Here is a 72,089-nt window from a genome sequence, read left to right on the forward strand (position 1 = left end):
AATGTAAGTGACCCTTGTACAGTAGTAGTTATGGCCAACAGTCAGAGCGTAGGGGTCGATAAAATAAGCACATTCACCGCAAGGTGAAGTGTGCCCACTTGTATTTCTGAAAAGAAATGTAAATGACCCTTGTACAGTAGTAGTTATGGCCAACAATCAGAGCGTAGGGGTCGATAAAATAAGCACATTCACCGCAAGGTGAAGTGTGCCCACTTAGTCCCCGAGCCTGGTAGTAGGTGACATAGGCACGTGGTGCCAGGGTCTAAAAAGAATTCCTAGTTAAGTTGAGAATCCAATCATCGTACAAGCGATACGAGCTGCACCGGCAGGTGCATCGTACCGATGTAGTCCCCGAGCTTGCTGAAAGGCGAGGTATCATCCTTGTAGCAAGGTCTAAGTGAGAAAAAATAAATGCCTCTCAACTATATGTGAGTACAAATCACATGTAGCCGAGGAGAGCGATCTCCGAGCAATGGTCGGAGAGTGGTCGGGGCAGTCCCCGAGCGCAGCATGGGGAAAACGACGAATCCCCGAGAATAACCGTAGTTGGTTTAGTCCCCGAGCACGAGGGCGGTCGATACAGTCCCGAGCACGAGAGTGGTCGGAACAGTCCCCGAGCACGATGGTGGTCGGGACAGTCCCCGAGCACAAGGATAGTCGTGACAGTCCCCGAGCACGAGGGTGGTCGGGACAATCCCCAAGCACAAAAAGTGTGGCAAAAAACCATATGCCACTAGTACTATTATTTTATGTATTTATTTATTTATTTGTTCTGACAAGTCCGGTCTAACACGTCTGGTCAAAAAAGTAGACGGGTATAACACGTCATACTGCCTTTTTGTCTTGTCAAGCAAACAGTTGTGTGGCACCTGTCAGTAGGTGCGTCAGCGTGGGCCCTCCCATACTAGCAACGAAGAGGCGCATATATTGGTGTAGATCTCGAGGCTGAGTAATACTGCAAATGTGAAAACAACCGTCTACGGCGCGTGCGCACGTCCCCCAAGAATCCTGGGCAGACGAAACGGCATAACTCTTGGGTTAAATATGGTATATGATAGGTCAGTTACTATTTACTAAACCCTATTGCCATTCGCAATCGCAGCTTTCGTCTTCCTCTCGTCAACCAACCCTAACACATCTGAAATCGCCACCAATCAATCCGCCGCCACTTCGACTGCCGCCTTTGCTAATCCCCCGCTGCTGTTGAAGATCAGAACACTCCCCGTTCACCAGCAAGGCCGGAGTCTGAGGCGGAAAACAAAAGGAAATGGCGAAAAGTGATGCGCAGAAGACAACAGGGGTCATGGCGAAGGAATGGTGGAAGTCAAAAAGCAACGAGCAGACCATTGAAGACCTCATCACCATGGGGGTACTCCACAACAAGGACCTCGTAGGATGGCGTGTGTCGGAGGGTGAGAGGTACCCCAATCCACAACCAGGTGAGATCATGGTGTTCGAGGATTTCTTTAAACGGGGATTTGGAGTTCCGGTGCATCCGTTTCTTCAGGGGCTCTGTCTTTACTACGAGATTGGGATTTGCAATCTGCATCCCAACTCGATCCTCCTTGTCGCCACTTTTATTCATCTATGCGAAGCGTATGGCGGCTTCCAGCCCCATTTTGATTTTTTCCACCATCTTTTCTATCTACGGAAGAAAGGATGCGGTGGTTCGAAGATAGCCGGGGGTGTATACCTCAACCTCCGTGATGGCATGAAAGCCAGTACCTGCACTGCCCATGGAACACGTCGCTCGACGACTGGTACAAAAAATGGTTCTACATTCGCGAAGAGCCAAACACGATCATGCTGTGCGACACGGGCTACATTCCAGAGAAGAAGACGAGCTGGTCGGAGAAGCCTGAGCATCTAGGATAGATCCCAGAAATATTTGGAATGATCCCGTAGAAAAAACTAGATGGTCCGAGCGTAGTTGGGAGTTTCATCAGCCGACGGGTCCAGCCCTGCCAGAGGAGGGTACATCCTGGCTATGAGTATCAAGGGAGCGTAGACCCGACGAGGACGAGGCAGAGGGCGCTTGACAAAATTGAAGTCAAAGCTAGAATTGGAGAGCTATTTAACTTGGCCGATCCAAATTATGCCAGATTGAGCGACATCGAGCATGCTGTCAAGCTTGTCCGACCTCCCCCAAAGGTAACTCGTCTTGCCGCATACCCGTAGTCTTATATTGTGGTAGGATAAGTGGAAACTTACTGTGTTCACTCCCTTTTGTTACCTAGGTTAATGGTCAGGATAGAGCGACAGTGTTTGTGTCGCCACCTCCTGGAGTACAGTGGCCACAAGGAGCTGATCCCTCCACCCAGACCGGCATCAAGATCGAGGACGAGGACGTCGACTGGGTGGAGCTTGGAGCTGGAGAGGAGGCAACGGCCAAAGCCACTGGTAAGCGGCCAGCTGCCCCCAAATAGTCGAAGAAGAGATTAGTAACCATCCTGCTCACCGGGGGAGCGTTGAATATCAATGAGCCCGAGGGGGACCCAGAGGAGAACCTGGCCGGCAAGCATCGGTAGGTAATTTTTGCCTGGTCGGATGATGGCGCAGAGGAGGGAGAAGATGCAGACACCTTTCAACTTGTCCCTCGAAAAAGGAGGAAGCACCTGGAGTAGATGGAGCAAGGTGGGTCCTCCGCTCCTATGGGACCCACATCGCCGACGGCGGTGAAGGATGTAGCCGGGTCGACCTCGGGAGTACCTTGGCAAGGAACGCGACCGGCGACGGGAGCGACAACTCAACCGAGCACGCCACCAACCACTGCGACGTGAAGGACAAGCGGCGGAGGGGTAGAGCACCAAGGCCCAGCGACTGAGCTCAATGTAGAGGGAGACTAGGAGTCATCCGCACAGCACGTGGAGCAAGTACGGCCGAAGAGACGCGCCTTCTCCACACCATTCCATGCTTCCATCATGTAAGTATTTGTAACCTTGATATAAGTTAGCAATTTGCATTTAATATGATTGCTTTCTAAACTTATCTCGGATGTACTAGCTCGGCGTCCATAGAAAGTCCAGACTAGCTAGCTGGAAGTGGCATGGCGCCGCCAATAAGGACAGAGCAGACTACCCAGCAGCCGACCATCGAGGAAGCCATAGTAGAAGATCCATCGGGTCCTCAGCAAGCGAGCAGTCAGACAACAGTCCCTGAGCAGGTGGTCGAGGGACCAGCCAAGCCGGGCATGAGTGCTCTGAGTGCTAAACCTACTGAGGGCAACACCTCAGCGTCGAGGGTAACAGAGCAGACCGAGGAGCAGCGACCATAGGTGAGAGCACAGACCACATTTACCGACGCTGTAGCTCATGGGAAGGCTGTGGTGATCACAGATGCTGCTGACGCTGGGCCAGCACCAGGACCCGAAGAAGAGCCCGAAGAGGACAAGGTGGAGGAGGTCCTGGGCCATCCACAAGAAAAGCGACAACATGTTTATGTGTCGCGTTGGCGGAACGACCAATGGGTTATCCATGAGGAAATCCCGGAGGTCGAAGAAACTAAGAAAGTTGAACGGACGGCGAAGCAGCTCGTTACGGAAGTGCAGGTAAGCTTCGCTTCACCCGCTGGTCTTGCGGTATAGTCATAGTTGTCTTACTTAGCTATCTGCACACAAGACTTAATGAAGACCGCAAGGTACCGCAAGAAATGCTTCGACCAGATCGAGGGGATCGTTGCAAACAACAAGGAGCTGACGGCGGAGGTGGACCGCTTGCGCTAGCGACTTGAAGCCGCCGATCATGAAAAGATGGTGCAAGATTCCCAGAACCAGAACCTGGTCATCCAGCTCAGTAAGAAAGAGCTGGAAAGAACAAGTAAGTAGCCATTTTATCATACCGACTACTGACAAGTGCTATTGCGTTGTTGGTAGTAACAGCTGTAGTGCAGGCTTAGAAACTGAAGTGATCCGTCTCTGAGAGGAGATCAGTCGTGTGGTCGGGGAGTGTGATCACCTAAACGAGGACAACAGAAAACTAGCGCAAGACCAGTCGCAGCTCCCGGACCACACGACCAAGATGACAGAGGAGCTGAAAGTAAGTTGTCCAACCGCCTTTGCTCATTTTTGTTGCCTACCGTAGTTTGGCGTGGTCTAACGTCTTAATAGCGTGTGCGGTTTGCAGTTATAAAAATCAATGCAAAGAAGCATCTGGAGGCCATGATGAAAGACCGTGACGGCTGGAAGGCGCAATGCCAAGAGATCACCAAGGACCGTGACACCTAGAAAAGCCGGTGCCAGGAGGTGGCAAAGGGCATTTTGTCGGTCCTTAACCTCATTGATCCGGCGCAAGCAGAAGATGTGCCAAGGACGCCGTAGCTGGGATTGATCGAGAGATGCCAAAGGGCATGGGGATGGTTCCAGAGGTTAGTGAAGGAGGCGGAAGAGTACGCAGGCGCACATGTGCTAAGCATGGTACGTGCTCACTACCCCTTGATCGATCTCAAGCGTCTAGAGGCTGTATACCCGAAGGAGGTAGATCCAGACAAGGCCGAGGAGCTACGGATGACCTAGCTAGACTTGTCGGCAAAAATAATTGGCGATATTAACCTGTGTGGAGGTGCGACACCACCCATACAAGGAACGCCGTCAACAAGTCAGCTGGGAGCGCCGTCATCTTCAAGCCAACCGACGAAGCCTACGGTCTCGACCAGCCAGGCATCGACGGGGCCATCTTCTTCAGCTCAATCAATGCCAGAGTCCCCGAGACCCGAGCATGATGTCAGGCCTAGCGAGCAGCAGGCGCCGCGTGCCCCGACCAGCCAATAGTGTAGGCTATAGCTTTAGAAGAAGATGTAGTTGGGTTATTGTAAACTTGGACCTTTTCAGGCAAGCTTGTAATCACGTAACTGTATATCAACATAAGCTTGTTTGTTTTGTAGAAAACATGTTTAAGCTCGTATATCATGTTGATGTAACTAAGTTAGAACGTGTTGGTGTTCTGTTTAGTTGTACCAATTTAGTCGACACGTCATCCTGAAAGGTTTGTATAACCCTGGTTTGTCTTGCGGTCGGAGTGTGAGGTGCGTAGCTTGTGCACACGTAGAAACACACAAGTCAAACAAGAGAGCACCTGCGGATCCCATGCACGCGTTGGGAGGAACCAGAGACAGGGCTTGCTCTGAGAACTCAAGAAGGAATAGTGGTCGGTTTTAACTGGTAGAGTTAGAATAACAATAGACTTCGAAGTGACACATTAGAGTGGTCGAAGAAATCATAATAGCTTTATTGAAATAAATCAAAAGTACAAGAGTGGTACATATCTTAGTAGCTAAGCATAGAAACGCCTAAGCTTGTCGATGTGCCAGGAATTGGGTACGTCTATGCCGTCTAGGCGAGCTAACCTATAAGATGTAGGGCGTGTAACCTCCTTGATCATGAAGGGTCCTTCCCATGGGGTTGCAAGTTTGTGGACACCAGCCTGATTCCTCTTCCACTTTAGGACTAGGTCCCGACCATGAAGAACCACTCTTTGACATTCTTGTTGTAGTACCTACGCAAAACAGCAAGGTATTTGGCTGTACGTACACAAGAATCGAGCCACTTCTCTTCTGCACTATTCACTTCTAGCTCCCCGCACTTCATTGGCCTTGTCTTCGTCAAAGTTCTCTACCCGTGCTAATCTGAAGGCTATATCTGTTGGGAGCACTACCTTAGCACCATAAACCATAAAGTATGGTGATACGCCGGTATTGCGACTAGGCTGGGTTCTGAGACCCCAGACCACGGCTAGTAACTCTTTGAGCCATCTTCTAGGAGCTTTGCCATTCTCTCTGTACATCCTCTTCTTAAGTGCGTCCAGGATCATACCATTTGCTCGCTTGACCTGTCCATTAGCTCTAGGGTGTGCCACCGAGACGTATTTTACTACTATGCTCCTTTCATTGCAGAAGACCCAAAAAGCGTTCCTGGTGAACTGAGTACCCAGATCAGTGATGATGCTATTGGGTATGCCGAAGCGGTGGATGACCTGGTTGAGGAACACGAAAGCCTTTTCTGAAGATGCCTTGACCAGGGGCATGTACTCTATCCACTTGGAGAATTTGTCGATCAGCACAAAGACGCATGTAAATTTTTCCAGGGGCCGGTTTGAAAGGCCCGATCATATCCAGTCCCCAGCATGCGAAGGGCCAAGAGGCTGGTATAGTCTGAATCTCATGTGCTGGTACATGGATTCTCTTGGTGAAAAACTAACAACCTTCACAATGGCGGACTAGCTTCTCTGCATCGGCTATGGCTGACGGCCAATAGAACCCTGCTCAGAAAGCTTTGCCGACCAGCGCTCTCGAGGCCGCGTGGTTGACGCAGGAGCTAGAGTGGATTTTGTCTAGGAGATGTTCACCATCCTCCTAGGTTATACACTTCATCAAGATTTCCTCCTTCACATTCTTGCGCCATAATTTGCCATCGACGAGTAGATACTGCTTACTGCGATGCATCAGGCATTCGTTTTCTATCCGATCGGTGTAACCGCTACCATCTGTCAGGTACTTGATGAAAGGTACTCTCTAGTCTGGCTTCTTAGTGGTCGGAGGTGGTTTGGTGGTGTTTGACGTACTTGTGACTGGGATCTGCGTCTTCATCATCGTTGTCCTCGTTACGCTGCTCCCCTGTGTCGTTAGGCTTGTTGGATTTATCCGGAGCCTGTTAGCGTGTGTAGATGGATTTGAGAACACGGCAATTCTCCATGGTATGGTTTGACTTGGGATGGAGCTGGCAGGGTCCTTTCAATGCTTTGGCGTAGTCTTCTTCGTAGTTGCGATGTCCGCCACCTTTTTTAACGATGTTGACTTCGTCGTCATCTTCCCGAGCATGCTTGCCCCTGTAATCGTCATGGCGATTACGCCGCTGATTACGCTGGTCGTGGTGGTCACGGGAATCGTTGCGCTGGTTGCGGCGATCAAAATTGTCATTTCGACTACGGTTGCCGCGGTAGTCGTCGCGGTGTGGGGGGGTGGTCGGAGCGTGGAACCCTTGCTGCTTCTTCGATGATTATCTTTTTAGCATCATCGGCGTCCGCATATTTTTAGCAGTGGCTAGGAGCACTGTGACCGATTCAGGTCTTTTGTGGAGGAGCTTGTCCCTTAGGGCATCGTGGAAGCGGAGACCAGTGATGAAAGCTTCGATTGCTCGTTGTCGGAGATTGATGGGACCTTGATGCGCATCTCTGAGAAGCATCGGACGTACTCGCATAGTGGCTCATCTTTGCGATCTCGAATCCGCTGCAGATCATATTTGTTGTCGGGTTGTTTGCAAGTAGCAATGAAGTTGTCGATGAATGCTTGCTTGAGCTCTTGCCAAGAATCAAAGTAGTTCACCGGCAAGCTGACCAGCCATTGGTGGCCTGCATGGCCGACGGCGACTGGGAAGTAATTAGACATGATGTGCTCGTTAGCCATGGCTGATCTGCACATGGTTTCATAGAGCATGACCCATAACTCGGGGTTCTCCTTGCCATCGTACTTCTGGAGTTTTTCGAGCTTGAAGTTTTTTGGCCACATGACTTGGCGAAGGTGAGGAGTAAACTGCTTCAAACCCAAAGGGCCGTGGGTAGTATCATATTCCATATGGCGATAGCTTTCGTGGGATGCACGATCGTTGGCTCTTTGGTTAATGCGATCGCGCAGATCGCGTTCTTTGAGGGAATGGCGGAGATCGTTATTGCCATCACGGCGATCCCGATTGCCACCCTAGTTGACCCTGCGACCGTGGTTATCACGGCGATTGTTGCGGTTGTCTCATCGATTATCGTCTCGGTTGTTGTGGCGGTTGTCGTTGTTGTGCGAGCCACGTTGGTTGGGTGACTGTGGGTGACTTGAGTACTGGCGACTGCGGCTTGATTCGACTGAGACGGACGGAGCCCGGGCTTGGTTTGCAATCTCTGCGGTCTGGGCTATAGCAGCCGTCAGGTAGGCTTGTACATCATCACGAATTGCCTGTATTTTTGGGGTATTGGGTAGTCGTTGCATTGTCGCCATAGCAACAGCTACGTTGGCGCTTGGAGTCCTAAAGACCTGCATTTCCCCTACCCTATCAAAGGCATTGTTGAGATCGCGTGGCTAGAACCTTATGCGTCGTGCCTCCTCTTCTGCCTCGGCTTCGACTTGTCTACGATTAAACCGGTCAATATTGCGTGCTTTGCGTGCTAGCCTTTCTTGTTCTGTTTCACCAACTGCCGGTGGTTCGTCATTACTGACGACATTGATCAAGTCTCCTCACCTTGGTGGGAAGGATGGGAATCGTGGGAACCCGGGGGGTGGTCTGGGATATCCAGATCGTATTCAACTTCCTCATTGTCACGATGCTGGAGCTCAGTTTGGACGGAGCCATTAGATGCGATGCCGGACGGGGAGCTTGAGCCGCCCTCTTGAACTATGTGGACCGATCCTTCTTGATACTCCTCAATCCGAACCATGTTGACGAAGTTGCATGTCTTTGGCTGAGGTCGATGTATAAAACATAGATCCGAGCAGCATTGTATATTGTACGCGTAGTTGGAAGCAGTGTTTCGTAGGCCGTAGGGCTAAGCCTAGTAATTCTCCATCAAGGCTTCACACTCGGAGAGCCGAAGACCCGTTGCGGGGGCTAGTCGGCGACGAACGGAGAGCCCTTTAGGAGTAGATGTGACCACGAGATCCGTACCGAGTCATGCAGGACGACTGGCCTGAGATGGTTGGGTAGATCTGTTGTGGGTAGTGGTTACCTGCTCGGTAGGTTGATTTTGAATCAAATCTACTAGAGCTAGGGTTTCAGCAAGCTTGGTGCTGACCTGATCGATGGAGTCGAGCAGGTCGGTGTTGTCGATCTGCCTCCCTTTGTAGCGAGGAAGTGAACGACGGGTTGTCGGCGTGGCTGAAGACGATGCTGGTGTGGCCAGAGCCAGATCCAACGTGGTCGGAGCCGTAGCTGATGCTGGTGAAGCAGTGGTCGACGCAGATTAGATCTACGCCTCCTCCGTGGTCATGGCGATGAAGTTGTCGGAGCCAGTGGTCTAGGTGATCTGGCCGATGGTGAACGTGAGGCCGTTCGGCGGAGCCATGGAACCAGGGATGATGACCATCTTGTTCGTCTGGGGAGCAGTACGCACACCCCCTACCTGGCTCGCAACTATCGATGAAATATGGTCGGCAGTCTACCTAGGGGTATGCCCAAGGTAGTAGATTATCGGTAGACAGGTGCGCAAGCTACGAACGAGATGGTGACGCAAGACAGACACGAGGTTTTATCCAGGTTCGGCCGCCGTGAAGGCGTAATACCTATGTCCTGCGTCTGATTATATTGCTGTATGTAAATGATATGATTTTTGAGAGGGGTCCCCTGCCCGCCTCATATAGTCTGGGGGCAGGGTTACAGATCTGGAAACTAATCCTAACCAGTTACAATTGCCATATGTGGCCGGATAAGGATTCCTATTCTAACCGACCAGGATCTTGCTTGATCTCCAAGTCTGCCTTGATTCCTTGCGCGGGACTCCGAGCAAATCGGCTGGGCCGCGCATCGTCTTCTAGTGGGCTGGACCCCCTGGTCTGGACCGGTCCAAACCTAGCCGTAAGGGTACAGGGATTAATACCCCCACAGTGCTCCCACGAACTTGTATATCAGAACTTTATTTAAACTAGTCCATCAACCCCACCAACCTGTACTCTCACACGGACTAAAATTTTAAGAGATATATTGTTTAATACATCTGACTAATGAAGTGTTATTTATATTAAATTGTATGTTTTATCTTTTTTATTTTTTACAAAATAGATATAAAGAAACTTCAAAGTCTATATCCAATTATTATAAACATATTAATTACTTTTTTTGTACAGGACTGATTGAATTATATGTTTTTCATCCATTTTAGTTTGCATGGCGCCTTTGTATATTTTATATATGCAATTAGTTTGAAATCTTGCCATTATCTACGGTGGCCCTTACTGCATCACGTATATTATGAAGTCATGAATTTAAATTTTGATTTTTCAAATTTATTCTTCTCGGCTGCTATAGATTTTTTTTGTCCTCAAGTTGAAACTCCTGTGCTTATTGTACCTTTTATTAACTCTCCTTTTTGCACTTCTGAAAATAAGGATTTTAGGTCATAGAGTATGTTTTTAAATACTACAATAGCATAAGCAATCATTTGGAACATGCAGCATGTCACTTAAGATAAGTGATAATAGAGCTTGAAGTGAGATCTCCGATCGGGGTAGTAGTGCTGACCTCAAGAGAATTTTAATACTTAAATCATACAATGATCAACATTTTACTCTAAATAATCTTAAAGGACAGAAAAATATAGCTACTAATGGTCTCCCACACTTGTTAAAACGATTGAATTTTTTATCAAGAAATTATAGGTACAATTATGGTTATACTATTAATATAGACGTGTCAAACATTTAGTTAAAATATATAAATATTTCATGAGCAAAAAACCATATAAATTCTATCCCATGGTGTTGACGGTAGTTAATGTCAGTCATAAACCGTCGATATACCCTGCATAAATGATTAAAATGGATCACCAAAATAGGTATAGTATTTTAAGCTAATGAGTTCCACGAGTTTTGGTGATTTCTTGACTGCAGGAGGATTTAATCAAAAAACTATCAAGGTGGACCTCATCATCAGAGCAAATTACGTTAATCCGCAACGAAACTGACTTGGGAAGACTCTAGAACAATCCCAAAGACAACTCACCGAGACCCGCACCACTTTGTCAGCGTGTGGGGTTGGCTGGCCCCGCCTATAGGCCAGCCGACCAGTGGGCCCCACCTGGTAGACCCTCCTCGCTATGTCGGTTCTCCACTGCCTTAAAGATTAAATCTACACCATTGTTCAAGGTTGGTTCGATTCGAGGGTCCGGATTTGATGTTGCCATGGATTCATGGGCCCACAAGATTCCTAGTGCCCCCTATAAATACCCCCCTATACCTCCTCCAGAAGAGCCATCCTAAAACCCTAATTCACATCCTCATCATCAGGATCAGAGCTAGCAATCAAGAGAAGACTAGTCCTCCAAGTTATGATCTAGCCTTTGTAAATAGAAATAGTGCGATAGAGAGAGGGAAGAGTTTTGAGGAAGTGTCGGCCTGTCGGTGCTCACTCAATGGCTTGTACCTTGGCGGAATCAAGTTCTATTTGAGCTTACTTCTGAGATTTCTCTCGTAGTCAACTTCTGATTCAATTAAGTATTGTGTTTATATTGTTCATCAGGTTTGTGACTCTTTTTGATTACTTTAATCCTTGTCGCTCTTGGGTTAGAGAAGTATTCGTAATATAAGCGTGGTGCTTAGACTCGGTTACTCGTGAATGTACCCTTCATTCCGGATTGGTGGTAGATCGCAAGGGTGACTATAAAGACTCGTTGAGTCCTTTGTAGACCATCTCCTATTTGTAGGCCGAGCAGGATCTGGTTACTATAGAAAAACATACTCTACTTATGTTTCTCCCTAGTAATGTCCCCAGTTGAACAGTAGAAGACATAGCTTACCCAAGTTAGAACTAGACAACCCTAGTAATCCCCTCTATGCTCCTGTTTATCTTAAGCCTTGAGGCTACTCCTGGTTAAGCTCGACTTAGTTAATTTCACACATGTTTCCTTGAGTTCGATATTCTGGAATACTTTTCGGTGAAGTGCTACATCGGTATCCATGTGCTTGCGGATTTATCTGTGTGCATTTAAATATACCAACACATGGTTAATAATATGAATTTAAAAAATTTGTGATTGTCATTAGTATTTGAGTCGTTAAGGAAATATTGTTTCTAATAAAATATAACCTATATATTTATCATTCATGCATGTTGGCTCCACATTTATGCTTACTTTTATCAAATCTTAGTATATTAATATTGATATAAGTGGGTAATATAGAAGCATATACACATTTTATGGATATTTAAACAATATTTTAATAGAATATGTTGATAACTTTTAGGTCTAGATTTGAGAGGTTATTTATTTTTCAAATAATAAGATAAAAATTGGGCCAAAATTATCTATCATATTAAAAGTACATGGAAAATTGGGCTACGAATTACCTATCATATTAAGGGTATGTGGGTAATTAGATGTAAATTTAGGTATACTTTAGATCATGTTTCTTATTGGCATACATGGGCAGTTTAAATATAGAGTCTTGTGTTACTTTGTGTTGTTTTATGTAATAGTAGAGACTGGTTATTATTTAATATTGCTTATTACCAATGGTGATTGGGTTTTATCAAATGGATGTTCAAATGTTTGAGATTTTTATGAGGATTTCTAGGATCTATCGTGTATTGTGAGAATTAACATGGAGGATCCATTAGGGACCTCTAGTTAGAATTTCTAGTATTTATCTTTTTTCTAGCGTGATATGTATTTAATTGAAATTTAATATTAAGAAATATAAATTCTAGTTGCATCCCTTATTGTGAATTCTTGAATCATAGTTTTGCTTTCAACTTTTAATCGAGTTGTGCAATTTTTCACATGTTGAGTAGATACTCTAGTTTTTTCATCTTTTATTCAAAATTTATTCTTTTTTTAAAAAAGAGTTTAGGGCCTAGAAGTATTATTTTTTACTGTTAATTAACTTGAAACGCAGATTGCACCATGGCACTGAATTTGTTTCATTTGTTATATCACTGTGTGTACTATTGTATTATATTTTATAGAGTGCTTAAAGTTAAATTACCGGTATTGATATGACATAATGTTTCGATTGAAATATATACACTTATTTGAAATTACAACTTATGAAACTTATTATGATGTAGTGTTCATATAATTTAAAGTGAAATGTTAGTGTTATGTTCTTTCTATTTGGCTTGTCAATTAAACATTTCCCATGTGTCGGGTTCATAAACACGGGGTCCCTCATGGACCTGCTTCCCAACAAAAGCTCGGCCTAGCAGATGACGTTGCGAATGACGCGCAACTCCTGGGCCAGCCCAAAAACCTAAACGACAGGCTAGAAGGGCGATCTCCGATCACAAGGACTGGCCAAGGAGAGGACCGATGCTCGCTTCTGACTCTGGCTTGCCTCTCCGACCAGAAGGCCTGGCCAAGGAGGAACGATGCTCGCTTCCGACTCTGGCCCGCCTCTCCGCCTAGAAGGCCTGGCCAGCTTGCCTCTGATTCTGGCGCTCGGTTCTGACCCCAACTACCTCTCTGACCAGAACTCCTGGCCAAAGAGGAATGGCGCTCGCTTCCATCACTTCTGACTCCGGCTCGCCTCTCCGACCGGAAGGCCTTGCTGAGAAGGGACGATGCTCGCCTCTGACTTCAACTCGCTTCTCCGACTAGAAATACACCAAACCTCTGCTTACCGCTCTTCTCCGACTGGGAGGCCGGAGCTAGCTGGGGAACGACAGACTGGGGACGCCCGCTCGGTGAAAACCTAGGAAACAGGCAGAGCAAGTAAGGTAGGGCGCTCCAATCAAACGCAATATCAAGGACCGTACCCTGCACACCTGCAGGACAGTACTGTCAGGTCATGTTAGAAGGGTACTTTATATCCTTCCAAACATGTTAGAACACCAATAGTGTTATGGGCGCCGACATTTATCCTACAGTATGGTAGGTGCCAATATCGGCCATACCAAAAGATCACGACGGATCCTATCACATGCATCCAGACATCAACAGTGTTGTGGGCGTCGACAAACCTCCTTGCACCCGACGGCTTGGGCAACAAGACTAGGTAGCACACACACTGTCTTTCTCTAACTGCTCTTTCCCTTGTAAAGCCATCCCCTTTATTTATAAAAGGGGATGCACTCTCTCCAAAAAGAGGACGGATCAATTCACTGACGATTCAACCACCAGGGGATCAATTCACGAACGATTCGAACAACCTATGATTCGAACGATTCCAACAAAGCACATGCTCAAATATTTAGCGCACGTAGGAGCTCCCGTCTCTCTTGGCCCTTCGGTCCAGAGTTCGACCGGACCTCTTGCACCCCCATCTTACTCCCTCTCGTTTGTAACCCCACAGCAAACTTTGAGCACCTAGGCTCAAGAATAAAGTCACCGACCGACTCACACTAGACGTAGGGCACGTTGCCTGAACTAGTATAAACCCTATGTCATTGAGTGCTAGGCCACATCCAATCACAACGTACTACAAAACTACAAATATTTATGTGTTGGTCAATTTTCTGCACAGACCGTTGGCGCCGTCCATGGGGAGGGCGCCATACGTTCACGCTTTTGGTCATCGGATGGCCAACCTTTCCGCTGCCTTTGCCATGGCGGGCTCAAGCGATATGACTCACTTTGGCTCGCTAGACTTTCCCATGCTCCCACCTATTGGGATGTGGGTTCCACCAGTCTTCAAGCCATCCTAGGCCTCCTCTTTGGAAGCCTGGACTTCATCGTCGACCAGCTTGGCATGCTTCGCCTTCGCAAGAAGGCACTTGTTCTGGCGCTCGTCAGAGGGACACCCTTCGTCGGCTCCAAAACACCTGACGACCTCAATGACGAGGCGCCTATGCTTCGCTCCGAGCCCACACTAGGCTCAAACCCCACTGTGAGTAATATACATACTGTTATTTACTCGCTGTTTACTATTTTTTGTCGATTCTCTGGACTGACCCTGTTGTCCCTGCCGTGACCATCGTGCGACCGATTCCCCTATGGCCTCACGTCCCCTGTGGATGCATACACACGGGGCTCCGAAAGATGCTGGTGCCGCACCCTCTCACATCCAAATTCATGGGAATGGTGGACTACGCTCCCACCTCTTTTCACGACCTCATGTATGATGATGTTGAGAGCGATGGCTCCAGCATCGACAACGTCGTGGCATCAAGCCACCCTCTATCCCGCGAGTGTGCTATTGCGGACACTCCAGGATAGCCACCGGTGGTGGTGGAGTGTCTTCAGACCCACACCCCTCTAGACCCTCGTGCGGATGCCCTCACGTGTGCCCAGGAGAACAGCGAGGGGCTACGACAAAGGCGGCAGAACCAGCCGCCACCTACATCGGCGTGCTCAGCACACCACGATCCGCCCCGTGCACATAACCCAATGAGCGGCGCCCGGGGTCACGCCCGCCAGGTTTAGCGCAACATCATCGATGGGGGGAATGATCCCCCATAGTTCACTCGGGCTGGTTAGAACATCACAGCAGCGGTGATGCTTTTGCGAGGCCTTCCCGAGCTCGTCGACCCATAGGAGCTGGTGGTCCACCAAAACCTCCGGGCGCTGGTGGAGACCGCTGCTGTTCAATAGGCGGAGAGCTCTGCGTCGCGACTCTGACTCGCGGCCTCACTCCCCACCAAGGGAGCAGGGACGCACCAGACGCATCGCACCATCCGCTCACCTCTACAGCCACTAAGCATGGAACAGGAGGACACAGCTGCACCACAGCCTGACCCACCACCCACTCTACACTGGCCACCTATGCGTGAATGCCTCAGGTCGAACCGAGACGCTCACAGCGTCATCAACAACTGGCATCAGGCCCGGCATGACAATGACATCCATCGGGCGGCGGTGAGAGCAGGCAGCACGGGCTCCGACCGGACCATCGATGGGATCGATGAGACACACCCCAGGCGTGGTTACCGATCGGACGACTAGAGTCCCAGCCCGGATGGCCCACGACCATGGGCTTTTGGCCGATGCATCTAGAAAGCGCCATTCCCATAGCTCTTCCGACCGCCTACCAACATCGCCAAGTATACCAGGGAGACAAACCCTGGTATATGGCTCAAGGACTTCTGGCTCGCCTACCGAGCTAGAGGAGTGGATGATGATCACTTCATCATTCAGTACATCCCCATCTGCATGGGGGAACATGTTCGAGCAAGGATCGAATTCCTCCTGCACAATAGCATCCGCAACTGGGCAGACCTCAAGAGGATCTTTGTCGGGAATTTTTAGGGGACGTACGTCCGCCCGGGGAACTCCTAGGACCTCAAGAGCTGCCAGCAGGAGCCCAAGGAGTCCCTACGGGACTACATCCGTTGGTTCTTGAAGCGGTGCAACTCCCTTCCTAATGTCATCAATGCGGACGTCATCAGCGCATTCCTCTCCGGACAACCTGTGAGTCCCTGATCCACAAGCTTGGCTGCCTCAAGCCCCAAACCACCCATGACCTGCTCGACGTCACCATGAACCATGCCTCTAGTGAGGAGGTGGTCAGAGCAGTCTTCAACGGAGGCTAGGACAAGGGCAAGGCCAAGCGCGAGGAACAAGATGAGGGCCCCTCCATGTAGAGGTGCAAAATAACAAGAAGGATCAGCGCCGACTAGCCAACTCCATGTTGGTCGCCATGGCCGATCGCACGGGCAAGCAGCCCTAGAAGGGCTAGCCTAGACACTTCGACAAGCTCATAGATAGTCCATGGACCAACCACACCTACTCCATCAAGCACCTCTACAAGGACTACGAGGTCCTCAAGCGCTTCCTACAACAGGCTGGTGGGCCAAAAGAAGGAAAGGGCAAGGAGGCAGCAGCCCAGCAAGGAGGCACGGTGGGCAAGGATGGGAACGACTTTCCCGACCCCGAGGAATGCATCATGATCTTTGGGGGATCCGATGCCATCTACTCCAAGTGCTAGCAAAAAGTGCGCTACCGAGAGGCATGTGTCGCCGAGACGGTCGTCCCCACCTTCCTACGCTGGTTGGAATTTCCAATCACCTTTGATTAGAGGGACCATCCTTCTCATGTTGCCAGACTAGGTCGCTACCCACTCATCGTCGACACCATTGTCCAGAAGAAGTGCCTCACCATGGTGCTGATGGATGGAGGTAGCGGTCTCAACTTCCTCTACGTCGACACTCTCAACACCATGCGCATCCCCTGGTCAGAGCTCTGCCAAGTGAGCTCTCCCTTCCATGGCGTGACCCTAAGGACACAAGCGTACCCGCTCGGGTAGATCGACCTGCCCGTCACGTTTGGCAACCGAGCTAACTTCTGCTCGGAGGTGCTTACCTTCGAGGTGGTGGACTTCCCGGGGTCTTACCACACCTTCTAGGGGTGGCCATGCTACACCAAATTCATGGCGGTCCCTGACTACACGTACCTAAAGCTAAAGATGTCAGGACCGAACAGCGTCATCATAGTGGGTAGCACCTTCTCGTACACCTACACATGCGTCCGCGAGCATTTTGAGCTCGCCACTGTCGTCATCAACTCTTCTGAGCTCCCATGGCTCGGGGAGTTGTCGACCCTAGCGGTCTCGGATGGCTACAAGCCAACCTCCTCGACTGCCTTTCGCCCACTCGAGGAGACCAAAGCGGTGGGGATCGACCCCACCGACCCAACCAAGATGGTAAGGATTAGGATCCAGCTCTCAGCCAAATAGGAATGTGAGCTCATCAACTTTCTATGAGCCAACCATGATGTTTTCGCATGGAAACCCTTTGACATGCCAGGCATACCATGGGAGGTCATCGAGCATGCACTATGTCTCATTCTGGGCTCAAAGCCCACCAAGCAACGCCTATGTCGCTTTGACGACGAGAGGCGTAGGGCCATTAGCGAGGAGATCACCAAACTCCTGGCAACCGGCTTCATCGAAGAGGTATACCACTCCGACTAGCTTGCCAATCCTGTTCTTGTTAAAAAGAAGACTGGGAAATGGAGAATGTGCATTGATTATACTGGCCTCAACAAGGCGTGTCTGAAGGACCATTTTCCTTTACCATGCATAGACCAGATAGTCGACTCCACCTTAGGATGTGAAATCCTCTCCTTTCTGGATGCCTACTCAGGCTATCACCAGATCACAATGAAAGAGTCCGACTAGCTCCTAACTTCGTTCATCACCCCATATGGTTCATACTATTACATAACTATTCCTTTTGGTCTAAAGAACGCTGGTGCCACCTACCAAAGATGCATGCAACAATGCTTCACCGATCAAATCGATCTGATCGATCAGCCTGAACAAGTCGAGCGGCTGAAACCAACAATTGCCGTCTATGTTGATGACATAGTGGTCAAAACGGCTCAAGCTTGCGACCTGATCAAAAACTTGGCCACGATGTTCACGAACCTCTAAAGATTCAACATCAAGTTGAATCCCAAAAAATGTGTTTTTGGGGTTCTGAAGGGGAAGCTGCTTGGATACATTGTGTCCGAACGCGGCATCAAGGCCAACCCCAAAAAAATCATGGCCATCTCCAACATTGGCCCTATACACAACGTCAAGGGCATACAAAGGCTCACTGGATGCTTGGTCGCCCTGAGCAGATTCATCTCCCAGCTCAGCGAACGGGCGATACCGCTCTACAAGCTTCTCAAAAAGACGAACACTTTCATCTAGACTAAGGAAGCACAACAGGCTTTGGAGAGCCTCAAAGCGTCTCTGATGTCGGCCCTAATCCTCGTTGCTCCCAAATGGGGAGAACCCCTCCTCTACGTCATGGCAAGGAACCATGTGGTAAGCGTCGCCCTAGTCATTGAAAGGGAGAGGTCAAGACACCACCTTAAGGTCCAATGACCCGTATACTTCATCGGGGAGGTACTCACCAACCCTAAGGTCTGGTATCCCTAGGTGCAAAAACTCTCACTCGCCATGTTGATGTCGCCCTGTAAGCTCCTGCACTACTTCACCGACCACGAAGTCTCAGCCGTCACTTCATACCCGCTCGAAGACATCATCCGCAACTGTGACACCGCAGGGCGAATCTCTAAGTGGGCACTCAAACTAATGGGCCACGACATCAGGTACATTCCCCGTACCACTATTAAATCTCATGATCTCATGGACTTTGTCGCCGAATGGACGGAGGTCCAGCTTCTGACCCTGGATGTCACCCACGAGTACTGGACGATGTACTTCGACGGGTCCGTAATGGCGCCTGGCTCGAGGGCTGGAGTGGTTCTGATCTCCCCGAATGGGAGTAGGCTCCGCTATGCGATCCGCCTCCACTTTTTGGCCTAAAACAATGCCACAAAATATGAGGCCCTCATCAGCGGACTGCGCATCGCCAACGTGCTCAGCACTATGCGACTCTATGTTCGCGGCGACTCTACATTCGTGCATCACCAAGGAGTCCTCCTGCAAAACCCCCCTCTTGGCAGCATACTGCCAGGAGGTGCACAAGCTCGAGGACAAATTCTAGGGGATCGAGCTACACCATGTCCCCTAAAAGGACAATGATGCCACCAATTTTCTCGCAAAATTGGCTGCCAGGCAGGTTCCATCTCCGGACGGGGTCTTCATCAATGACCTTCACGAACCGTCTGCCCGCATCCTAGAGTGTCCGATCTAGGCACACCCCAATGCCGACTCGGTGCTCGGGGGCTCCAACCCTAGTGCCTCTATGACGACGTCGCCCGTCGACATCAACGTGCTAGCACTCGATCAAGCTAACTGGCAAGCGCCGCTACTCGCCTACCTCCTCGAGGAGGTTGTCCCACCTAAAAGGACTGAAGCATGACAAATTGCTCGATACGCCAAGACATTCATTGTGATCAGAAACGAACTCTACAAACGGAGCCCGTCGGGAGTACTCATGAAGTGCATCCGTACCAACCAAGGCAGCAGCTCCTCCTCAAGGTCCATGCCGGAATCTCTAGACATCACACGGCCCTGAGGTCATTGGTCGGAAAAGCCTTTCACCAAGGTTTTTACTGGCCCACCAAACTATGAGATGTAGAGGAGGTCATCCGCAGGTGTGAAGGATGCTAGTTCTATGTTCGGCAAACTCATCCGCCAGCACAAGAGCTCCAAACCATCCCCATCACCTGGTCGTTCGTGGTATGGGGCCTCGACATGGTAGGACCCCTCAAAAAGGGCCCGAGCAGCTTCACTCACCTACTCATAGCGGTCGATAAGTTCACCAAGTGGATCTAGGCCAAGCCCATCACCAACATCTACTCGGAAGAGGCGATCAAATTCTTCCACGACATCATCTACCGGTTCGGTGTTCCTAACTGTATCATCACTAACCACGGAACTAACTTCACCAGGAAGAAGTTCCTGGACTTTAGTGATGGATACAGCATCTGGATCGACTAGGCCTCGATCGGACATCCACATACTAACGGTCAGGTCGAGCGAGCCAATGACATGGTCCTCCAAGGACTCAAGCCGCGTATCTTCGACCGACTGAACAAGTATGCCGGGCGATGGGTTGTAGAGGTCCCCATGATCCTCTAGAGCCTAAGAATGACCCCGAACCAATCCATAGGGTTCACACCCTTCTTCCTGGCCTACGGAGCTAAAGCAGTGCTGCCCTCCAACCTCGATCATGGCGCACCAAGAGTGAAGGCCTTCGACCACGACCGAGCTATGGAGGCTCAGCAAGACACAGTCGACCTGCTCAAGGAGGCCCATGAGACGACTGTCATCTGCTCCGCCGCTCGCTACCAACAGACTCTTTGCAGGTACCATGAGAGGAAAATCAGAGGGAGAAGCCTCGAGGTCGGAGACCTTGTGCTTCGAAGGACCCAATCGACCAAGGAGATGCACAAACTCTCTCTGCCTTGGGAACGACCCTATACAGTGACCAAAGTGATCCGACTGGGTGCCTACCGACTGAAGGACGACAACAGCAACGTTCTCACCAACACTTGGAATATCGAACAGTTAAGTCGTTTCTTCCCCTAAAAATTCAGTCTTATCGCTTTCTTTCACTTAACGTTTGCTCCTACAAGCGCCCTAGACCAAACACTCTCGGCCCGGGTCGCTTGGGGGCTCCATGAGGGTGCGATACCACCTATCTTTTTTACTATCTTATGGTAAGTACCTTTCTACTAGAATGAAAGGGTAGTCCGTTCCTTTAATTGCCTTACATAGCTTTGCTTTAAACATACCGACCGATCACACCCCGCCACAACCTACGGTTATGAGTAGCTGAGCCTCACGGGCCATGCTCGGGTTCTTAAGGTTGTAGCCTATGGTTCAAATGGGCAGGTGCGAAAAAGAAAGAATAAAAAACAAAGTTATGCTAGGGTAAAAATAAGGAACGGATGGGACAAGCTTCCCCGAACAAAGTGATTCATCACAAAACAAAATGGATGTATTCATAAATACGAAGTGTTCACATAGGGGCTCCCACATGAACTTAACTTTTACATCTACTGAACTACTTTTACTCTAATTCCTACTATGGTTGCCCGGCGACATCGGCTGACGGCGCGACCGGTGAAGGCAGGGGCTGCTCGATCTCCGACTGGACGACACCTGGCTCGGTCGGAGGTGGGGAGACGTTCGCTTTCGACACAGGCTCCACTCCATCCATAGGTTGGGTGATGTCCTCCTAGCCCATGCCTTTAGCTATGTTCATGTGGCGGGCATCCATCACCCACTGCGCGGAGACTTGCTCGGCCACCAACTATGGGTGTGGCAGCAAGCTTTCCCCAAGCGCATGGATGGCCTCTGGGCACCAGCCGACGGCATACACACTATAGATGTTGGTGAAGTCTAGGTCCGGGTGGTGCATGGCAACCAAAGTCAGCACCCCTGACGTCCCATAGAACATTCCGTCGGTGATAAGCGCCCGCACTTCGTCTGGGACCTTCGCCAGTCGGACGGCGGGTGTGTTGGTGCTCAACACTGACCCAAAGACCTCTGAGACGACGACCTAGGCAACGTTGCAAAACTGGTCGAGCACCACCTCGAGAGCATGTCGCTCTTTAAGGGACATGGCCAGTGCCTCTGCATTCTGACCAATCGTCGCCTTGGCTGTCTCTAGGTCCTGCTCCAGAGAACCAACCTTCCTGCCTAGCTCTGGAAGAAGGATGACAATCTCAGAAGCATGCTAAAGGAACAAATCAAGACATCAAAAGTAGAACAGATACATACCAAGGCGGGTGTTCTTGAGGATGGAGAGTCCCTCCTCTAGCCAAGTCACCTGCTCACGCAATCGGGCGTTCAACTCCTCCATCCTGAGCACCCGGCCTCGAAGCGTGAGCACTTCCTCGTCTACCTCCGACCGGGCCTTCCACTCTAACTCTAGGGCCTTCTGCTCCACACTCTAGGGCCTCTAGGGAACTCTAGAGCGCCACCTCGGTCTCTGCCAAGGACTTCTAGAGCACCGCCTTAGTCTCTGCCTGGCGGACCTTCACCGCCACAAGCCCCCGCTCAGTGGTGGTCGCCCGCTCTGCCGCAAGCACCTCCACCGCCCAGCCTTGAGACTCACGGCGGGTGGACTCTAGCTCGCACTTAAGCTCGGCGACCTGCTGCGACATCGTGGCCTCCCGAGCATGCTCCTATCGGAGGAAGCGAGACTTGAGGCTCGACATCTCCTCCAAGCCCTACAACACAAGAGGCAAACACGCTGAGATAACCAGTGGAAGACTAAGGAGCTAAGGATGAACATAGAAAAACTACCTCTACGACGTGGGGTAGGTCAACAGTAACCGCCTGCTGGATGGACTTGACCTGCTCTAGGGCCTCCTTGAGCTTCACACTGGTTTGGCCGAGATCAGACTCCATGGCGAGTCCTCTCCCCCCAAGCGTGTCGCAGAGCTGATCCTCCTACTCATCCCAAAGGATGAATTGAACCATCCTTGGGTCCTTGGGGCAAGGCCACACCAGGTTGGTAGCCCCCAGCGCACTGGAAGGCCCAGCCGACGATCAGACCACCGCCAGCTCCTGCGATGGCACCGATGGCTCCACCATGTCACTTGCTTCGCCATCGGAGGAGACCTCCACTATCTCGATTTCATGGCCTATTGATGGACGTTCTGCCTCCGGCCTGGCCATGTCTCCCCCCGACACCTCTAGCTTCAACTGGGAGAGCGAGCCATGCAGCCCTCCAATTGGCAAGGCAGGGAGCCCAGTCTCCCTCCCCTCTTCCACCGCAGCCGGTGTAGGAGGGGTCACAAGGGTCACCTCCTATGCGGCCTCCACCATTGCCACTAGGATCACCGCCAACACCATCGCCGCCGCTGTCGCCGTACTCGCAACCGACCCAGGGGGCGCAACCCTTGGAAGGGAAGGTCGCACCACTGCCACCCAGCTCTCCCTATGGCTTGTTGCGATGCACTACAAGGTGGGCCTCCACTCCTCCCGCATATGAGGTGGCGCGATGCTCAACCCTGGTAGTATCTAGCCACTGTCAAAAAAGTACAGGTCAGTCGCACTCCAAAAAACTCAACTATGAGATCGAAAAGAAACGAAGAAAGCATACCGGGATGTAACTGGCAGGGCTCTGAAGCCCCGACCCACCAGCATTGGGCCCGCTGGATGAAGGCCACTCGCAGGTCATGAGCCATGCCACCTCACCTCGACCGGGGGGGGACTCGACCCAACCGGCTCTCGATCGGTCCACAAGTTGCTGCAACTATCGGCTTGAGGTGCGCCGACCGGAGCAGCTAGCGAGCTGTCCCCCTACTATGGGTCACACGCCGGCGCTAGCCCCGAAGATGCACAAGTGTGAGCCCACTCCTTCGACCACCTGGCCTGCCCCACCATGCCTGTTGCAGGTGGGGACAAGGCCGACGACGCCTCAGAAGAGCGTGGCAACCACGTCCACTTCGCCTCCCGCTCATCGACGGCGTCCGAGCTCACGACGCGCTTCCTCGGCGTGGAGCCATCGCCGCGCGTCTCTACCTCCTGCCCACTGCCGGCGGACACAGTCGTAGGCTCACGGCATTCCACCGAGGTCACGACAACCTCCCAGCCTCCCTCGTCCTCGGAGGAGATCACGTCGTCACCCATCTTCGTGGGATCCTCCGACTCGAGCTTCGCCTCAACGTTGCTCCTATTTTCCTAGGCTGACACGTGCCGGGCGATCTCCATCTCCTTCCCATGTTTCCATCAAGCCTTCTTAGCTCTCTTCTTCTTCTTCTTGACCGCCGCCTCGTTCAGGGCGGCTTGTCAAGCCACACCCTCTGGCCCCTTCAGAAGATGCGGCCGGGACATGTAAACTTCGAGTCCCTACGAATTGGACAACTCGAAGTCAAGATATAGGAGAGCAAAAGGGGAAAAGAACACAGAGTAAGAAGAGGGGAGCATACTAGATTGGACAGCTTTGCGACGTGAAGAGGTCCTGGCTTTCCATCAAGTGTCTCTTTGGCCCTCAGTTGCAGCACCCGATCAAGTCAACTCCAAACCTCATTCGTCGCCAACTCCTCCGGTGACGCGTGGTCAGGGTCCGTCAGGCCAGTGTACATCCACATCAGCTGCATCCTTTCTACCAGCGGGGCGACCCGATGGTAGAAGAAGGTGTGGAACACCCACACCCCATCAAGGCCATGCCGCATCAACTTCTGGAGCTCCACCCCAATAATCTCTAGCTTCTTGTTCTGCCAGCTGGTGGGGCCGATGACTAGCTCTCCTGCTCTCTAGCCTCCTACTAGTGAAAGGCAGGAATGGCCCCTCCGCTGGGTTCCTGATGTAGAACCGTTCCCCGTGCCACCCCCGATTAGAATCGTAGGGGTGTATGCGAGGTATGAGCCCAATGAGCCCGGCTTCTTCTGCAGGGTAAAGCCACCAACCAGCACGGTCCTAGCCAACTTCCCCTCCGACAAGGTCGCTCAGTGAAGATTCATCGGAAGAAGTCCACGTGCGGCTCCATCCCGAGGAAGGCCTCGCACACGGTGACGAATCCGGTGATGTGCAGCACCCTAGTTGGATTGAGGTGCTGCAGCTCCAGGCCCCACTCATTGAGGAGTCCACACAGGAACCAGTGCATGGGGTATCCTAACCCACACTCATGGAAGGCGAGGAAGGAGACAACCTCAGCGGCCTGAGGTCGTGGGAAATCCTCCCCGCAGGAGCCCTCTAGTGCGCCACCTCTCCTTTGGTGGCAGCACCCCTTCTCGGCGAAGGTGGCCAGCACTGACTCGCTCACGTAGGATGACCTCCAGCTCAACATTGCACTCTAGATTCATGAATATATCTATGCGTTTCTCCTCTCCCTTTTTTTCTCCTAGGAACCACCATGGCACACGAACGCTCTTGGCGAGAAGGAAGAAGGAGGAGAGGCGGCAAATGGGGAATAGGTGAAGGAACGGGATAGAAGCCCTCTCCCATCCCCTATTTAATGAGGATGCGCAATAGTTCGGGAAAGGTGAAGGATTGGGGCAAAAAACCCTATCCCTTCCCCCATTCAATGCGGATGGGATGCGGTGGGACGCGTCCTAACCGATGGGATGCACCCTGCCCGACGAGACGGCGCCTGGTTAGATAGGACATGGCCTAGGCATGACCCACCACTATCGCATGCTGGGCATGGGAAACAAGGCATGACTATGCGCAGGCGGCTCTCTGCCTTCCTAGGCAAGATGTGGAAGGGCCCAACAACGGGTTCTTTGCCAGAGAGAGACCAACGGACTTCCTGAGTCAATCGGATGACTCAGGCAAATACCGAGGGACAAGAAAGGAGCAGAGGGATGCCCCATATAGGCCATGACTTACTCCATCACAAACAACAAGCATGGACCCCATTTAGACATATCTGATAAAAACTCCTCAAAGCCTGACACTCGGGTCGGCAAGGTAACTCTACCGATCCCTCTTACTTTATTTTTTCCTGATGCATGATCATTCATTCATCCATTCTCATATATGCATTCACGCATTCATTCACACAATCATTCATTCATCCCATACATCCAAAGCATCGCATATGCAACTAATGCATCATAACACTTCATGTTTTGTCATGAAACGGTAGTTGCCTCATTCAACATGAGCAACGATCGACCGGGGTTCAAAGGCTGGCCCACGAAGGGCTCAAGGCCGCCCTGTGTCAAATAGAGCCAGGGGAGAAAATGCAAATGAGCCCTAGCGGCCCTTGCCCAGTCTGCTATGAAGCAGACAATGTCATCTCAACCTTCTCGTTCGATCCTAACCTTGAGCCATGCCCACAGAATCTTCATCGAGGGGAGGCCAGTGGGCCACCTAGGTCAGTCTCTGGAATGACTCAAGCATCTGCCGAGATGCGGGTTAAGGAGCAGTGGAATGCCACATGAGGGCTATGCCGACCCTGTCATGAACAACAGACCCAGATTCCACTCGGACATGCCCGTTAGCGAGCTCACCCAGCGCGTCGCTCAAGCCATTGAGGCAAGCAATGTTAGCTCAGCCCCTCTGGTTGTGGGAACCACGGACGGGGTAATGCACGAAACTAGACCAACCCCTGCCAAAGCCCAACGGGGCTCGGGGGCTCAGGTCGCTCGATATCGACTTAGGAACTTAACCGACCGCGCAGGTCGCAGGCGGGAAAAACACGGGCGAACACCCCAAACGACAGTTTGTGGCCCAAGGAAGAGCACCAAGATGCTCAACCTCCAATTGACTCGCTAGTCGAATGCAGGCTCGAGGGCTACACCCGCAGGTGCGCTCGTACGCACCCGCTGTCAAAACAAAAATTCTCCCACCGTCAAGACAAAAATCCTCCAGACGATTCTAGCCAAATCACCCGGGGGATCGAGGGCTACACCCGCGGGTGCACTCACGCGCAGCTGCTATCAAGAAAAAAAATCCTCCAAACAATTCTAACCAAATCACCCGGGGGCTCGGGGGCTCCTATCGGGTTCATAAACCCATGGTCCCTCATGGACCTGCTTCCCAGCAAAAGCTCGGGCTAGCAGATGACATTGCGAACGACGCACAACTCCTGGGCCGGCCCAAAAACCTAAATGATAGGCCAGAAGGGTGATCTCCGACCGGAAGGCCTGGCCAAGGAGAGGACCAACGCTCGCTTCCGACTCCGGCCTGCCTCTTCGATCGGAAGGCCTGGCCAAGGAGGAATGATGCTCTCTTCCAACTCTGGCCCGCCTCTCTGACTGGAAGGCCTGGCCAGCTCACCTCCGACTCCGGTGCTTGATTCTGACCCCAGCTACCTCTCCAACTGGAAGGCCTGGCCAAAGAGGAACGGCGCTCACTTCTGTCACTTCCGACTCTAGCCCACCTCTCCGACAGGAAGGCCTGGCCGAGAAGGGACGACGCTCGCCTCGGACTCTGACTCGCTTCTCCGACCGGGAATACACCAAACCTCTACTTACAGCTCTTTTCCAACTAGGAGGCCGGAACCGACTAGGGAACGACCGACCGGGGATGCCCGCTTGGTGAAAACCTAGGAAACGGGTAGAGCAAGTGAGGCAGGGCGCTCTAGTCAAATGCAATATGAAGGACCATACCCTGCACACCTGCAGGCAGTACTATCAGGTCATGTTAGAAGGGTACTTTATATCCTTCTAGACATGTCAGAATACCAACAGTGTTATGGCGCCGATATTTATCCTACAGTATGGTAGGCGCCAACATCGGCCATACCAGAAGATCACGATGGAGCCTATCACATGCATCCGAACATCAACAGTGTTGTGGGCGCCGACAAACTGCCGTGTCCCCGACGGTGTGGGCAATAAGACTAGGTACCACACACACTTTCTTTCTCTAACTACTCTTTCTCTTGTAAAGCCATCCCCTTCATCTATAAAAGGGGATGTGTTCTCTCCAAAAAGAGGATGGATCGATTCACAACGATTCAACCACCAGGGGATCGATTCACGAACGATTCGAACAACCTACGATTCGAATGATTCCAACAAAGCTCACGCTCAAATACTTAGCGCACGTAGGAGCTCCCATCTCTCTTGGCCCTTCGGTCCAGAGTCTGACCGGACCTCTTGCACCTCCCATCTTACCCCCTCTCGTTTGTAACCCCACAGCAAACTTTGAGCACCTGGGCTCAGGAATAAAGTCACCGACCGACTCACAATGGACGTAGGGCATGTTGCCTAAACCAGTATAAACCCTGTGTCATTGAGTGCTTGGCCACATCCGATCACAACGTACGACAAAACTACAAATATTTACGTGTTGGTCACTTTCTGCACTGACACCATGCTTTATAAGGCCAGTCTCAATGAGAGTTTCATCAGAGATGCATTTAATAGCCACATAAAAACATTTGATGATGTGGAAACATTTTTAAGAAGAGAGAGAAGAAGTAAGTTTCATGGGCATGAAACTCTCTTGGAATGATTAACAACTCTCTACGAGTCATGAAATTAAATGTCTATGAAACGATAGAATGAAACTTTTCATTAAGAGTGTGTGTTTCATCCATATTTCATTTCATTCTATTTGACATGGCAAGTAGACTTAACATTTCATTGAGTCGAGCCAAAAACAAGTCTGACTATTTTAGGCGAAAAAACCCTCCCATTGTGTGAGTTGAGCTTGATTTTGGCCTGACAGGCCACCTGCGTAGTTTATAGTGTAAAATACGTAAAATAAATATTTCAGGCCTGGCTCGGGCTAAGAAAAAATTTTCTAGATAGTGTGGTCTTTGCCCAGGCCTTAGCTGCTAAGTCTCATGGGCGGGCGAAAACCCGCCATGCTAGTGCTAGGCCTGTGGGTCAAGCCATGCTCAATTTACTCAGGTCTATTAACATGTAGATTTGAGGGATATTTTTGTTGAAGCCTAGCATTTACATGTAGATTTGAGGGGTAGTTTTGTTTATTTCTTTGTAAGAGCATCTTCAAGAGTTCCCTATTTGTCTTCCTAATACTTGGTTTTTAGGAAAATCAGAAAAAATCTCTCTCCAATAGTTCCTAATCCATCCTCCTAATATTTAGGTACTTTGGAAAACTGAGCCAGTTCCGCGTAACTTTACGTGGCTCTTAAGTAGTGGGGATCCAGGACGACGGGGGATACGCCGTCGGCGTGAGCTACGGCCTGATGCTGTGCGACCCGCTGGCGCTGGCGCGGTTCCTGCTATTGTGGGCGCACACACACGCGGCGATGAAGGCGCGGAACAAGGTCACCGCAATACCGATGATGCAGTACACGGGCTACTTCCTGCGGCCCAACACCATGACCCGCCGCATCAAGTCCGTCCCGCTCGATGCCTTAGCCGTGGACGCCGGCGGCGGCACCGAGACCGCGCTCTTCAAAGCCTCCGGGGTGCCCGACCACCGTGCGATCGCCAGGGCCTGCGTGGATGAGGCCAGCGACAGGCTCGGCGCGACAGCCAACAAGGTGTCGCGTCTCTCGCTGCTCGTCGTCGCCAGGGACGGTGTCGGGGACAACCCGAGAAGGATGAGCATGGAGACGTGCACCGTGGATAGCCTGCCTGTCCCCGGCGGCTCTTCCGGCAACAAGCCAGAGGTTGCGCAGTGGCAGGACCTCGGGCTGGAATAGTTTGCGCTCCGGGGGAGCAAGCCCGTGCACGTGTCCTGCAGCATCGTGACTGGCGGGGATGAAGAAGGGCTCGTCGTCGTGATGCCCGATGGCAAAGGGTTTCTGGTCATGCGCTTTTGATTTTTTAAAAGCAATTTATTACAAGCTATCGGAGATGGCTTTCTTTTTTCGCTCCCAATACATTTTTAGGAGTTGTAAAACTACAAGTTTTAGGAGGAAAAAATTGGAAACTCTTGGAGATGCTCTAAGGCTGAGGTAAAAATAGAAATATAAATAATACTTTATGTTATCTTTCATAACGACACTACCGGAAACACTGACTTTGCCATGTGCCACAGGCACTCGGCAAAGACTAAAAAACACTCGACAAAGGCTTTGCCGAGTGTAACACTCGGCAAACAGCATACGACATCTACGGTGTCAGCAAACAGCTATTTGCCAAGTGTTTTTTATCGCGCACTCGGCAAATGGTTTGTCGAGTGTCAAATTTGACACTCGGCAAAAAAAAGTGCTTTGCCGAGTGTTTTTTCAAAATACACTTGGCAAAGGATTATTGTTTGCCGAGTGTTTTTGGAAATTACACTCGGCAAACCTATTTTCCAAAGAAAAATAATAATTTTTTTCTCCGCATACCATTATTGTTTGCCGAGTGTTTTTAGGAATTACACTCGGCAAACCTATTTTTCAAAGAAAAAAAACACTCGGCAAACCTATTTTCCAAAGAAAATTTTTTTTTCTCAGCATATTTCAGTCCTCTTCGCCCTCTCACAAGCAGTCCTCAACCTCCTGAGAGCCCTTGGGTTACCAGTGATACCCTTCTTGTTTTTGCCCTGGACGAAGTGGTTGACCATCCTGTTATCAAAGTCCTCACCATCCAGACGAAGTGGTTGACCTCAAAGATACCTTCCTCAATGGTGAGGAGGGAGACATCGAAGGTACCTCCTCCAAGGTCAAAGATGAGGACGTTGTTCTCGCCAGCACTGGTAGCCTTCTTGTCAAGACCATAGGCAATAGCAGCAGCAGTTGGCTCGTTGATGATACGCAGCACATTGAGGCCAGCAATCACCCCAGCATCCTTTGTGGCCTGCCTCTGTGAGTCGTTAAAGTAGGCAAGGACTGTCACAACAGCATTCTTGATCGTGCTGCCAAGGTAAGCTTCAGCGATCTCACGCATCTTGATGAGAACCATAGAGGAGATCTCTTCAGCTGCAAACTGCTTCTTCTCACCCTTGTGCTGAACAACAATCATTGGCTTCTCACCAGGCCCAGAAATGACCTTGAAGGGCCACATCTTGATATCGCTCTGGACAGAGACATCAGAGAACCTCCTGCCGATGAGACGCTTGGCATCTGCATACAAATGCAATCATGTCAGATATGCATTCCAATACCATACAATTTGAAATGTAACAGAAATCATCCGTCAGTTAAATAAAACTTTGATCAATCAAGTGAAACATAATAATCCTGAGACTACATATAACTAATAAAAAATTCACATCAGTTTTCAGTCAAGATGCCACTAGCAGAAAGGCCAATCAAGTGAACTCCAATAATAGTAGTAACACTGTATTCAGAAAACAAATTACACTAGCTGACTAGCTAGCTAAGAAAAAACAAAAGACTATATTCAGAAAACAAATTACACCTAGCTGGCTAACTAGCTAAGAAAAAGAAATCATCAGTTTTTTTCAGTCATGATCATTAGAACAATCAGAACATGTAAACGGGCATATAGTAACTGGAAACTCATAAATAAGCAACCAGTGTCGCAAAATCTGTTCCCCCTTGTATTCTGCCATGTTTCGAGACACACAATCACAAAGAATGACTGCAAGTCAGATACCAAATGGTATTGACTACAACAAATTACACTAGAAAACGTACTTTGAATGCAATAAAAACTAAATTTGCGGTGCAATCTCAGCCGAAAGATGTGATTTTTGTTGCAATAATCACAGTGATTCAGGAAATGGGAATTTGCATCGCAGATTGCACATAAAAATACAACCAACAATAACTATTTAGACTTTAGAGAACTATTGCTGACTTACAAGATACTATAAAACAGGCAAAAGTTTATAGTAAAAATGAAATGTTAAAGAGAGATCAGATGATAGTGCATGATGTGATCATCACAATGAATGCAGATATCTCCTATGTTATGATATCATCACTTCTCCCATTAAAATTCATCTTATACAACTCTAATAAACCTCAACCACAGACATGATCAAAATATCAGAGCAACAAATAGCAGTACAACATTTTTAAAAGATTGTAATGATGCTTGATGTGCAGTTGCCAACTACCAACCATAAAAGCTAGAGTACAATATTAAACTAGGGGGCCAATATTTTCTAGTAAAAGCAATAGATTAAAGCAATGAGAGATCAGATGGTGATGCATGATGTTGTCATCATAAAGAATGCAGATATCTCATGTGGATATAATCTCATCACTTCTCCCATTACTTAAACCAAAAGGAAACTAAACAACAGATCCAAATGCCATCTTCTAGTCAAGTTTCCCATCTTGACATGACTGGAAGAAAAAAATAGCACAAAATTAAAAAAAACTGAACTCTTGATCTGCAGTTTCAGATTGAAAACCACAAAAGCTATTGTAACATAGCTTTCCATCACTGGTATCAGTGGAATAAAGCGCTTGGGGTAATTGTTTCATCATCAATCTGCCAGCTCAAGAGTTGACAAATAGTACTCCAGAACCAACCAATCAGAATTTCAGTACTGAGTAGGTGCCAAAAATTAACAGATCTAACGCTAACAACAGTCCAAAAACACATTGCATGGATCTACCCAAAAAACATGTATAAATTTTAGTACTGACTCGGCAGACATGGGAATCTCAGCGTAGGGCGGCGGCGGTACCTGACGGACGGGCATTGCGTCCTGCCTCTCCTCGCCCGCTGGCGGCAACCACACCAAGGCCAACATGGTGCCCTTCTGTGTGGAGGAGGGAGGCGCCGATGGCCAGATCTGGAGGAGGGACGCCGACACCATGCCCGCACCACCAGCACCGCCGCCGCCACCACCATCCACACCTGTCGCCGGATCTCGCCGGTGGGGAGGCGACGCCGGGAAGCGGGAGGGGAGGGGCCACGCCAGGGAAGAAGGTAGGGGAGGGGGAGCCGGGGAAGAAGGGAGGGGCGGGATCCGGTGGGGAAGAAGGGAGGAGGGGAGGGGAGGGCCGGATCCGGTGGGGAAGAAGAAGGGGAGGGAGGGGAGGGGCCGGCTGCGGGCGGGGAAGAAGAAGGGGAGGGAGGGGAGGGCCCGGCCGCCGGCAGGGAAGAAGAAGTGGAAGGAGGGGAGGGGCCGGCCATCGGCGGGGGAGGAGGGGAGGGAGGGAGGGGCGGCGGAGGAGGAGGGGATCTCGCCGGGCGGCGGAGGGAAGGGGCTCTCGCTGGGCGGCGGGGGAGAAGTGGAATGAAGATGTGCAAAAGGCTATTAAGGAAAAGAAGGAGTGCTATAAGCGCTTGTATCATGACAGGTGTGCAAACAACATAGAGAAGTACAAGGTGACAAAGAAGACTGCAAAACGAGTGGTGAGTGAGGCAAAGGGGCGGGCATATGAGGACCTTTACCGATGTTTGAATACGAAGGAAGGAGAGAAGGACATTTATACGATGGTTAGGGCTCGCAATAGGAAGACAAGGGACTTCAACCAAGTCAAGTGCATAAAGGATGAGAGGGAGCAGCTCTTGGTGAAGGAGGATGGGATCAGACATAGATGACAAGAGTATTTTGATAAATTGTTCAATGGTGAGAACGAGAACGCCACCGTTCAGCTAGACGACTCATTTGATGACACTAACAGGCACTTTGTGCGGAGGATTCAAGAATCAGAGGTCAGAGAAGCCTTGAAAAGGATGAAAGGGGACAAAGCAATGGGCCCTGATGGTATCCTAATCAAGGTCTGGAGATATCTCGGGGATATAGCTATAGTATGGCTAACCAAGATATTCAACAATATCTTTCGATCGAACAAGTTGCCTGAGCAGTGGAGAAGAAACATATTGGTACCAATCTACAAGAACAATGGAGATATCCAAAGTTGTACTAATTATCAGAGAATTAAGTTGATGAGCCACACTATGAAGTTATGGGAGAGAGTTATCGAGCAGCGCAGATATCAACAAACCAATTTGGTTTCATGCCCAGAAGGTCAACCACAGAAGCAACAGGTTATGGAGCGGTTTAGAGAGCAGAAGAAGTACCTCCACTTGGTTTTCATTGACTTGGAGAAGGCTTATGACAAGATACCTAGAAATGTTATGTGGTGGTCTTTGGACAAACATAAAGTCCAATCAAAGTACGTGACCCTCATCAAGGACATGTACAATAATGTTGTGACTAGTGTTTGAACAAACGATGGTAACACAGATTACTTCCTGATTAAAATTGGACTTCATCAAGGGTCAGCCTTAAGCACGTATCTCTTTGCCTTGGTAATACATGAGGTTACCAGGAACATACAAGGGGATATCCCTTGGTGTATGTTGTTCGCTGATGATGTAGTGCTAGTGGACAAAAGCTAGGCGGGAGTAAATAGGAAACTAGAGTTATGGCAGTAGATCTTTGAGTCTAAAGATTTTAGATTGAGCAGAACTAAAACCGAATACATGAGATGCGACGTTGGCAGAGTTGTACAGGAGGAGGGAGATGTGAGTTTGGAAGGTCAAGTAGTGCCTAAGAATGATACCTTTCGGTATCTGGGATCGATACTACAGAGAGATGGAGATATTAATGTGGACATTAGCCATAGAATCAAAGCATGGTGGATCAAGTGGCGACAAGCTTCTGGCATTCTCTGTGACAGAGGGTACCACAAAAGCTAAAAGGCAAGTTCAATAGAATGGCGATTAGACCGGCTATGTTGTATGGAGCAGAATGTTGACCTACAAAGATTCGACATGTTCAATAACTGAGTGTTGCAGAAATACGTATGTTGCGATGGATTTGCTGTTACACAAGAATGGACCCAGTTCAGAACAATGATATACATGATCGCCTAGAGGTAGCACCAATTGAAGAAAAGCTTGTCCAACATCGGTTGAGGTGGTTTGGCCATATCCAAATAAGACCTACAGAGGTACTAGTGCATTGTGGAGTCCTAAGTCAAGCTAATAATATGAGGAGAGGTAGAGGAAGACCAAAATTGACATAGGGGAGGCAATAAAACAAGATTTGAAAGCTTGGTTTATACCTAGATATCTATGTTTGAATAGGAGTACTTGGATAGCAGCTATTGAAGTGCCTAAACTATGACTTGGAGCTCTTGGTGGGTTTCAACTCTAGCCTACCCCAACTTGTTTGGGACTGAAAGACTATGTTGTTGTTGGTGGTGGTGGTGGTGGTGCTGCTGCTGCTGCAAGATGTATTGTCTAGTATTCCCTCAGTACAAAAGTTTTCATCGTATAAGCCACAAGCAGAGTGTCCAAGGAGGACACAGGACACTAGGCATGCCCATTTTTATTTAATTGCCGCGCTCCCCTTAATGCCCTAGTCTGTTCATTTCTCCCGTGTAAACACATGCTAAAACCGTTCCATGCGAAGGTGCATGGGGACGCTTGTAGATAGCAACCTATCTGACGAAGGGAGTATATGAAGCTAACAGGCAGGGGACTCGACTGGAAGGCAACGATGCATTCATTTGGACTGGAATACAGGGAGTTGTGGGTGCTGGAAACCAAGTAAAACGGGACAGAGAAGCTTAGACAATTTAGACTGCTGGGGAACGAGAGAGACAGAGAGAGAGAGAGAGAGGGAGAGGGAGAGGGAGAGGGAGAGAGAGGGAGGGAGAGGGAGGGGAGGGAGGGAGGGAGAGAGAGAGAGAGAGAGAGAGAGAGAGAGAGAGAGAGTAGACAATTTAGACAATACTCAATTTTGTAAGATGCTTTAGACTTTTGGACAGATGGAGAACTTTTCAGAAGAATTAGACTGAAACCCATACTGTGGGCTGTTAGTCGTCTTATGAACAAATGGTTAGTTGCCACATTTGCTTCTTTAATAAAAGCTTGACAAAACATTGAGGTCATCCATGATGGGAAGCAGAAAAAAAGGACGCGGCTAACGCACAACCATGCATACGTTTAACATTGAGGTCAACCCCCACCCTCCTCGCCTTCTTCCTCCTCGTGCGCTTGCCGCCCACCGTCCCGCCACGGGCAGTAGGGTCTCGCCCGAGCTTTGGTGAGACCCTACCATCTGCAGCAACCTCCTCCTCCCTCTCCCCCCTCCCGTCGCCGCCATGGCTATGGGTGCCCCTGCCCCGACCTGACCCAGCCGCCCCCACCACCGTAAGAATCCTAAAGCTGCCCTCCCACCATCCCCACCGTCTGGCCGCCCTGCCTTCTCCGCTCCCCTTCTCTTCTAAACCCGCCGGATTTGGGAAAGAAGGGATGGAGAAGTATGGCGCCTTCTAAGCCCGCCGGAACCCTAAATCTCAGATGCTTGAATGCGAGAGGAGGAAGAGGACACACCTCGTCAGCGCTAAAACCCGCCGCAGCCACCAGAACCCTACTGCTCGCTCAGTTGGGAAGAAGAGAGGGAGGGACCCAGTGGGGAAGAAGAGAGGGAGAGGTGCGGCCGAGAGAGTGGGCGTGCGGCCGCACTCCTAGAAAGTAGGGTTTGCCGAAAAAACGGTCAACCAGTTTTGTTGGGTCCTCCGTTACAGCCGAAGGAACCTATCATGTTATCATAATAAAGACATGGACATAGTTGCTTGTAACCACTAACCGACAAATGAACCTATCATGTCATCATATTATTTTTTGTGGCTCGTGTGACCATGCATCGTTTTGCTACGGCTCATCGGCATCTCTCGGCTTGATGATGCAAGCAGTCATACGAAAAATAGCATGCCAGACTACAAATCCATCATTTCCTAAGTTCTAGACATTCAAATAAATATGTCGAAACTTTAAAAAAACTGTACTTCTAGAATGAAACAAAACATTTAAAGAGGTGGAGGAAGAATATTGTTGTGGGCCAAATTAGAGACCACTGGTAGAGAACAGAGCTTTACTCCCGGTGGGGAACCCCCTCTAGTCCCGGTTCCCCACCCGGGAGCAAGCATCCGGGACTAAAGGGGGGTCCTTTAGTCCCGGGTCAGGAACCGGGACTAAAGGGGGACCTTTAGTCCCGGTGGGTAACACCAACCGGGACTAAAGGTGCCTCCTGACATGCCACGATGGCCGGCACCCTTTAGTCCCGGTTGGTAATACGAACCGGGACTAAAGGTTTTTTTTCTTTTTTCTTTTCTTTTCATTTTTTGTTTTCTTTTCAAAATAGGTTTTCGAAGTCGTATTGTATGCTGCTAATTATACATTTATATGCGCGTATAGTATGTTTTGGTTCAAGCACAATGAACGTATTAAATCACACAATTCAAGCATAGAAATATATATATATATATATATATATATATATATATATATATATATATATATATATATATATATATATATATATATATATATATGCATGCATGCATCATATATATATTTACATGCATGCATGCATATGTGTATTTTACATTATATTATTTCATGTGCATATATTACAAAAGATTGCATTACAGTTGTTGTGATATAACAAGTTTCCTCTCATCCTCTAGCTTGGCTTCCATGGCAGTGTTGGGTCGAAGTAGAACTCGCCCTTGGAATCGATGACTTGCTCATTAAAAAATCCGGCTATAGACTCTTGAATTGCTTTGATTTGGTCTTGCCGTATGACCTTTTCCTCCAACCACCGAGCCTACAGGTTTGAATTAAAGGAAAATAAATTAATATATATACATATATATATATATATAAAGACATAGTAACACAATCAATAATAATAATTAAATGAATATATAGTGTATTTTTAACGTACTTTGAGTCTCTCTGTAGGAGTTCTTTGGGAGACCACCTTGATAAACTTGCAAACATAGTAACCACAGTAGTTGTTCCCCTGTTCCTGCCTCAGACACCACTTTACGAGAAAAAGATTTGTCATCCAATCTGGTGATCCGGTGAAAGCTATATGTTTAATTAATAAAGATGCGATTTAGGGGACTTACTTTCAAAGGGATTACATTCAGTGGCGCTTTGCATTTTCCCATGTGTTGCTTCTCAATAAAGGTTTTCCAAACACTGCCCAATAAAAAATTTGCCACGTCATCAGATATAGTTAATCATCATGTTTGTGTGTATATATAGTTGCTAGAGATACCGAAATTACCTCTGGATAATATCTATCATATCTTGGTAGTCTTGTTGTGGTTTTCTCATCGAGTCATAGATTATCAAGTGACTTTTCACCAGATCGATGTCCATCAATATCCAGTGATTGTTGCATCTGTTTATAGGATATAACGCATAACACTCATTAATTAACTAGAATCAACATATGAGCCATTAAGGATGATCGACATTATTAACACTCACTTGAAGTTGTAGGGAAAGAGTATATCCTTCTTGTGGCGTTGGTTCACTAAGAAGTTCATGAGGTTACTCTTTGACTCAGACTTCCAATTAGTCTTTGGAGTAACCGGGTCTTTGAATACTATATGGGGATCAACAAAACCAATTTCATTGCAGCCTTCCTTTCTGAGCTCTGTCATTGTAAATCTGCATATATATAGTACTTGTTAGGATAATTTATATGCATATACACACATATGATGAGTTTAATAATAGATCGAAAGAATTATTACTTACAGGCAATAGTAGCTAATGATAACTTTGTCCAGAGAGGTCAGGTGGCATAGTTGATGAAATTCTACAAAGTCAACATACATAACATCATCGCCACGGAACCAATGTTCGTCTCTAATTCTGACACCAACACAGAAGTCTCCACCGGTAGACGCCTGCATGTACCACTTGTTTAGCAGGTACATTTGTGTCCCCAGATCATATAAGGCTTGAGGGTTGTATAGACTCTGGCCTAGTACAAATTTTTTCTTCCAAATATCAAACTCCGCCGCACTCTCAATGTTTCCATCACCAAACATCTGGTAAAGGTCAAGACTAGTCTCATCAATAAATTCACCTAGATGATCCAAATCGACATCCGGAGGTATGTTTGCCTGATGCATTAATCCTAAATTCAAACCATATTCATTACCAACAACTAGCGGGGGGACTGATTGGTGCGATTGTTGTCCGAGTTGTGCAACTTCTTTCCCTGCCCGCTTCTTTTTCTATGCCGCCTCAATTGACTTGGTGAGAGTGCGGTCATAGTCCGTTAACGTTGATTTGGACGACTTACGAGATTCCCGCTGTTGTTGCTGGTAAGAAGCCACCTTTTTTCTTAGAATATCTGGAGCTACGAAGAAGTACGGTTTCTCCGGGTTTCTCCTTGCTTCTTGATTCTTTTTAAGTTTGTCATAGAATTTGGACATATCTTTTTTATATGCATCAGTTCCTTCTTCCTTCTCTTCAGATATTATTTTGGGAATAGCCCTTGGTTTCACGGTGGCTTTCTTTGCCGACGGGGACTGGTTCTTCGTTTGCGGGGCTGGCCTCTTGCTAGTACTTGGCTTCTTGGTAGGCGGGGGCGGGGGAGGTGTTGGAGACCTCCTTGGAGGTGGTGGCAACGGCGTTGGAGACCTCCTTGGAGGTGGCAGCTGCGGCGTTGGAGACCTCCTTGGAGATGGTGTGGATGCAGCCTCGCCTTCCAACACATTATCATCGTACAGAGCACTATGATGATCTGGCGATTGAACAATTGGATTTAGGTTGGGGGAGGATCTGCTACAAAAAAAGGAATCACATATTATTATGAGCAGATTGTTAATTATTTAAGCCAATATAAATTAATGATGTAGTGTTTTCATCCGCACCTATGGTGAGGTAGTTCAGGAGGAGGTGGAGGCGACATCCCGGGAATGATGATGTAGCGCTTGCGCCATAGAATGAATGTCTTCTCTGCTTCTCCGAGAGTCTTCTCGCCATCACCTCCAGGAATGTCAAGAGGCAAATCAGTAAAACCTTTTTTAGCTTTATCTACCGGGATGGTAGCATATCCTTCTTGGATTATATTCCCATGAATCCTTGGTGTCTTGGTTCGGTCGATAGGATTAACAAGACCGATAGCCACCTTGATTGTGGAATTCCCCTTCGGAATGTGTAGCTCACACGATGTACAAGGTTCAGTGATGTCATCCACAGGGAAGCGTAGTCCTGTGTCCCCTTGATTTGGTATCTCTGTGGAAGCGCAGCTGCTTTTCAACTGAACAGATTGACTAATGTTGATTCCTGGCTCTGATGTCTGCTTGCTTGCACTCACTGCTATTTGCACTTGCCTTCTGATTTCCTCCTGCATTCTCGCTTCAAGGTTTTTTTCCCGCTCCTATGCTTCACGCACCGCTTCCTCCAACCTCTGGAGCTGCTGTGCCTCTTCTTCCTTCTTTCTCTGATGGCTTCTATAGGAAGGTCTGTCCTGAGGGAATCCATGCTCCCACGAGACACTTCCTTTGCCTCTAGTTCAGCCACCGTGTTCAATAGTCCCGATGGCGTATGTCAGTTCATCCTTCTCTCTGTTGGGCCTGAACACACCACTAGCAGTAGCTCTCTGAGCATAAAACAATCTTTTTGCTGCTTCTTGCAGTCTGGCACCATAAACGCACTTCCCTGTCTCCTGGTCCAGTGTTCCCCTATGAGCGAAAAACCAATTCTTTGCACGCTCTCCCCACTCGAGTGATTCTGGTGTGATACCCTTGGCAAGAAGGTCTGCTTCCATTTTGTTCCACTTCTTAATGGCAGTCGGGTAGCCACCTGATCCCAAGTTATGGTGGTATGTCTTCTGTTGGGCATTACGTTGGTTCTTTATCACCCGACTCACACCCTCTTCCGACGTCTTGTACTGTACAAACTCATCCCAATAGGGCCTCTGCTTTGAGATCGGGCCTGGGACAGTAAAATCTGGTGTTATGTTCTTCTTGACATACGTCGTGTATAGGTGTTTCTTCCAAGTCTGAAACTGGCTGGCCATCTTCTTCATTGCCCAATCCCTAACTCGCTCCTTCAATTCATCACCATCTATTATATCATCATAACCATCTGTTTGGAGCGTGAAATGTTCCAAGACATCATTTCAAATTAACGTCTTGTCACGATCGGAGACAAAACTGATATGAGGAGCATTGGTCTTCTTCTTCCATTCATGGGTACTGATCGGGAGTCGGTCCCGTACAAGGTAACCACAGTGGTGCGCGAATTTCGTTTTATTTGGCCCCGGGTTCGCCTGTATCCACATTGAACTCTGAGATGATGAAGCGGCCCTCCAATGGCTTTTTGGGACCTCGAACATTTTTACTCTTCGTTGTAGTTGTTGATGTCGATCCAGAGGGCTACAAAACATAAACATTATTTTTAATGTCATGAGCACACATAAGACATATGATAATATATATAGCTAATAATAAAAAATATATACTTGGCCAATATGTTGTTGCTCATTTTGTTCAAGAGCTAAGTACTGACTCCCGTCATCTGCATCCTCTTGCACGTTATTTTTAGCACCATCATCGCCGGCAACTTGAGTGCCAGTGTTGATCAAATTCATCATCAACTCCTCCTCATCCATGTTTCTCGGGTCGGCCATCTAGCTTCAAAAAACAAAACCAATATATAGTACGTCAAATCTTTGCTTACATGCGTAAAATCTACGAACAATATGCATTATTAAATCTTGCCCCTCAGTCACGGACGCAATTCGCCACACTAGGGCGAACTGCATCGGTACTAGGGCGAATTAGGGCTATACATAAACGGCCGAGGGCGCATTACGTCGGTGACTAGGGCGAACCACGTCGGTGACATCAACAACGCGGTTCGCCCTAGTCACCGACGCAATTCACCCTGGTGTGATTGTTTAGCGTTAACGATAACGATAATACGAATGTTGATCGACTAGGCCGCGAGAGAGGGCGGTGTGACAAGAGTGGCGGTGCTCCACTCCGCCGTATATATGTTTGTACACATGGGTGAACGAGGGCGGCGGTGCTCTGCGACGTATATATACATTCATATGAATACAAATGACGTATATATACATGTCGGCGCGATGGCCAGTGTGCTGACAACGATGACGTGAGGCGGGCCGGCGTGCTGACGACGACGACATGAGGCGGGGCAGGGCGGTGTCGGTGCGTGATGTTGTGATCCTATGTACCATGTGAACCATGTAGTCATTCATCATATATCTTAAACTAAACATAGTCACTTTATTAACTACAATATATCTTATGCCGACACGTAATACGAATGTTGATTGACTAGGCCACGAGAGAGGGCGGTGTGACGAGAGTGGCGGTGCTCCACTCCGCCGTATATATGTTTGTACACATGGGTGAACGAGGGCGGCGGTGCTCCGCCGTATACATAGAAACGCATAGGTGAACGAGGGCGGCGGTGCTCCGCGATGTATATATACATGCATATGAATACAAATGACGTATATATATGTGTCGGGGCGGTGGCCGGTGTGCTGACGATGACGATGTGAGGTGGGTCGGTGTGCTGACGACGATGAGACTCTATTGTGCATCCTCTCCACACGCGTTGCGTGCTCACCGATGACAATCTTGTGCATCCTCTCTATGGCTACGGCAAGATGGAGTTCCGCTTGCTCCTCGAACCCCCGTACCCTGTCCAGGGCAGGGTCTATGACGGTTGTGGTGAGCCCACACTCGGTCCACGATGGCCGAGCCTTAGAGCTCTGCCAGAAGGCATCGCGAGATTCGCCAGTGACTTCTGGAGACAACAATTAAGGGCCGCCGGAGTAGGTTCGGGCGTACAGGTACCGTACAGCCACTTGGACGGCAAGGCTGTTGACTTGCACGTGGCGTGCTTCAAGGAAACAATTCGCGCGCCGCAGCTTCGAGAGGCCACCTACCGTTACCAGGATGTGGGTGACGGCTCCTAGGCGAGCGACCCTTATATCTACGGCATGGTTGAGTACATGCTCCATAGCTACCAACAGAAGGCTTGAACCTTGAAAGGCTTGAAAGGTACGGTAAGATTGCTCTCGTCGTTGCTAGCGTTGTCTTCTCACTGGTTTTTGGAACATGGCCAGTGGCCATGACAACCGCGCGCCATTGCCACGAAAGCCGAGAGACAAACTCACCTCGAGCGGGCGTGGTGGAGGGCCACGGGCGCGAGCGGTGGAGGGCCGCACGAGGTCGTCGGCATGAGGTCGTCGATGGTGGAGGGCCGCACGAGGCGAGGCGCGGGCTCACGGAAGACGAATCGGCGGTGGCTCGAGGAAGAAGAGAGAAAGGGCGGCGGTGTTCGACGAGGAAGAAGAGGAGGGGATCGATCTGCGCCAGGCACTGGCGGTTATATACCAGGGAGATTTACTCCCGGTGCCAGCCACCAGCCGGGAATAAAGGTCCTTTACTCCTGGTGCGTATTACCAACCGGGAGTAAAGGTCCCTTCACTGGTTGGTAACACGCACCGGGAGTAAAGGGTTTTTTTTGGCGGGCCACGAAACTGCAGCCCACCTTTACTCCCGGGTGGGCTTCCCACCCGGGAGTAAAGGTGGCCTACAGTTTCGTTTCCCGCCTGTTTTGAGCAAAAATTTTTAATAGAAATATGGATTTTCTTGTTAAATACATAGTAAATTAAATAAAAGGCATAAAATTATTTTATTAAAAATATGGATTTTCTTTTTCTTTATTGCACATAGGAAAAATGTATAACCTAATTTTTTTATTTTTTGTTATAATTATAAAACATAATGTAACTAATATTTATTATTTCATTAATGCAAAAATGTAGTGTTTAATTAAAATTATTAAAACTATTGGTTTTGGACAGGAAATTTGTTTTCACATCATTTTAACGTTAATATTTTAATTTTTCATCACTCAATATCCTAATTTAACTTTTCAAGAGAGAAATCCCACAAAATCAAACATTGATTTAATTTGAAACACGACATAATAAACATCTGAATTCACAATTATTACATAATATCTCAAACACACACGACATTAAATCACTATATCATCAAGTGGGCACAGCAGTGAACTTCTTCTTTATGTATGTCCCTTGGTTATGATCGCGTCGTAACCATGGAGTGTCCTCATCATTTACCAAGATGCTAGGGTCTTTGTTCACTTTGAAGGGTGGAATTCGGTCATACTTTTCATAATCTTCTGACATGTCCAACTTGTCCTCAATTCCCACGATGACTCTTTTCCCTGAGAGAACTATGTGGCGCTTAGGCTCTTTGGTTGAGTCATTATCGTTTTTCCCTCTTTTTGGTTTGGTAGACATATCATTGACATAGAACACCTGATTCACATCCTTGGCAAGGACGAATGGTTCGTCTTTGTACCCAATATTACTAAGGTCTACTGTTGTCATTCCATACTCGTTGTCTACTGTTACCCCGCCTCCGGTCACCTTGACCCATTGGCACTTGAACAATGGGATCTTCAAAGTAGGTGCATATTCTAGTTCCCATATTTCATCTATGCGGCCATAATATTTCTGCTTATTCCCATTCGGGTCTGTGGCATCTATGCGGACACCACTATTTTGGTTGGTACTCCTTTTATCTTGGGCTACTATGTAGAATATGTTCCCATTTATCTCGTACCCTTTGTATGTTACGATATGCCATGATGGTTGCATAGCCAATAAATACAGTTGCTCATGGATGCTCTCATCACCTTGACATTTTTTTCGCAACCAACCGCCGAAAGTTTCCATGTGCTTACGCGTAATCCAAGCTTCAGTCTTCCCTAGAAACTCGGATCGTAAGAGATCCTTGTGTGTTTCAATATACAGATCTACCAAAGAGGAGTTCTGTAGAACTGTGTAGTGCGCTTTATTGAAATAATCATCCTTCGTACCAATATATGTTTTCCTCCCTAGTGTCCCCTTTTCGCTTAGTCTCCCCTCATGTCTCGATTCAGGAACACCAATTGAGTCAAGGTCGGGAATAAAGTCAACACAGAACTCAATGACCTCTTCTGTTCCATAGCCCTTGGCGATGCTTCCTTCTATGCGAGCACGGTTGTGAACATATTTCTTTAGAACTCCCATGAATCTCTCTAAGGGGAACATGTTGTGTAGGAACACAGGACCGAGAATGAAAATCTCCTTGACTAGGTGAACTAGGAGGTGTGTCATGATATCAAAGAAGGAAGGAGGGAACACCAACTCAATGCTGACGAGACATTGAACCACATCATTCTGTAGTTTAGCTAGATCAGTTGGATCAATTGCCTTCTGAGAAATTGCATTGAGGAATGCACATAGCTTCACGGTGGCTAGACGTACATTTGGAGGTAGAATTCCTCTTAATGCAACTGGAAGTAATTGTGTCATGAGAACGTGACAGTCATGGGACTTTAAGTTATAGAATTTCTTCTCTGGCACATTTATAATACCCTTTATATTCGAGGAGAATCCAGATGGTACCTTGATGTTGTTTAAGCATTCAAACATGATTTCCTTCTCCTCTTTGCTTAGAGTGTAGCTGGCAGGACGTAAGTAATGGCATCCATCATCTGTCTTCTCTAGATGCAGGTTGTCTCTTTCTCTCAAACAACGCAGGTCCTGTCGTGCTTCAAATGTGTCCTTAGGCTTTCCATACACACCCATGAAGCCTAGCAGGTTCACACAAAGATTCTTTGTCAGGTGCATCACGTCGATCGAGCTGCGGACCTCTAGGACTTGCCAATATGGTAGGTCCCAAAATATGGACTTCTTCTTCCACATGGGTGCGTGACTGTTAGCATCGTTCGGAACAGGTTGGCTGCCATGTCCTTTTCCAAAGACGACTTTCACATCATTGACCATATTGAGTACATCCTCACCGGTTCGGTTGCGAGGCTTGGTTAGGTGGTCTGCCTTCCCTTTAAAATGCTTGCCTTTCTTTCTTATGGGGTGATTTGCAGGAAGAAATCGATGATGGCCAAGGTACACGACCTTTCGACATTTTTTCAAGAATACACCTCTAATATCACCGAAGTAGTGTGTGCATGCATTATATCCCTTGTTTGACTGTCCTGAAAGATTACTTAGAGCAGGCCAATCATTGATTGTTATGAACAACAATGCTCGCAGATCAAAGTGTTCCTATTTGTACTCATCCCACACACGTACACCTTCTTTATTCCACAAAATGAGAAGTTCATCAATAAGTGGTCTTAGGTACACATCGATGTCATTGCCAGGTTGCTTCGGGCCTTGGATGAGCACAGGCATCATAATGAACTTTCGCTTCATGCATAACCAAGGAGGAAGGTTGTAGATACTTAGAGTAACAGGCCAAGTGCTATGACTACTGTTCTGCTCTCCAAAAGGATTGATACCATCTGTACTTAAAGCAAACCTTAAGTTTCTTGCGTCATTTGCAAACTCCGAGAATTCTCTGTTGATTGCCCTCCACTGGGACCCATCAGCAGGGTGTCTCAACATATTGTCTACCTTACGGTCTTCTTTGTGCCATCGCAACAATTTTGCATGTTCTTTGTATCTGAACAGACGTTTCAAGCGTGGTATTATAGGAGCATACCACATAACCTTGGCAGGGATTTTCTTCCGCGGACGTTCGCCCTCAACATCACCAAGGTCATCTCGCCTGATCTTATACCACGATGCATGGCATACCGGGCATGCATCCAATTTCTCGTACTCTTTGCCACGGTACAGGATGCAGTCATTAGGACATGCATGTATCTTCTCGATTTCTAGCCCCATAGGACAGACAACTTGTTTTGCTTCGTAGGTAGTGGCGGGCAATTCATTGTCCTTCGGAAGCATCTTCTTTTGGATTTTTAGTAACTCTCCAAATCCCTTGTCAGATACACCATTCTTTGCCTTCCATTGCAGCAATTCTAGTGTGTTTCCCAACTTTTTCTGCCCTGCATCACAAGTTGGGTACAATAATTTGTTGTGATCTTCTAGCATACGCTCGAACTTGATCTTCTTCTTTTCACTTTCACATTCTCTTTGTGCGTCACGAATGACCTGACAAAGATCATCAGCAGGCTCATCTTCTGTGGCTACCTCTCCTTCAGCTTCTCCCATTGCAGTATCATTGAAGCACGCACCATCGGGAATAATATCATTGTCGTCCCATTGTTCTTCTTCACCTTCTTCCATTACAACACCGGTTTCTCCATGCTTCGTCCAACAAATATAGTTTGGCATGAAACCCGACTTGAACAAGTGTGAATGAAGAGTCCTTGAGCAAGGATATTCCACCGTATTCTTACATATGGCACATGGGCAGCACATGAAACCGTCTCGTTTGTTTGCCTCGGCCGCACGTAACAAAGAATGCACGCCGTCAATGAACTCTTGGGAGCGGCGATCAGCATTGTACATCCAATGCTGGCTCATCTGCATTACATGACATAAATACCATATTAAAACCTAGATCATAATTTGTGGGGGTATTAACCCCTATACCCTTATGGCTAAGCTTGGGTTGGCCCGGATCGACGGGTCCGGTCCACCCGAAGGACGACGTGCGGCCCAGCTAACCTGATCGGAGTCCCGCACAAGGAATCAAGACGGATTTGGCGATCAAGCAGGATCCTGGTCGGTTAGAATAGGAATCCTTATCCGGCCACATATGGCAATTGTAACTGACTAGGATTAGTTTCCAGATCTGTAACCCTGCCCCCCGGACTATATAAGGTGGGCAGGGGACCCCTCTAAAAAACATCTCTCGTTGACATACAGCAATACAAATCAGATGCGGGACGTAGGTATTACGCCTTTTTGGCGGCCGAACCTGGATAAAACCTCGTGTCTGTCTTGCGTCACCGTCTTGTTTGGGGCTTGCGCATCTATCTGCCGATAATCTACTACCTTGGGCATACCCCTAGGTAGACTGCCGACCATACTTCATCGACAGTGGCGCGCCAGGTAGGGGGTGTGCGTACTGCTCTCCAAGCAAACAAGATGGTCATCATCTCCAACTCCATGGCTACGCCAAACGGCCTCACGTTCACCGTCGGCCAGATCACCTGGACCACCGGCTTCGACGACGCCATCGCCATGACCACGGAGGAGGCGTGGATTCAGTCTGCACCGACCACTACTTCACCTACATCGGCTACGGCTCCGACCACGACGGATACGGCTCTGACCACTACGGATATGGCTCCGACCACTATGGATACGGCTCTGACCACGATGGATCTGGCTCCGACCACGGTACATCTGGCTCCGACCACGCCTACGTCACCTTCAGCCACGCCGACAACCCGTCATCCGCTTCCCCGCTACAAAGGGAAGCAGATCGACAACACCGACCTGCTCGACTCCATCGATCGGGTCGGCACCAAACTCGCTGAAACCCTAGCTCTGGTAAGTACGATTCAAAGTCAACCTAATGAGCAGGTAACCGCTCCCCACAACAGATCTATCCGACCAGCTCGGACTAGTCGTCCTACATGACTTGGAACAGATCTCGTGGTCATATCTACTCCTAAGGGGCGCTCCGCTCGTCGCCAGCCGACCTTCGCAACGGGTCTTCGACTCTCCGAGTATGAAGCCTCGACAGAGAACCACCAGGTCCAGCCCTACGGCCTACGAAACGCTGCCTCCAGCTACGCGTACAACCTACAACGCCGCTCGGATCTGTGTTTTATGCGCCGACCTCGGCCGAAGCCACGCAACTTCGTCAACATGATCCGAGTTGAAGATTATCATGAAGGATCCGTCCACACGGTCCAAGAGGGTGACTCTAGCTTCTCGTCTAGCACCGCATCTGATGCCTCCATCCACACCAAGCTCCAGCATCACGGAGATGAAGGCGTCGAATACGATCTGGATATCCCGGATCACACCCCGGGGTTCCCGCAATTCCCGTCTTTCCCGCCAAGGCGAGGGGGTTTGATCAACGTTGTCAGCAATGACGAACCACCAGCAGTTGGCGAAACAGAACAAGAAAGGACTGCACGCGAAGCACGCAACATTGACAGGTTTAATCACCGGCAAATCGAAGCTGAAGCAGACCAGGAGGCACGGTGCATAAGGGTCCAGCCACGTGACCTCAACGATGCTTTCGACAGGGTGGGAGACAAACAAGTCTTCAGGACTCCAAGTGCCAACGTAGCCGTCGCCATGGCGACAATGCAACGGCTACCAAACACCCCGGAAACCCAAGCAGTTCGCGACGAAATACAAGCCTATCTGATGGCTGCTATGGCCCAGACCGTGAAGATTGCAAACCAAGCTCGAGCTCCATCCGTATCAGTCGAGTCAAGCCACAGCCGCCAGCACCCAAGTCGTTCACAGCCACTCAACCAACGTGGCTCAGGCAACAACGATGGCCACGACGGTGGCCAGAATGACAACCGTCGTCGGGACAATGATCGCCGGGACAACCGCGACAATCGCCGCGATAACCACGGTCACAGGTCTAATCCAGATGGCAATCGAGATCGCCGCGATGGCAATAATGATCTCCGCCATTACCTCGGTGGATGCGATCTGCGCGCTCGCATCAACCAGAGAGCCGACGATCGAGCATCCTACGATAGCCACCGCCGTATGGAGTATGACACCACCCACGGCCCACCAGGTCTGAAGCAGTTTACTCCACACACCTTCGCCAAGTCATATGGCCCAAGAATTTCAAGCTCGAGAAACTTTAGAAGTACGACGGCAAGGAAAACCCCAATTATGGGTCATGCTCTACGAAACTACGTGCCGATCAGCCATGGCTGATGAGCATGTCATGTCTAACTACTTCCCAGTCGCTGTTGGTCATGCAGGTCACCAATGGCTGGTTAGCTTGCCGATGAACTATTTTGATTCTTGGCAGGAGCTTAAGCAGGCCTTCATCGACAATTTCATCGCTACTTGTGAACAACCCGGCAACAAGTACGATCTGCAACGGATCCGAGATTGGAAAGACGAACCACTGCGCGAGTACGTTCGGCATTTCTCGGAGATGCGCATCAAGGTCCCATCAATCTCCGACAACGAGGCAATTGAGGCTTTCGTCACTGGCCTCCGCTTTCACGACGCCCTAAGAGACAAGCTCCTCCGGAAGAGACCCTGAATCAGTCACAGCGCTCTTGGCCACCGCTAAGAAATATGCAGACGCCCTTGGCCATCGACAACATGATGCTAAAAGATAATTGTTGAAGAAGCAGCAAGGGTTCCCATGCTCCGACCACCCTCCACACCGCGACGATTACCGCGGCAATCGTGGTCGGAACGGACCGCCACAACCAGCGCAATGACTCCCACGACCACCATGACCAATGTAATCAGCGGCGCAACCGCCGTGACGATTACAGGAGCAAGCGTGCTCGGGAAGACGACGGTGAGGTCAATACCGTGAAAAAGGGCGGCGGACGTCGTAACTACGAAGACGACTACGCCAAAGCATTGAAGGGGCCCTGCCAGCTCCATCCTAAGTCGAACCATACCATGGAGAATTGCCCGCGTCCTCAAGACTACTACCTACACGCATCAACAGGCTCCGGATACGTTCGACAAGCCTAACGACGCAGGGGAACAACGCAACGAGGATAACGACGACGACGATGCAGACCCTCGTCATAAATACGTCAAGCCAACTGATCGCGTGCACAACCATCATCGGCGGCAAGGTGTCCATTGAGACCAAACGAGAACGCAAGCTGCTCGCCCGTGCTTGCTTGAACATGGCAAACACCGAAACCTTCTCACCGATCCGCGGCTCCTCCATGGTCTCACCGTGAAATCTACTTCAGCAGGAAGGACCAATGGGCTACCATACCTAGCCAAGGCGTTTTCCCCTGGTCCTCGATCCTTGTATCAACAAGGTCCAGTTCAACAGGGTACTGATCGACGGCGGCAGCTCCATTGATATACTGTTCAAGAACAGCCTGCCCGCCCTGAAAATAGCCCAGCGGACCTGAAGCCGTACGAGGCACAGTTCTGGGGCGTTCTCCCGGACAGAGCTCTACACCTCTCGGGCAGATCACGCTACCTGTGCAATTTGGGACTCCGGACCACTTCCGCACCGACTACGTCAACTTCGTGGTCGCTGACTTTGACGGCACCTACCATGCTATTCTTGGTCGACCGTCGCTCACCAAGTTCATGGCCATACCTCATTACAGGTCTCGGTGCTCAAGATGCCTACCGAAAAAGGAGTTCTAACCCTTAGGGGCAACGTATACGCAGCTTATACCTGCGAGGACGATAGCTTCAAAATAGCAGAGGCCCACGACCTCTCTATTCGCATGGCCGAGACCATGCTCGACGCTAAGAAGACCTCAGCCGACCACCTAGAGATCCCAGAGCTCGAGGCTCCACGCAAGAACATCAGGTCCAAGGAGCACAAGGCGATCCAGCTGGTCGATGGCGATCCCAGCAAAACACCCGTTATCAGGGCCAACCTGATCCCAAATAGGAAGACACGCTCGTCAGGTTCTTGAGGAGCAACGTGGATGTGTTTGCATGGAAACCTTCCGACATGCCCGGTGTACCTCGTAACTTGATCGAGCACTCCTTAAATGTCAACAGCAAGGCCAAACCAATCAAGCAGAAGCTACGAGGTTCGCTCGCGACAAAAAGGAGGCGATTAGGGTAGAAGTTACACGGCTTTTGGCAGCCGGATTTATCAAAGAAGTGTATCATCCGGAGTGGTTAGCCAACCCGGTTCTTTATGCAAAAAGAATAATGAATGGAAATGTGCGTGATTACACTGATCTCAACAAACACTGCCCTAAGGACCCTTCGGCTACCTCGCATCGGGAGTAAATAGGAAACTAGAGTTATGGCAGTAGATCTTTGAGTCTAAAGATTTTAGATTGAGCAGAACTAAAACCGAATACATGAGATGCGACGTTGGCAGAGTTGTACAGAGAGGGAGATGTGAGTTTGGAAGGTCAAGTAGTGCCTAAGAAATGATACCTTTCGGTATCTGGGATCGATACTACAGAGAGATGGAGATATTAATGTGGACATTAGCCATAGAATCAAAGCATGGTGGATCAAGTGGCGACAAGCTTCTGGCATTCTCTGTGACAGAGGGTACCACAAAAGCTAAAAGGCAAGTTCAATAGAATGGCGATTAGACCGGCTATGTTGTATGGAGCAGAATGTTGACCTACAAAGATTCGACATGTTCAATAACTGAGTGTTGCAGAAATACGTATGTTGCGATGGATTTGCTGTTACACAAGAATGGACCCAGTTCAGAACAATGATATACATGATCGCCTAGAGGTAGCACCAATTGAAGAAAAGCTTGTCCAACATCGGTTGAGGTGGTTTGGCCATATCCAAATAAGACCTACAGAGGTACTAGTGCATTGTGGAGTCCTAAGTCAAGCTAATAATATGAGGAGAGGTAGAGGAAGACCAAAATTGACATAGGGGAGGCAATAAAACAAGATTTGAAAGCTTGGTTTATACCTAGATATCTATGTTTGAATAGGAGTACTTGGATAGCAGCTATTGAAGTGCCTAAACTATGACTTGGAGCTCTTGGTGGGTTTCAACTCTAGCCTACCCCAACTTGTTTGGGACTGAAAGACTATGTTGTTGTTGGTGGTGGTGGTGGTGGTGCTGCTTGCTGCTGCAAGATGTATTGTCTAGTATTCCCTCAGTACAAAAGTTTTCATCGTATAAGCCACAAGCAGAGTGTCCAAGGAGGACACAGGACACTAGGCATGCCCATTTTTATTTAATTGCCGCGCTCCCCTTAATGCCCTAGTCTGTTCATTTCTCCCGTGTAAACACATGCTAAAACCGTTCCATGCGAAGGTGCATGGGGACGCTTGTAGATAGCAACCTATCTGACGAAGGGAGTATATGAAGCTAACAGGCAGGGGACTCGACTGGAAGGCAACGATGCATTCATTTGGACTGGAATACAGGGAGTTGTGGGTGCTGGAAACCAAGTAAAACGGGACAGAGAAGCTTAGACAATTTAGACTGCTGGGGAACGAGAGAGACAGAGAGAGAGAGAGAGAGGGAGAGGGAGAGGGAGAGGGAGAGAGAGGGAGGGAGAGGGAGGGGGAGGGAGGAGGGAGAGAGAGAGAGAGAGAGAGAGGAGAGAGAGAGGAGAAGAGGAGAGAGAGAGAGAGAGTAGACAATTTAGACATACTCAATTTTGTAAGATGCTTTAGAACTTTTGGGACAGATGGAGAACTTTCAGAAGAATTAGACTGAAACCCATACTGTGGGGCTGTTAGTCGTCTTATGAACAAATGGTTAGTTGCCACATTTGCTTCTTTAATAAAAGCTTGACAAAACATTGAGGTCATCCATGATGGGAAGCAGAAAAAAAGGACGCGGCTAACGCACAACCATGCATACGTTTAACATTGAGGTCAACCCCCACCCTCCTCGCCTTCTTCCTCCTCGTGCGCTTGCCGCCCACCGTCCCGCCACGGGCAGTAGGGTCTCGCCCGAGCTTTGGTGAGACCCTACCATCTGCAGCAACCTCCTCCTCCCTCTCCCCCCTCCCGTCGCCGCCATGGCTATGGGTGCCCCTGCCCCGACCTGACCCAGCCGCCCCCACCACCGTAAGAATCCTAAAGCTGCCCTCCCCACCATCCCCACCGTCTGGCCGCCCTGCCTTCTCCGCTCCCCTTCTCTTCTAAACCCGCCGGATTTGGGAAAGAAGGGATGGAGAAGTATGGCGCCTTCTAAGCCCGCCGGAACCCTAAATCTCAGATGCTTGAATGCGAGAGGAGGAAGAGGACACACCTCGTCAGCGCTAAAACCCGCCGCAGCCACCAGAACCCTACTGCTCGCTCAGTTGGGAAGAAGAGAGGGAGGGACCCAGTGGGGAAGAAGAGAGGGAGAGGTGCGGCCGAGAGAGTGGGCGTGCGGCCGCACTCCTAGAAAGTAGGGTTTTGCCGAAAAAACGGTCAACCAGTTTTGTTGGGTCCTCCGTTACAGCCGAAGGAACCTATCATGTTATCATAATAAAGACATGGACATAGTTGCTTGTAACCACTAACCGACAAATGAACCTATCATGTCATCATATTATTTTTTGTGGCTCGTGTGACCATGCATCGTTTTGCTACGGCTCATCGGCATCTCTCGGCTTGATGATGCAAGCAGTCATACGAAAAATAGCATGCCAGACTACAAATCCATCATTTCCTAAGTTCTAGACATTCAAATAAATATGTCGAAACTTTAAAAAAACTGTACTTCTAGAATGAAACACAACATTTAAAGAGGTGGAGGAAGAATATTGTTGTGGGCCAAATTAGAGACCACTGGTAGAGAACAGAGCTTTACTCCCGGTGGGGAACCCCCTCTAGTCCCGGTTCCCCCACCCGGGAGCAAGCATCCGGGACTAAAGGGGGGTCCTTTAGTCCCGGGTCAGGAACCGGGACTAAAGGGGGACCTTTAGTCCGGTGGGTAACACCAACCGGGACTAAAGGTGCCTCCTGACATGCCACGATGGCCGGCACCCTTTAGTCCCGGTTGGTAATACGAACCGGGACTAAAGGTTTTTTTTTCTTTTTCTTTTCTTTTCATTTTTGTTTTCTTTTCAAAATAGGTTTTCGAAGTCGTATTGTATGCTGCTAATTATACATTTATATGCGCGTATAGTATGTTTTGGTTCAAGCACAATGAACGTATTAAATCACACAATTCAAGCATAGAAATATATATATATATATATATATATATATATATATATATATATATATATATATATATATATATATATATATATATATATGCATGCATGCATCATATATATATTTACATGCATGCATGCATATGTGTATTTTACATTATATTATTTCATGTGCATATATTACAAAAGATTGCATTACAGTTGTTGTGATATAACAAGTTTCCTCTCATCCTCTAGCTTGGCTTCCATGGCAGTGTTGGGTCGAAGTAGAACTCGCCCTTGGAATCGATGACTTGCTCATTAAAAAATCCGGCTATAGACTCTTGAATTGCTTTGATTTGGTCTTGCCGTATGACCTTTTCCTCCAACCACCGAGCCTACAGGTTTGAATTAAAGGAAAATAAATTAATATATATACATATATATATATATATAAAGACATAGTAACACAATCAATAATAATAATTAAATGAATATATAGTGTATTTTTAACGTACTTTGAGTCTCTCTGTAGGAGTTCTTTGGGAGACCACCTTGATAAACTTGCAAACATAGTAACCACAGTAGTTGTTCCCCTGTTCCTGCCTCAGACACCACTTTACGAGAAAAAGATTTGTCATCCAATCTGGTGATCCGGTGAAAGCTATATGTTTAATTAATAAAGATGCGATTTAGGGGACTTACTTTCAAAGGGATTACATTCAGTGGCGCTTTGCATTTTCCCATGTGTTGCTTCTCAATAAAGGTTTTCCAAACACTGCCCAATAAAAAATTTGCCACGTCATCAGATATAGTTAATCATCATGTTTGTGTGTATATATAGTTGCTAGAGATACCGAAATTACCTCTGGATAATATCTATCATATCTTGGTAGTCTTGTTGTGGTTTTCTCATCGAGTCATAGATTATCAAGTGACTTTTCACCAGATCGATGTCCATCAATATCCAGTGATTGTTGCATCTGTTTATAGGATATAACGCATAACACTCATTAATTAACTAGAATCAACATATGAGCCATTAAGGATGATCGACATTATTAACACTCACTTGAAGTTGTAGGGAAAGAGTATATCCTTCTTGTGGCGTTGGTTCACTAAGAAGTTCATGAGGTTACTCTTTGACTCAGACTTCCAATTAGTCTTTGGAGTAACCGGGTCTTTGAATACTATATGGGGATCAACAAAACCAATTTCATTGCAGCCTTCCTTTCTGAGCTCTGTCATTGTAAATCTGCATATATATAGTACTTGTTAGGATAATTTATATGCATATACACACATATGATGAGTTTAATAATAGATCGAAAGAATTATTACTTACAGGCAATAGTAGCTAATGATAACTTTGTCCAGAGAGGTCAGGTGGCATAGTTGATGAAATTCTACAAAGTCAACATACATAACATCATCGCCACGGAACCAATGTTCGTCTCTAATTCTGACACCAACACAGAAGTCTCCACCGGTAGACGCCTGCATGTACCACTTGTTTAGCAGGTACATTTGTGTCCCCAGATCATATAAGGCTTGAGGGTTGTATAGACTCTGGCCTAGTACAAATTTTTTCTTCCAAATATCAAACTCCGCCGCACTCTCAATGTTTCCATCACCAAACATCTGGTAAAGGTCAAGACTAGTCTCATCAATAAATTCACCTAGATGATCCAAATCGACATCCGGAGGTATGTTTGCCTGATGCATTAATCCTAAATTCAAACCATATTCATTACCAACAACTAGCGGGGGGACTGATTGGTGCGATTGTTGTCCGAGTTGTGCAACTTCTTTCCCTGCCCGCTTCTTTTTCTATGCCGCCTCAATTGACTTGGTGAGAGTGCGGTCATAGTCCGTTAACGTTGATTTGGACGACTTACGAGATTCCCGCTGTTGTTGCTGGTAAGAAGCCACCTTTTTTCTTAGAATATCTGGAGCTACGAAGAAGTACGGTTTCTCCGGGTTTCTCCTTGCTTCTTGATTCTTTTTAAGTTTGTCATAGAATTTGGACATATCTTTTTTATATGCATCAGTTCCTTCTTCCTTCTCTTCAGATATTATTTTGGGAATAGCCCTTGGTTTCACGGTGGCTTTCTTTGCCGACGGGGACTGGTTCTTCGTTTGCGGGGCTGGCCTCTTGCTAGTACTTGGCTTCTTGGTAGGCGGGGGCGGGGGAGGTGTTGGAGACCTCCTTGGAGGTGGTGGCAACGGCGTTGGAGACCTCCTTGGAGGTGGCAGCTGCGGCGTTGGAGACCTCCTTGGAGATGGTGTGGATGCAGCCTCGCCTTCCAACACATTATCATCGTACAGAGCACTATGATGATCTGGCGATTGAACAATTGGATTTAGGTTGGGGGAGGATCTGCTACAAAAAAGGAATCACATATTATTATGAGCAGATTGTTAATTATTTAAGCCAATATAAATTAATGATGTAGTGTTTTCATCCGCACCTATGGTGAGGTAGTTCAGGAGGAGGTGGAGGCGACATCCCGGGAATGATGATGTAGCGCTTGCGCCATAGAATGAATGTCTTCTCTGCTTCTCCGAGAGTCTTCTCGCCATCACCTCCAGGAATGTCAAGAGGCAAATCAGTAAAACCTTTTTTAGCTTTATCTACCGGGATGGTAGCATATCCTTCTTGGATTATATTCCCATGAATCCTTGGTGTCTTGGTTCGGTCGATAGGATTAACAAGACCGATAGCCACCTTGATTGTGGAATTCCCCTTCGGAATGTGTAGCTCACACGATGTACAAGGTTCAGTGATGTCATCCACAGGGAAGCGTAGTCCTGTGTCCCCTTGATTTGGTATCTCTGTGGAAGCGCAGCTGCTTTTCAACTGAACAGATTGACTAATGTTGATTCCTGGCTCTGATGTCTGCTTGCTTGCACTCACTGCTATTTGCACTTGCCTTCTGATTTCCTCCTGCATTCTCGCTTCAAGGTTTTTTCCCGCTCCTATGCTTCACGCACCGCTTCCTCCAACCTCTGGAGCTGCTGTGCCTCTTCTTCCTTCTTTCTCTGATGGCTTCTATAGGAAGGTCTGTCCTGAGGGAATCCATGCTCCCACGAGACACTTCCTTTGCCTCTAGTTCAGCCACCGTGTTCAATAGTCCCGATGGCGTATGTCAGTTCATCCTTCTCTCTGTTGGGCCTGAACACACCACTAGCAGTAGCTCTCTGAGCATAAAACAATCTTTTTGCTGCTTCTTGCAGTCTGGCACCATAAACGCACTTCCCTGTCTCCTGGTCCAGTGTTCCCCTATGAGCGAAAAACCAATTCTTTGCACGCTCTCCCCACTCGAGTGATTCTGGTGTGATACCCTTGGCAAGAAGGTCTGCTTCCATTTTGTTCCACTTCTTAATGGCAGTCGGGTAGCCACCTGATCCCAAGTTATGGTGGTATGTCTTCTGTTGGGCATTACGTTGGTTCTTTATCACCCGACTCACACCCTCTTCCGACGTCTTGTACTGTACAAACTCATCCCAATAGGGCCTCTGCTTTGAGATCGGGCCTGGGACAGTAAAATCTGGTGTTATGTTCTTCTTGACATACGTCGTGTATAGGTGTTTCTTCCAAGTCTGAAACTGGCTGGCCATCTTCTTCATTGCCCAATCCCTAACTCGCTCCTTCAATTCATCACCATCTATTATATCATCATAACCATCTGTTTGGAGCGTGAAATGTTCCAAGACATCATTTCAAATTAACGTCTTGTCACGATCGGAGACAAAACTGATATGAGGAGCATTGGTCTTCTTCTTCCATTCATGGGTACTGATCGGGAGTCGGTCCCGTACAAGGTAACCACAGTGGTGCGCGAATTTCGTTTTATTTGGCCCCGGGTTCGCCTGTATCCACATTGAACTCTGAGATGATGAAGCGGCCCTCCAATGGCTTTTTGGGACCTCGAACATTTTTACTCTTCGTTGTAGTTGTTGATGTCGATCCAGAGGGCTACAAAACATAAACATTATTTTTAATGTCATGAGCACACATAAGACATATGATAATATATATAGCTAATAATAAAAAATATATACTTGGCCAATATGTTGTTGCTCATTTTGTTCAAGAGCTAAGTACTGACTCCCGTCATCTGCATCCTCTTGCACGTTATTTTTAGCACCATCATCGCCGGCAACTTGAGTGCCAGTGTTGATCAAATTCATCATCAACTCCTCCTCATCCATGTTTCTCGGGTCGGCCATCTAGCTTCAAAAAACAAAACCAATATATAGTACGTCAAATCTTTGCTTACATGCGTAAAATCTACGAACAATATGCATTATTAAATCTTGCCCCTCAGTCACGGACGCAATTCGCCACACTAGGGCGAACTGCATCGGTACTAGGGCGAATTAGGGCTATACATAAACGGCCGAGGGCGCATTACGTCGGTGACTAGGGCGAACCACGTCGGTGACATCAACAACGCGGTTCGCCCTAGTCACCGACGCAATTCACCCTGGTGTGATTGTTTAGCGTTAACGATAACGATAATACGAATGTTGATCGACTAGGCCGCGAGAGAGGGCGGTGTGACAAGAGTGGCGGTGCTCCACTCCGCCGTATATATGTTTGTACACATGGGTGAACGAGGGCGGCGGTGCTCTGCGACGTATATATACATTCATATGAATACAAATGACGTATATATACATGTCGGCGCGATGGCCAGTGTGCTGACAACGATGACGTGAGGCGGGCCGGCGTGCTGACGACGACGACATGAGGCGGGGCAGGGCGGTGTCGGTGCGTGATGTTGTGATCCTATGTACCATGTGAACCATGTAGTCATTCATCATATATCTTAAACTAAACATAGTCACTTTATTAACTACAATATATCTTATGCCGACACGTAATACGAATGTTGATTGACTAGGCCACGAGAGAGGGGCGGTGTGACGAGAGTGGCGGTGCTCCACTCCGCCGTATATATGTTTGTACACATGGGTGAACGAGGGCGGCGGTGCTCCGCCGTATACATAGAAACGCATAGGTGAACGAGGGCGGCGGTGCTCCGCGATGTATATATACATGCATATGAATACAAATGACGTATATATATGTGTCGGGGCGGTGGCCGGTGTGCTGACGATGACGATGTGAGGTGGGTCGGTGTGCTGACGACGATGAGACTCTATTGTGCATCCTCTCCACACGCGTTGCGTGCTCACCGATGACAATCTTGTGCATCCTCTCTATGGCTACGGCAAGATGGAGTTCCGCTTGCTCCTCGAACCCCCGTACCCTGTCCAGGGCAGGGTCTATGACGGTTGTGGTGAGCCCACACTCGGTCCACGATGGCCGAGCCTTAGAGCTCTGCCAGAAGGCATCGCGAGATTCGCCAGTGACTTCTGGAGACAACAATTAAGGGCCGCCGGAGTAGGTTCGGGCGTACAGGTACCGTACAGCCACTTGGACGGCAAGGCTGTTGACTTGCACGTGGCGTGCTTCAAGGAAACAATTCGCGCGCCGCAGCTTCGAGAGGCCACCTACCGTTACCAGGATGTGGGTGACGGCTCCTAGGCGAGCGACCCTTATATCTACGGCATGGTTGAGTACATGCTCCATAGCTACCAACAGAAGGCTTGAACCTTGAAAGGCTTGAAAGGTACGGTAAGATTGCTCTCGTCGTTGCTAGCGTTGTCTTCTCACTGGTTTTTGGAACATGGCCAGTGGCCATGACAACCGCGCGCCATTGCCACGAAAGCCGAGAGACAAACTCACCTCGAGCGGGCGTGGTGGAGGGCCACGGGCGCGAGCGGTGGAGGGCCGCACGAGGTCGTCGGCATGAGGTCGTCGATGGTGGAGGGCCGCACGAGGCGAGGCGCGGGCTCACGGAAGACGAATCGGCGGTGGCTCGAGGAAGAAGAGAGAAAGGGCGGCGGTGTTCGACGAGGAAGAAGAGGAGGGGATCGATCTGCGCCAGGCACTGGCGGTTATATACCAGGGAGATTTACTCCCGGTGCCAGCCACCAGCCGGGAATAAAGGTCCTTTACTCCTGGTGCGTATTACCAACCGGGAGTAAAGGTCCCTTCACTGGTTGGTAACACGCACCGGGAGTAAAGGGTTTTTTTTGGCGGGCCACGAAACTGCAGCCCACCTTTACTCCCGGGTGGGCTTCCCACCCGGGAGTAAAGGTGGCCTACAGTTTCGTTTCCCGCCTGTTTTGAGCAAAAATTTTTAATAGAAATATGGATTTTCTTGTTAAATACATAGTAAATTAAATAAAAGGCATAAAATTATTTTATTAAAAATATGGATTTTCTTTTTCTTTATTGCACATAGGAAAAATGTATAACCTAATTTTTTTTATTTTTTGTTATAATTATAAAACATAATGTAACTAATATTTATTATTTCATTAATGCAAAAATGTAGTGTTTAATTAAAATTATTAAAACTATTGGTTTTGGACAGGAAATTTGTTTTCACATCATTTTAACGTTAATATTTTAATTTTTCATCACTCAATATCCTAATTTAACTTTTCAAGAGAGAAATCCCACAAATCAAACATTGATTTAATTTGAAACACGACATAATAAACATCTGAATTCACAATTATTACATAATATCTCAAACACACACGACATTAAATCACTATATCATCAAGTGGGCACAGCAGTGAACTTCTTCTTTATGTATGTCCCTTGGTTATGATCGCGTCGTAACCATGGAGTGTCCTCATCATTTACCAAGATGCTAGGGTCTTTGTTCACTTTGAAGGGTGGAATTCGGTCATACTTTTCATAATCTTCTGACATGTCCAACTTGTCCTCAATTCCCACGATGACTCTTTTCCCTGAGAGAACTATGTGGCGCTTAGGCTCTTTGGTTGAGTCATTATCGTTTTTCCCTCTTTTTGGTTTGGTAGACATATCATTGACATAGAACACCTGATTCACATCCTTGGCAAGGACGAATGGTTCGTCTTTGTACCCAATATTACTAAGGTCTACTGTTGTCATTCCATACTCGTTGTCTACTGTTACCCCGCCTCCGGTCACCTTGACCCATTGGCACTTGAACAATGGGATCTTCAAAGTAGGTGCATATTCTAGTTCCCATATTTCATCTATGCGGCCATAATATTTCTGCTTATTCCCATTCGGGTCTGTGGCATCTATGCGGACACCACTATTTTGGTTGGTACTCCTTTTATCTTGGGCTACTATGTAGAATATGTTCCCATTTATCTCGTACCCTTTGTATGTTACGATATGCCATGATGGTTGCATAGCCAATAAATACAGTTGCTCATGGATGCTCTCATCACCTTGACATTTTTTTCGCAACCAACCGCCGAAAGTTTCCATGTGCTTACGCGTAATCCAAGCTTCAGTCTTCCCTAGAAACTCGGATCGTAAGAGATCCTTGTGTGTTTCAATATACAGATCTACCAAAGAGGAGTTCTGTAGAACTGTGTAGTGCGCTTTATTGAAATAATCATCCTTCGTACCAATATATGTTTTCCTCCCTAGTGTCCCCTTTTCGCTTAGTCTCCCCTCATGTCTCGATTCAGGAACACCAATTGAGTCAAGGTCGGGAATAAAGTCAACACAGAACTCAATGACCTCTTCTGTTCCATAGCCCTTGGCGATGCTTCCTTCTATGCGAGCACGGTTGTGAACATATTTCTTTAGAACTCCCATGAATCTCTCTAAGGGGAACATGTTGTGTAGGAACACAGGACCGAGAATGAAAATCTCCTTGACTAGGTGAACTAGGAGGTGTGTCATGATATCAAAGAAGGAAGGAGGGAACACCAACTCAATGCTGACGAGACATTGAACCACATCATTCTGTAGTTTAGCTAGATCAGTTGGATCAATTGCCTTCTGAGAAATTGCATTGAGGAATGCACATAGCTTCACGGTGGCTAGACGTACATTTGGAGGTAGAATTCCTCTTAATGCAACTGGAAGTAATTGTGTCATGAGAACGTGACAGTCATGGGACTTTAAGTTATAGAATTTCTTCTCTGGCACATTTATAATACCCTTTATATTCGAGGAGAATCCAGATGGTACCTTGATGTTGTTTAAGCATTCAAACATGATTTCCTTCTCCTCTTTGCTTAGAGTGTAGCTGGCAGGACGTAAGTAATGGCATCCATCATCTGTCTTCTCTAGATGCAGGTTGTCTCTTTCTCTCAAACAACGCAGGTCCTGTCGTGCTTCAAATGTGTCCTTAGGCTTTCCATACACACCCATGAAGCCTAGCAGGTTCACACAAAGATTCTTTGTCAGGTGCATCACGTCGATCGAGCTGCGGACCTCTAGGACTTGCCAATATGGTAGGTCCCAAAATATGGACTTCTTCTTCCACATGGGTGCGTGACTGTTAGCATCGTTCGGAACAGGTTGGCTGCCATGTCCTTTTCCAAAGACGACTTTCACATCATTGACCATATTGAGTACATCCTCACCGGTTCGGTTGCGAGGCTTGGTTAGGTGGTCTGCCTTCCCTTTAAAATGCTTGCCTTTCTTTCTTATGGGGTGATTTGCAGGAAGAAATCGATGATGGCCAAGGTACACGACCTTTCGACATTTTTTCAAGAATACACCTCTAATATCACCGAAGTAGTGTGTGCATGCATTATATCCCTTGTTTGACTGTCCTGAAAGATTACTTAGAGCAGGCCAATCATTGATTGTTATGAACAACAATGCTCGCAGATCAAAGTGTTCCTATTTGTACTCATCCCACACACGTACACCTTCTTTATTCCACAAAATGAGAAGTTCATCAATAAGTGGTCTTAGGTACACATCGATGTCATTGCCAGGTTGCTTCGGGCCTTGGATGAGCACAGGCATCATAATGAACTTTCGCTTCATGCATAACCAAGGAGGAAGGTTGTAGATACTTAGAGTAACAGGCCAAGTGCTATGACTACTGTTCTGCTCTCCAAAAGGATTGATACCATCTGTACTTAAAGCAAACCTTAAGTTTCTTGCGTCATTTGCAAACTCCGAGAATTCTCTGTTGATTGCCCTCCACTGGGACCCATCAGCAGGGTGTCTCAACATATTGTCTACCTTACGGTCTTCTTTGTGCCATCGCAACAATTTTGCATGTTCTTTGTATCTGAACAGACGTTTCAAGCGTGGTATTATAGGAGCATACCACATAACCTTGGCAGGGATTTTCTTCCGCGGACGTTCGCCCTCAACATCACCAAGGTCATCTCGCCTGATCTTATACCACGATGCATGGCATACCGGGCATGCATCCAATTTCTCGTACTCTTTGCCACGGTACAGGATGCAGTCATTAGGACATGCATGTATCTTCTCGATTTCTAGCCCCATAGGACAGACAACTTGTTTTGCTTCGTAGGTAGTGGCGGGCAATTCATTGTCCTTCGGAAGCATCTTCTTTTGGATTTTTAGTAACTCTCCAAATCCCTTGTCAGATACACCATTCTTTGCCTTCCATTGCAGCAATTCTAGTGTGTTTCCCAACTTTTTCTGCCCTGCATCACAAGTTGGGTACAATAATTTGTTGTGATCTTCTAGCATACGCTCGAACTTGATCTTCTTCTTTTCACTTTCACATTCTCTTTGTGCGTCACGAATGACCTGACAAAGATCATCAGCAGGCTCATCTTCTGTGGCTACCTCTCCTTCAGCTTCTCCCATTGCAGTATCATTGAAGCACGCACCATCGGGAATAATATCATTGTCGTCCCATTGTTCTTCTTCACCTTCTTCCATTACAACACCGGTTTCTCCATGCTTCGTCCAACAAATATAGTTTGGCATGAAACCCGACTTGAACAAGTGTGAATGAAGAGTCCTTGAGCAAGGATATTCCACCGTATTCTTACATATGGCACATGGGCAGCACATGAAACCGTCTCGTTTGTTTGCCTCGGCCGCACGTAACAAAGAATGCACGCCGTCAATGAACTCTTGGGAGCGGCGATCAGCATTGTACATCCAATGCTGGCTCATCTGCATTACATGACATAAATACCATATTAAAACCTAGATCATAATTTGTGGGGGTATTAACCCCTATACCCTTATGGCTAAGCTTGGGTTGGCCCGGATCGACGGGTCCGGTCCACCCGAAGGACGACGTGCGGCCCAGCTAACCTGATCGGAGTCCCGCACAAGGAATCAAGACGGATTTGGCGATCAAGCAGGATCCTGGTCGGTTAGAATAGGAATCCTTATCCGGCCACATATGGCAATTGTAACTGACTAGGATTAGTTTCCAGATCTGTAACCCTGCCCCCCGGACTATATAAGGTGGGCAGGGGACCCCTCTAAAAAACATCTCTCGTTGACATACAGCAATACAAATCAGATGCGGGACGTAGGTATTACGCCTTTTTGGCGGCCGAACCTGGATAAAACCTCGTGTCTGTCTTGCGTCACCGTCTTGTTTGGGGCTTGCGCATCTATCTGCCGATAATCTACTACCTTGGGCATACCCCTAGGTAGACTGCCGACCATACTTCATCGACAGTGGCGCGCCAGGTAGGGGGTGTGCGTACTGCTCTCCAAGCAAACAAGATGGTCATCATCTCCAACTCCATGGCTACGCCAAACGGCCTCACGTTCACCGTCGGCCAGATCACCTGGACCACCGGCTTCGACGACGCCATCGCCATGACCACGGAGGAGGCGTGGATTCAGTCTGCACCGACCACTACTTCACCTACATCGGCTACGGCTCCGACCACGACGGATACGGCTCTGACCACTACGGATATGGCTCCGACCACTATGGATACGGCTCTGACCACGATGGATCTGGCTCCGACCACGGTACATCTGGCTCCGACCACGCCTACGTCACCTTCAGCCACGCCGACAACCCGTCATCCGCTTCCCCGCTACAAAGGGAAGCAGATCGACAACACCGACCTGCTCGACTCCATCGATCGGGTCGGCACCAAACTCGCTGAAACCCTAGCTCTGGTAAGTACGATTCAAAGTCAACCTAATGAGCAGGTAACCGCTCCCCACAACAGATCTATCCGACCAGCTCGGACTAGTCGTCCTACATGACTTGGAACAGATCTCGTGGTCATATCTACTCCTAAGGGGCGCTCCGCTCGTCGCCAGCCGACCTTCGCAACGGGTCTTCGACTCTCCGAGTATGAAGCCTCGACAGAGAACCACCAGGTCCAGCCCTACGGCCTACGAAACGCTGCCTCCAGCTACGCGTACAACCTACAACGCCGCTCGGATCTGTGTTTTATGCGCCGACCTCGGCCGAAGCCACGCAACTTCGTCAACATGATCCGAGTTGAAGATTATCATGAAGGATCCGTCCACACGGTCCAAGAGGGTGACTCCTAGCTTCTCGTCTAGCACCGCATCTGATGCCTCCATCCACACCAAGCTCCAGCATCACGGAGATGAAGGCGTCGAATACGATCTGGATATCCCGGATCACACCCCGGGGTTCCCGCAATTCCCGTCTTTCCCGCCAAGGCGAGGGGGTTTGATCAACGTTGTCAGCAATGACGAACCACCAGCAGTTGGCGAAACAGAACAAGAAAGGACTGCACGCGAAGCACGCAACATTGACAGGTTTAATCACCGGCAAATCGAAGCTGAAGCAGACCAGGAGGCACGGCTGCATAAGGGTCCAGCCACGTGACCTCAACGATGCTTTCGACAGGGTGGGAGACAAACAAGTCTTCAGGACTCCAAGTGCCAACGTAGCCGTCGCCATGGCGACAATGCAACGGCTACCAAACACCCCGGAAACCCAAGCAGTTCGCGACGAAATACAAGCCTATCTGATGGCTGCTATGGCCCAGACCGTGAAGATTGCAAACCAAGCTCGAGCTCCATCCGTATCAGTCGAGTCAAGCCACAGCCGCCAGCACCCAAGTCGTTCACAGCCACTCAACCAACGTGGCTCAGGCAACAACGATGGCCACGACGGTGGCCAGAATGACAACCGTCGTCGGGACAATGATCGCCGGGACAACCGCGACAATCGCCGCGATAACCACGGTCACAGGTCTAATCCAGATGGCAATCGAGATCGCCGCGATGGCAATAATGATCTCCGCCATTACCTCGGTGGATGCGATCTGCGCGCTCGCATCAACCAGAGAGCCGACGATCGAGCATCCTACGATAGCCACCGCCGTATGGAGTATGACACCACCCACGGCCCACCAGGTCTGAAGCAGTTTACTCCACACCTTCGCCAAGTCATATGGCCCAAGAATTTCAAGCTCGAGAAACTTTAGAAGTACGACGGCAAGGAAAACCCCAAATTATGGGTCATGCTCTACGAAACTACGTGCCGATCAGCCATGGCTGATGAGCATGTCATGTCTAACTACTTCCCAGTCGCTGTTGGTCATGCAGGTCACCAATGGCTGGTTAGCTTGCCGATGAACTATTTTGATTCTTGGCAGGAGCTTAAGCAGGCCTTCATCGACAATTTCATCGCTACTTGTGAACAACCCGGCAACAAGTACGATCTGCAACGGATCCGAGATTGGAAAGACGAACCACTGCGCGAGTACGTTCGGCATTTCTCGGAGATGCGCATCAAGGTCCCATCAATCTCCGACAACGAGGCAATTGAGGCTTTCGTCACTGGCCTCCGCTTCACGACGCCCTAAGAGACAAGCTCCTCCGGAAGAGACCTGAATCAGTCACAGCGCTCTTGGCCACCGCTAAGAAATATGCAGACGCCCTTGGCCATCGACAACATGATGCTAAAAAGATAATTGTTGAAGAAGCAGCAAGGGTTCCATGCTCCGACCACCCTCCACACCGCGACGATTACCGCGGCAATCGTGGTCGGAACGGACCGCCACAACCAGCGCAATGACTCCCACGACCACCATGACCAATGTAATCAGCGGCGCAACCGCCGTGACGATTACAGGAGCAAGCGTGCTCGGGAAGACGACGGTGAGGTCAATACCGTGAAAAAGGGCGGCGGACGTCGTAACTACGAAGACGACTACGCCAAAGCATTGAAGGGGCCCTGCCAGCTCCATCCTAAGTCGAACCATACCATGGAGAATTGCCGCGTCCTCAAGACTATCTACACGCATCAACAGGCTCCGGATACGTTCGACAAGCCTAACGACGCAGGGGAACAACGCAACGAGGATAACGACGACGACGATGCAGACCCTCGTCATAAATACGTCAAGCCAACTGATCGCGTGCACACCATCATCGGCGGCAAGGTGTCCATTGAGACCAAACGAGAACGCAAGCTGCTCGCCCGTGCTTGCTTGAACATGGCAAACACCGACAACCTTCTCACCGATCCGCGGCTCCCTCCATGGTCTCACCGTGAAATCTACTTCAGCAGGAAGGACCAATGGGCTACCATACCTGAGCCAAGGCGTTTTCCCCTGGTCCTCGATCCTTGTATCAACAAGGTCCAGTTCAACAGGGTACTGATCGACGGCGGCAGCTCCATTGATATACTGTTCAAGAACAGCCTGCCCGCCCTGAAAATAGCCCAAGCGGACCTGAAGCCGTACGAGGCACAGTTCTGGGGCGTTCTCCCCGGACAGAGCTCTACACCTCTCGGGCAGATCACGCTACCTGTGCAATTTGGGACTCCGGACCACTTCCGCACCGACTACGTCAACTTCGTGGTCGCTGACTTTGACGGCACCTACCATGCTATTCTTGGTCGACCGTCGCTCACCAAGTTCATGGCCATACCTCATTACAGGTATCTGGTGCTCAAGATGCCTACCGAAAAAGGAGTTCTAACCCTTAGGGGCAACGTATACGCAGCTTATACCTGCGAGGACGATAGCTTCAAAATAGCAGAGGCCCACGACCTCTCTATTCGCATGGCCGAGACCATGCTCGACGCTAAGAAGACCTCAGCCGACCACCTAGAGATCCCAGAGCTCGAGGCTCCACGCAAGAACATCAGGTCCAAGGAGCACAAGGCGATCCAGCTGGTCAATGGCGATCCCAGCAAAACAGCCCTTATCAGGGCCAACCTAGATCCCAAATAGGAAGACACGCTCGTCAGGTTCTTGAGGAGCAACGTGGATGTGTTTGCATGGAAACCTTCCGACATGCCCGGTGTACCTCGGAACTTGATCGAGCACTCCTTAAATGTCAACAGCAAGGCCAAACCAATCAAGCAGAAGCTACGACGGTTCGCTCGCGACAAAAAGGAGGCGATTAGGGTAGAAGTTACACGGCTTTTGGCAGCCGGATTTATCAAAGAAGTGTATCATCCGGAGTGGTTAGCCAACCCAGTTCTTTTACGCAAAAAGAATAATGAATGGAGAATGTGCGTTGATTACACTGATCTCAACAAACACTGCCCTAAGGACCCCTTCGGCTTACCTCGCATAGATGAGGTCATAGATTCAACTGCCGGTTGCGAGCTGCTTTCCTTTCTCGATTGCTACTCTGGTTATCACCAGATCGCTCTCAAAAAGGATGATCAGATCAAGACATCTTTCATCATGCCTTTCGGCGCCTACTGCTACACGACTATGTCGTTCGGGCTCAAAACGCCGGGGCTACCTACCAACGCGCTATACAGGCCTGCCTCAACGACGAGATAAAAGACGGCCTCATCGAGGCTTACGTTGACAATGTAGTTGTCAAAACCAAGGAAGCACGTACCCTTGTTGACAACCTGGAACGCACCTTCGCAGCCCTCAATATGTTCCAATGGAAATTAAACCCAAAGAAGTGCATCTTTGGCGTTCCTTCTGGCATACTGCTAGGCAACATCGTCAGTTACGACGGCATACGCCCTAACCCGGAGAAAGTCAAAGCTGTCTTAGACATGAAGCCCCCAAAAAAGGTGAAGGATGTCTAGAAGCTTACCGGATGCATGGCTGCTCTAAGCCGTTTCATATCAAGATTAGGAGAAAAAGGACTACCGTTCTTCAAACTGCTCAAAGCATCTGAGAAGTTTGAGTGGTCGGAGGAAGCAGACGCTGCCTTCACGCAGCTAAAACAATACCTCACATCACCTCCGGTCCTTACTGCTCCCAGAGAAGATGAAACTCTCCTACTTTACATTGCGGCAACCAATCGGGTGGTCTCCACTACCATGGTGGTCGAGCGCGACGAGCCAGGCCACGCCTATAAGGTACAGCGGCCAATTTATTTCATCAGTGAGGTACTCAACGAATCCAAGACCAGGTACCCACAGATTCAGAAACTGCTCTATGCCATACTGATAACATCCCGAAAGTTGAGACATTACTTCGACGGATATCGTGTGGTGGTCATGACCGAGTATCCTTTGGGGGACATCATTTGCAATAAGGACGCGAACGGGCGCATCGTCAAATGGGCAATGGAGCTATGCCCCTTCTCCTTGGAATTTGCAAGCCGTACTACAATCAAGTCTCAGGCACTCATTGATTTCATTGTCGAGTGGACAGCCTTAAGCACGCCTACCTCTCCGGGATCCGACGAATATTGGACGATGTACTTCGACGGCTCTCTCAACATTGACGGTGCGGGAGCAGGAGTTCTTTTTGTGTCACCATCTAAGGAGCAGCTCCGGTACGTCCTCAGGATTTATTTCCCAGCATCTAATAACACCGCCGAGTATGAAGCATGCCTGCATGGTTTACGCATTGTGGTTGAGCTTGGTGTTAAACGTCTCTATGTCTACGGAGACTCGGCTCTGGTCATCAACCAACTCAACAAGGACTGGGACACGACCAGCGAAAAGATGGACGCATACTGCAAATCGATAAGAAAGCTGGAAGGCAGGTTCTATGGCATCGAGTACATACACGTGGTCTGGGACAAGAACCAAGCAACGGATACGCTGTCAAAGTTAGGATCATCCCGAGCCAAAATCCCACATGGCGTATTCGTCCAAGACCTGCTCACGCCTTCCATCAAAGAGGAAGACTCCACGGTCGACAAAGCTCCGGACTAGCAATTGGTGGCTACGGTTCCGGCGCTGAGCACAACCGAGCTGCCTCCGACCACTCATGAGCCCGACTAGAGAGTACCTTTCATCAAGCACTTAACAGATGGCAGTGGTTATACTGATCGGACAGAAAACGAGCGCCTGATGCGTCGCAGTAAGCAGTATCTGCTCGTCGATGGCAAATTATGGCGCAAAAACACAAAGGAAGAAATCTTGATGAAGTGTATAACCCGGGAAGAAGGCGAGCATCTCCTGGACCAAATCCACTCTGGCTCCTACGGCAACCACGCGGCCTCAAGAACGCTGGTCGGTAAGGCTTTCCGAGCAGGGTTCTATTAGCCGTCAGCAGTAGCCGACGCAGAGAAGCTAGTCCGCCACTATGAGGGTTGTCAGTTCTTCGCCAAGAGAATCCACGTACCAGCACATGAGATCCAGACGATACCAGCCTCTTGGCCCTTCGCATGCTGGGGACTGGATATGATTGGGCCCTTTAGACCGGCTCCTAGGAAATTTACATGCGTCTTTGTGCTGATTGACAAATTTTCTAAGTGGATAGAGTACATGCCTTTGGTACAGGCATCTTCAGAAAAGGCTGTAATGTTCCTCGACCAGGTCATCCACCGTTTCGGCATACCCAACAGCATCATCACCGATCTGGGTACTCAGTTCACCGGGAACGCTTTTTGGGACTTCTGCGATGAAAGGAGCATAGTAGTAAAATACGTCTCGGTGGCGCACCCTAGAGCCAATGGACAAGTCGAGTGGGCAAATGGCATGATCTTGGACGCATTGAAGAAGAGGATGTACAGAGAAAATGACAAAGCTCCCAGAAGATGGCTCAAGGAGTTACCAGCCGTGGTCTGGGGCCTCCGAACTCAGCCCAGTCATAACACCGGCGTCTCACCATACTTTATGGTTTACGGCGCTGAGGTAGTCTTCCCACCAGATATAGCTTTCAGATTAGCACGGGTAGAGAACTTTGACGAGGGCAAGGTCAATGAAGTACGGGAGCTAGAAGTGAACAGCGCAGAAGAGAAAAGGCTCTATTCTTGTGTACGTACGGCCAAATACCTTGCAGTTTTGCGCAGGTACTACAACAAGAATGTTAAAGAACGGTTCTTCGTGGTCGGGGACTTGGTCCTGAAGTGGAAGACGAACCAGGCTGGTGTACACAAACTCACAACCCCATGGGAGGGACCCTTCATGGTCAAGGAAGTCACACGACCAACGTCTTACAGGTTAGCTCACCTGGACGGTACGGACGTACCAAACTCGTGGCACATCGACAAGCTTAGACGTTTCTATGCTTAACTACTGAGATATGTACTCCTCTTGTACTTTCGATTTAATTCAATAAAACAATTGTGATTTCTCCGACCACTCTAATGTGTCATTTCGAATTTTATGGTTATTCTAACTTAGCCAATAAAAGCTGACCACCACTCCTTCTACGGTTTTCGGAGCAGGCCCTGTCTCCGGTTCCTCCCAACACGTGCATGGGATCCGCTCTCTACGTTACGGGCGATCGGCAGGTCCCCCTTGGTTTAACTTGTCCGCGTCTACGTGTGCACAGGTCACCGGACCTCACACTCCGACCACATGGAAAACTAGGGCCGCACAAACTTTTTGGGATGGTGTGTCGAGCACGATGGTACAACTAAACAGAACGTTAACATGTTCTTACTTAGTTACACCAACATAAAGTATCAAGCTTAAACACGCTTTATACAAAGCAAACAAGCTTATAATAATATACAGTTACGTTATTACAAGCTTGCCTGAAGAGGCTCAAGTTCACAATAACACAACTATGTCCTCCTTCTATAGCTCTAAGACTATTACATTGGCTGGTCGGGGCGCATGGCACTTACTGCTCGCCGCTTCCGATACCGTACTCGAGTCTCGAGGACTCTTGTGCTAGTCAAGCTAAAGGGGATGGCCCCACCGGTGCCTGGCTGGTCGAGACCGCAGGCTTCGTTGGTTGGCTTGCAGCTAATGGCATTTCCAGCTGACTTGTCGATGGCGTACACTGTACAGGTGCTGTCCCACCTCCACATAGGTTAATGTCGCCAATTATCTTTGACGACAAGTCCAGCTGGGCCGTCCGAAGCTCCTCTGCCTTGTCTGGGTCTACCTCCTTCGGGTACCCAGCCTCCAGGCGCTTGAGATCGATCAGGGGGTAGTGGGCACGCACCATGCTTAGTACATGGGCACCCGTGTACTCACCCGCCTCCTTCACGAACTCTTGGAACCATCCCCACGCTTGTTTGCATCTCTTGACCAGCCCGAGCTGGGGCGTCCTCGGCTCTTCCTCTATGAGCGCCAGGTCAATAAGGTCGAGGACGGGCACAATGCCAGTTGCCACTTCTTGGCACCGGTTCTTCCACGCGTCCCGCTCCTCGGTGACCTCGAGGCATTGTGCTTTCCAACCGTCACGCTCTTTGATCACGGCCTCTAGATGCCTCTTGGCATTGACTTTTAAAACTGAACACCGTACAAGACATCAAATGTAATGGCAAGATAAGACAAGGCGGGCAACAGAATAAAAAAGT

General features: G+C 48.7%; 3 non-coding genes and 3 pseudogenes across 3 annotated transcripts; 1 reads left to right on the plus strand and 5 right to left on the minus strand.

Annotated features, from left to right (window-relative positions):
- Window positions 1–25,035: 25,035 nt before the first annotated feature.
- Window positions 25,036–33,474, plus strand: LOC136488634 (uncharacterized; annotated as a pseudogene).
- LOC136490496 (small nucleolar RNA F1/F2/snoR5a) lies at window positions 30,763–30,902 on the minus strand. The gene has a single exon (XR_010767774.1). It is a non-coding gene; the product is annotated as a small nucleolar RNA F1/F2/snoR5a (small nucleolar RNA).
- LOC136490435 (small nucleolar RNA Z196/R39/R59 family) lies at window positions 30,961–31,041 on the minus strand. The gene has a single exon (XR_010767722.1). It is a non-coding gene; the product is annotated as a small nucleolar RNA Z196/R39/R59 family (small nucleolar RNA).
- On the minus strand, window positions 31,148–31,228 carry LOC136490429 (small nucleolar RNA Z195/SNORD33/SNORD32 family; annotated as a pseudogene).
- LOC136490427 (small nucleolar RNA Z195/SNORD33/SNORD32 family) lies at window positions 31,432–31,513 on the minus strand (annotated as a pseudogene).
- On the minus strand, window positions 31,640–31,741 carry LOC136490483 (small nucleolar RNA Z194). Its single transcript, XR_010767761.1, has one exon. It is a non-coding gene; the product is annotated as a small nucleolar RNA Z194 (small nucleolar RNA).
- Window positions 33,475–72,089: the final 38,615 nt, after the last annotated feature.

This window comes from Miscanthus floridulus, chromosome 10 (assembly GCF_019320115.1).
Source record: "Miscanthus floridulus cultivar M001 chromosome 10, ASM1932011v1, whole genome shotgun sequence".
Lineage (NCBI taxonomy): Eukaryota > Viridiplantae > Streptophyta > Magnoliopsida > Poales > Poaceae > Miscanthus > Miscanthus floridulus.